This window comes from Nelumbo nucifera, chromosome 2, assembly GCF_055504915.1.
Source record: "Nelumbo nucifera cultivar China Antique chromosome 2, China Antique-T2T, whole genome shotgun sequence".
Lineage (NCBI taxonomy): Eukaryota > Viridiplantae > Streptophyta > Magnoliopsida > Proteales > Nelumbonaceae > Nelumbo > Nelumbo nucifera.
In genome coordinates this window covers 45,233,836-45,305,924 of record NC_142650.1, presented here as the reverse complement: position 1 = coordinate 45,305,924, position 72,089 = coordinate 45,233,836, and the positions used below count along the sequence as shown (strand labels likewise).

General features: G+C 37.8%; 3 protein-coding genes across 6 annotated transcripts in view; 1 reads left to right on the top strand and 2 right to left on the bottom strand.

The window, feature by feature from the left end:
- The window catches only part of LOC104602618 (homeobox-leucine zipper protein REVOLUTA-like), a 10,004-nt gene extending 7,335 nt beyond the window's left edge, over positions 1 to 2,669 (bottom strand). The window contains exons 1-3 of one of the 3 annotated variants that reach the window (XM_010266377.3): positions 2,537 to 2,669; positions 1,088 to 1,936; positions 412 to 571 (exon numbers count right to left, since the gene is read on the bottom strand). In XM_010266377.3, the coding sequence (XP_010264679.1) occupies positions 412 to 571; positions 1,088 to 1,317 (390 nt within the window). In that variant the 5' untranslated portion in view covers positions 1,318 to 1,936; positions 2,537 to 2,669. Of the gene's footprint in view, positions 1 to 411; positions 572 to 1,087 lie in introns of all 3 variants that reach the window. The other 2 variants (XM_010266376.3, XM_010266375.3) reach the window with 2 other exon arrangements.
- A 29,832-nt stretch (positions 2,670 to 32,501) lies between these two features.
- Positions 32,502 to 44,780, top strand: DCP2 (decapping 2). Of its 2 annotated transcripts, XM_010266379.3 has the most exons (9): positions 32,502 to 32,641; positions 32,730 to 32,960; positions 38,595 to 38,746; positions 39,726 to 39,853; positions 41,047 to 41,145; positions 43,062 to 43,214; positions 43,769 to 43,872; positions 43,979 to 44,046; positions 44,329 to 44,780. In XM_010266379.3, exons 2-9 carry the CDS (start codon positions 32,881 to 32,883, stop codon positions 44,514 to 44,516), a joined length of 972 nt encoding a protein of 323 aa, XP_010264681.1. In that variant the 5' UTR covers positions 32,502 to 32,641; positions 32,730 to 32,880; the 3' UTR covers positions 44,517 to 44,780. The 2 variants fall into 2 exon arrangements, with proteins under 2 accessions (XP_010264681.1, XP_010264680.1); XM_010266378.2 differs by lacking the exon at positions 32,502 to 32,641 and having other exon boundaries at positions 32,646 to 32,960.
- A 1,864-nt stretch (positions 44,781 to 46,644) lies between these two features.
- On the bottom strand, positions 46,645 to 52,996 carry LOC104602621 (double-stranded RNA-binding protein 2-like). Its single transcript, XM_010266380.3, has 3 exons — positions 52,338 to 52,996; positions 48,428 to 48,647; positions 46,645 to 47,841 (listed from the first exon to the last, which is right to left on the bottom strand). The coding sequence occupies exons 1-3, from the start codon at positions 52,581 to 52,583 to the stop codon at positions 47,141 to 47,143; spliced, it is 1,167 nt and encodes a 388-aa protein (XP_010264682.1). The 5' UTR covers positions 52,584 to 52,996; the 3' UTR covers positions 46,645 to 47,140.
- Between the last annotated feature and the right edge of the window lie 19,093 nt (positions 52,997 to 72,089).

Here is a 72,089-nt window from a genome sequence, read left to right as displayed (position 1 = left end):
AAAATTGCATGCGTTAAAATCCTTTGATTTCTTATTCTAGCGTCATGCAAAAATAGATTTAACAGAAAATTGGAGTGAATAGAGCCAGCTAAAAACAAAATTCTTCGTAGACGTAGAAGAACATTAAGGATTTAGATCCTATTATAGGATAAACTGGATAGTAACAGAGATCATAAGGTTCGGGTGTTCCAGAAGTAACATTGGCACATTGGCAGTTTTTCTGGAACTACCATACCACTGTGAATAAATAAGATATATGAGCAGGGAAAGGAAAAGAAGGATCCCCAAGAGAAACAAACAAGAACTTATGCGTGATGATAATGATGCACAGAGAGCGGCAAAACTAAAAGCCGTGGTAAATGAATAAGCCAAATTCAAAATCGGCAAAAGTTTATGATGGACAGAACTCACGTTTTGCAGTTGTTGCCTCATGTACCCATTTTCGTACACCAGCTGCGATACCTGCTTTTGAAGACGATCATTCTCTTCCATCAACAGCTTATTCATTGCTGTTAACTTCCTGTTCACGGTCTGAAGTCGAGAAGCCTCCTTCCTCTGCTTCTCACGGCACCTACAAGAAAATAACATTAACAAAAATCAGTAACACAGAATTCCCATCTCATTCTGCCTCCTAACTTAGGTTTAATGGATTAAAAACAAAGCGAATTACAGAACTCTACATCTATTCTGTTCTATGAAAAAGCAGTAGGAACTCGGACTCATGAGTTGGCGGGAGGCGTTCCGACTCGGGCGATTCCGAGAATCGGTCATATTCTAATAAATAAAATGGTTCTCAGCTCTCAGGAGAACAGGAGCTAATGAGTAATGAACTGTGTACTGTGTACTCTTAAAAAAATCGCCATGTTAAAATATAGCTAGAAACTAGATTTCTCTAATAAGGCAAAACTCGTTCGAATCGGTTTACGACACGGACAAATCGCAACGCCCACAGAATCCAGGTTTTGCATGGACAAGAAACAGCCAAGCTGCTGGTGGGAGAAGAAATGCTTGCAGACAAAACAAAAGGCATTGAGCAAATAAAAAAACGATGGAGTAAAAGAGAAACATCTCTGCTACAAGTTCTTGCCTGCGATTCTGGAACCAGACTTTGATCTGTTTGGGTTCGATATTGGAGAGGATCGGGCACTCGCGGATCAGCTGCTGCCGTCTCATCGAACTCGGCTTCGGACATTCGGCATAGACTCGCTCGAGAGCTTCGACCTGCTCGGCGGTGTAGCGGACATACTTTCCGGTATCCAGATGTTTGTTAATGCTGCCGCTGCTGTTCTCTCTATGCGGCGCCACGGCCATCGCCATTTTTTCCTTTTTCTTTTTTGGCTCTCTTTTTCTGCCACTAGAATTCAAAATCCTCTATGGAAGAGAAAGAGACAGAAATAGGCGCTTAACGAGCGGTCTTCTAAGCAGGCAGTCTTGCCTAAGATTCTCTCGTAAACTCCGTCTTTGTGTAAAACGTACGATAATTAAGAGCTTCAGCGGATTGAAAAAAGATTCTCACACCAAAAGAGCTTTTGGAGTTATTTATACATGAAAACGTTGCTTGCGAATTTACAGTTGAAAATCTCAAAGAATACAGCACCGTATTTCTTTTTTTCTTCTCTCTCTGAAATCTCCTGGGCTTACTCGGCGAAGTTGGAGATAACTGAATAAGCAAAGCACGACTAAGCTTGCCGATTTTCCTGAGAGATGCCGACACCTTGAACCAAGATCATCTCATTCTTGTCAAAGTTTTCTAGAACAATGAAGCAGACCGCTTTTGTTGTGGTGTCTAAAGCAGAAGAAGCTGAACTTTGTGATTCTTTTGACCAATATTCTGCTACTGCAACCTTGGAACTGCAGAAATAAAGACTCCGGCCAGACCTTTTACTCAACAAACTCTTTAAGCACGAGATATCCTTCATCAAACTCGACTGCAAACCTAGTTCTTAAGAAAAACCAAAATATATCCAGATAAATATCCTCAAACAAAAGCTCCTCTATCAACCTCGATTCCAACAAATACACTTAACGTTCGCAACAGTAAATATTCTCTCTAACGAGCTTTACAAAGCGCATGAACCTTTAACAAATATCAACTCAAACATCAATCAAGGAGTGAGGAAAAAAAAAAGAAGAAGAAAAATAAGAGAAAAACTCAAAGATGAAAAATCTCCTTTACAACCCGGTCCTCAACTTTCGTGTTTGCAGATCAGATTCACAGTGAAAAATAACTCGAGAACTAGAAGCATCCATCTTAGAATATCACCTCTAGAAATCTCAAGCTGCGTTAAGTTTTACCAAAAAATCAAGATCGTAGAAAAACAATCATTTGTTTTCCCGTTTACAGACGGCTCTCTGGACGACGAGAGACTCTTCTGAATTCTCTCTTATCAGAAAGCTAAGGAAACAATTAAAATGGAGAGAAATTCACGGAGAGAAACGAAAAGCTCAAGCGTACCCACAGAGAATCAGCGGTAAGAGAGAAAAATGTTAAAAGAAGATGGAGAAGATTCGAGAGGAAAGGGAGAGAGAGTGTCACCAATGTAACATCCGCCCTTTTTCAAAGGGTAAGGGAGTGGAGTGGATGAGAAGACGAACAGAGAAACAGCTTATTCTCAGCCGAACAGTACATATAGAAAAAGAAGTTCCTTGCCCGCATATCGAAAATCTCCTTCCCTTCTTTATAGCTTTTGAGTTTACGTCCTTGTCCTTCATGTTTTGTGAAAATGACAGTTAAAACCTCTCTCTACAGCCTCTACTTTGAAAGCTACCCCGCACCCACCCACCCTCTTTACCAAAATCTCCCTTCATTTTGGTATTTTATCTACCACTACACTACGAGAATGCAAAATGTCCAAAACCAAACGGGTCGTCGGAATTTTTCTGCGGATGTTAAGATTGTGTTTTGTGTAGGTTCTCTCTGATGCTCTCATAACTCTTTTTTAAGTCTTTAACGAATCACACTCTTACACTTTAAAACATGAATTTCTTTGCTGGCCAAAAGAAATAATTAAAGGAAAGGCTGCATTTATTATTTTAACAGATAAAAAAAAAATTAGGTTGAAATATTTAAGCTATATTGTCAGCCTCTTTATATTAAAAAACTGTTTAATTAGTCTGCTTCACTAATCAGAATATACGACTTTTCTTGGTTGCTGCAGCCTGCAGGAGGATTGCTCAAGTTGTCATTAGGTGTGGTGGAGGCTGAGCTTCTAGTTCTAGCTATCCAGGCTGCAGGCCTCCACCAGTTTAGCGAAAAAACAAAAGTTTGGCAACCGGTAGTGATAGAGTCGGATTCGCTCGCCGCGATAATGTATTATGTAACATCTGACTTCTTTTATATTTTGATTTTTGAACAACAAATCTTTTAAACCATTTTAGTATATACGTCTAGGCAATCTAATTTGCCTGCTCACTCGGTTTCTCAGTATGTAATATTTAATCTTCTGGAGGCCCTTCCCTCCTGCCTCGTCGATGCATGCTTTATTGTTTTGAACTTTGGCTATGAATTGATGATATAACATAACATGCATTTAATTGGCATTGCTCAAAAAACATTGAGATATTTGGCTTGTATTTTTTTTGCCCTTTTATATAATAAAAGAGTAACATCAGGGTGAAGTTGTTCACCTTAAAAGCCAAACCTCAGCCTCTCGATTCTTATAGTAGGGTGAATTGTAATTTTGGCTTCTATACCCGATGATCGGTTATAAGTTTAACCGTAAAAGGATGAAAACAGTAAATCAAATATATTTGTAATTTGTTATTAAATTAACCATATGATCTCCAGTGCCTTGGGGAATGAAAATTCGAAAGGATAAAAAAATTCTTTAAAATTTCTGGATATTAATTAATTAATGAAGCCAAACAAGGATTGCCCAAAGTCACATCACACATTACTTCAAGTCCAAATCAGCCACACCCCCCCCCCCCCCCGCATGTATTAATATATCCAGGAATTGAGTCTTTTTCTGGTAAAGGATGGTGTTTAAGTTCAAATGTTATATCCAGGAATAACAAGACAGCTTCACCTATCACCACATGGTGGAGGTACTTGGTGTTAAGGAATTAGCAAGTGAAAACGCGTGAGGTGGCACGACATGTGGGCCCTTGTTGGACGTTCCCACAATTCGTTGGCATGAGTCATGAGTCATGAAACCGCTTGGTTTGGAGAAACTAGAAATAAGAGCGTGGGAAGGGATTAAGGCCCCGTTGCCGTTGAATTCCCTCCTTTCCCTTGAAGGTTAAAAGTTGAAACTGAACGCTCAAATGCTCCATCGTCTTTATTTGTGCTACACAAACCCCATACGAAACCGTTTGTTACCGGTTGAAGTGGCTGAGCCCGAGCTTGCTTAAGTTTATATATGACGAGTATTAGTAATTTGTGGAGTAAAAGATAATAAAGTGATTTAATTCAAGCATTATCAAACGGACCGTAACTCTACGTCAGCCTGTAAACATGGATGGAGCGTATCATTGGTCGGAACATCATTTCTCCGGTGCTTCGTATGTCGCCCAGTTTAAACACCAAAACCGACAAGGCAATGCCGCAATGGTATCAGACCCACGATATAAGGCAGTGGTATCCGCTACGGTGAGCAGCTAATCATAGCCTTGGCATTCCCCGAGACTGCAGTGTTAAGTGTGAACGCCAGCCACGATATGCAATGTGAATTCATTGATAGGAGTATAGGGCATTGTCATCAAGCAACGCCAATGATGCATCGCCCTTTTCAAACGTGCTACGGACTTGAGGTGTGGGAGGGGTGGGAACCATCTACCATGCTAATATTCGGTATTTCCGTACTCCTTGGCTCCCACCATTGAGGTACCATGGGTTTTTAGTGCTGGTTGCTATCATGCCTTTTTTTTTTTTATCGTCCATTACAAGATTAGATGGAATAAGTAGACCCAAGCAAAAAATTTGTACTGTGATGATAATCACACCACGAAAGGGTTCCCTCTTTATTTCAAAAGTCCAACATTATATAATAAATATCAAGCAAAAAATGATAAAAACACACTGATATAAACAATTGCAATTTAAAATTACGGAAAATAAAAGGTATTTGTCATCCCTTCTTTTAAGAATGAATAGAGAGCATGCATTAACCGTATACATTACGAATTTTCAACCCACCACCCAAGAGTAATGACCAAGTAGTAAGTGAGCAACACATAGAGCCTCAGCTTGCTGTATATAAATAATAATTAATTGATCATTTAGAAATATTTTCTGAATGATTCAACCAACAATCAAACATTCACACATAGTCCATGGAAGTAGTTCAGTTACTCGCTTACTTATCAAATACCAGCTTCACCATCCTAGTTCTAACCTAAATTGGCTCAGGAAAAAAATGCATGTTAGAGATGGTAAATCTTTGTCTTAATAACCCTTTTTCTTTTTATAACTATCACTTCTTACATGATTAATTGTATTTGATTTGGTAGAAAATAAGAGAGAGAAAAAAAGAAAATTCTTTGAAAATTTAACAAATTTTGTTAAGCACTTTTCATCATCACCTCTCTCTGTCAGCATTTTCTATCAATTGATAAGTCGAGACATTTTTTTGGGGGGGTTTATTGGGTTTAATTCAATAGGATCAGTTCATGCTTTATGAGCCTTTCTCCTCTGGCCCCAATTTGGGTACAAAACTAACGAAGATAGAGTATTAAGGGTGTGCATCAAGGTTCAAAATATCAATATTCTTAATATGCAAATTTTGTAAATTGAGAGTTTATTTTGATGTAAATTTATATATACTATAGGGTTTGATTATTTGGAAAGACACCTATTACATTACATTAAAGTCTCAAACAATTAAAATCGGTTAATTCTATTGTTTAGGCTTATTATATAATGCATCAATAATCTTAAAAACTGATACATATCAATCAATATACACTGATACGTTTCAATATCTTGTAACTTGCTGCACATATAGGATCTACTTCCTACACGACATGGAGAACACATCTTTCTCACTAAGTGTAGACTGTAGGCTCACGCAGTCACACATCCTCGGCGGGACCGCGGGAGGTGCCAAAATTACCGCTTTGATTATATGGTAATTGGCTTAGTTTGTTATATTGACAACAAGCATGCTAATTCCAGCCTTTTCTTTTCTTTTTTAGTCGTGGCTTTACATTCAGATTCATCTTTTTATTTGCATATGCATTTGCACGTGTAAACTAACTGGTCTTATATAAAACTATTACAAATCAATTAAACCCAAAAAAAACACAAAAAACGTTGATTGTATCTTATCATCTTGTATATATATATACTTAAAAATTTGGCCAAATCTTAATCAGGTTAGAATAGATCAAAATAATCCTAAAGTCCCATTACAATCGTAGCTCAAAATACGGACATAGAGCCAATTTATCAATAATTGGGACTCAAAATGGTCACCTAGTTTGACAAGTCGACATAACTTTAAAAAAATACCCATGCATAAGTTTAACTTCTACCCACATAACCATGAAACGGATTTGTTAAACAAAAGACGTCGAATTAAGACAAAAAATCGAATCAAAATCGTAAACTGAAATTTTAAAGCATCCCAAACGAATTAAACCATTTTTATATCCAAATTACCAATTGCAGTTAGATTCCGTTCAATTTCACAGTTTAAACCATAAACACTCCTACTCAATATATTGGACCAAAGCATCAAGGAATGTATATGATTGAATATATATAATTTAATCAATCAAATATTCAAATTTGTGTAGGGTTAATTTTATAGTATTGTATACTACGGGCTGTGTTGCCCACGATCCGGCACGACCTGGCCCCAATTTGGATCGGCCGGGTGGCACGGCATAACAGCACGCGGGCTGTGCCAAGTTTGGCACGATGGTTTGGGTTGTGCTAGACTTGGGGTTCCAGGTCTACGGGCTGGCATGGCCAGCGGGCCACGCTTAATCTGTCCGATGTCCCAATGGCTAGTTCCAGCTTTTTTTGGGGGGTTTACAAAAATATCCCCAACAGATATAAATAGCTATATAGGGGTTATTTATGTATTTTGGTTTTGGGAGCAGAAATAATAACATAAATGCCCCCCAACAGCTATATAACTTTACAATAACGAAAATACCCCTCCCAACAATTAAAAAATAGCTAGTTTTTATGGCATTTTGGGCAATTTAATTATTTTCAATTTCTATAAATAGCCCTATCCTCCATTATTCTCATCACACTAATTCAACAATTCTCTTAATGTCTTATCTAGTTCTTATACTCTCTCAAGTCTTAATCTTTCAATCTTTTATACATTCTCTGATTCTCCAATTCTCAACTTTATTGAAGTTTCAATAAGAATAAAGCTTGCTCAACAGCTTAAGTATCTCAAGTTAGCAATTTGGGAGTCTTGGACTTTTGGGGTTGAAAGGCTTCAACCGTTGAAATCAAGTTGGGATTCCAAACTAGCAATCCAAGTGCAATTAAAATAATTTTTATTTTTTTAGAATTAAAAAAATGGTCGACTCCTAAAACCAATTCCCCAACATGTTCAATGTCAACAATATTCAGTCGCAGAATGGAAGTGTTAGTACCGATATGGATGCTAATGATATTGACAGAACTTCCACCCCTAGTATTGATACTAGGGAAAAGAAAAAGAAAGTTACTAAGTTGATTAGCCTGGTTTAGAAAATATTTAAAGTAGAGGAGGTTTAAGGGAAGGGAAAAAAAAAGTTGTCTGCCAAAAATGTAGGAAAGACTTGTACTAGCCATTTGGGAAGACATTTTCTCACCTATGAGAAAGAAAAAAAAGGGAGAGAAACAACACAAACACAACTTGGACAGGGGGTTTTTGTACTTTTAAATATTCCTAAGAAAAAAATGAAGCAATAATTAGCAAAATACATTGTACATGCTGAACAACCATTTTTGTTAGCTAAAAATACTAAACTTGAAAAATGGTTACGTAATTTTGTAAATCCACAATTTAAAAGAGTTTCTAACAATACTATTAGATCAGATGCTTTAAAAAAATTTTATTATATAAACAAAATTTAATTTATATGTTATCACATCTTAATTCTAAAGTTGCAATTACTTATGATATTTTGACTTCAAAATTTAACATAAGTTATATTTGTTTTACCGATCATTTTATTAATGGAAATTGACTTTAAATAAAAGAATTTTAAGTTTTACCGGGCTTGAATGGCCACATATTAACCTAACTATTGCTGTGAGTATTTTAAATACTTTACATGCTTACAAAATTGACAATAAATTATTTTCTATTAGTTTTGATAATGCTAGTAATAGTGATTCAACAATAAATATTTTAAAATCTCAATTGAAACCATCTTTAAATTGTAAATTATTTCATATTAGATGTGCATGCCACATCTTAAATTTATGTATTCAGGATGCTTTAAATATTATTTCTACTCATATTTCTAAAATTAGAAATTGTATTGTATATATTAAAATTTATGGAGCAAGAAAACAAAAATTTAAACATTTATGTCAAAATTATGGTTTAAAATATAAATATTTTATATTAGATGTTAAACATAGATGGAATATAGAATTTTGCCTATGCTATGTTATAAAGTTGTATTTCTCACAAACAAATTCTTAGTGATTTTTAGAATGCAAAAATGCCTATTGGTATTATATTTGACTAAGACTAGAAAATGACAATATGTATAAGAGATTTTTTTAAAATATTTTGATGATGCAACTAATGAATTATTGGGTATTTATTATCCAACTAGTTCTATTAATGATGATTAGTGTTTGTTTTGCAAAATATATAAAGAATCCATGATTTAAAAGTATTGTTGAAATAATGAAAAATAAATTTAAAAAATATTGAGAGAACAACTCTCGTATTTATTGTATAGCTACAATATTAGATCATAGGATTAGGAAAGATGGTTTAAATATTTTACTTGAAACATATTGTGAAAATATGAATATTGAAATTGGAAATAAAAAAGAAAAATTAATAGTTTATCATTTAAAATATATATTTTATATGAATTTAAAACAATAAAGAATAATAAAACTTTTACAACTTGTATAATTGCATCTCCAAAATTTGAACTTGAGTCCAATAGAGGAAGATAACAATTCTTTTATTTAACGAGTAAGAGGTAGGAATCCATTGCCTCCACAACAAGTTCATTTACTAAAACTAATTTTTATTTACAACCAAAATTTTCTACTTTAGATGATTGTTTCTTTACCTAAGATTGAACAAATAATTTTGATATTTTAGCTTGGTGAAATAAACATGCAAAAAATTATCTAATTCTCGTCGCCATGACACGTGATTTATTAACCCCTCCGGTGTTTATAATTCTATCAGAGTCTTGTTTTAGTGCAGATATTAGGGTATTGGGTGACAAGAGAAGCTTTATGAATGATAAAAGTTTAGAGATATGCATCTACTTTAAAAATTGGCTGGATGTTGAAGATAGATTACAAGAGAATGGAGGATATGACACTACACCTAATGTTTCACCTGGAGAAGATGATCAAAGTCAAGAACAATAGGAGAAAATGATGAAGTCAATATTTTTTTGTATACTCAATAGTTGTATAGCATTTTTCAAATTATTGTAAATTTTGTTTTAATTTTATTTGATATTTTTTTAATAATGTAATTTTTCATTTTGAATTTATAACTATATTGTATTTTTTATATTTTATTAATTTATTCAATTTTCCAATTTTCATATTTCATAAATCCAACAATTGTATGCTTTGTATCATTCAAACTTAAATGAAATAAAATTCCTATTTTTCTTCTAATTTCTTATTCACTTTGAATATTTGTCTCTTTAACTTCTTATTTGGTTAAGTATTTTTTTTTTCATTTCTTTGTTAGATTTCTTATTTTTCAAATAATTCACAAAGAAAAGTTAAATATTTTAATTTGACTTAATAAAAAAATAAAAAGTAAAAAAATAGTTTAACCCAATTTGACCCATACCCAAAACCCAGCATGTATTTAACCCAAAACGGCCTAAACCCACAACACGACCTGCAACCCGCTCAGTCCAAACCCATGATACAGATCCGCACGGGCTTGAGATATAGACCGTACCGGACCGACCCCCAAAATTATCCCCGGAGAAGGCGGTCTAGCCCGTTTTACGTCTCTACGTGAAAAGGGCTAATTTGGTAGATTAATAGCAGAGCGGCAAACAAAAAGCTAAGCGAGGGAAAAGTGAAACTACAAGTTAGCCTTTCTACGGCGGATACCGTCGGCGCACAATAATCATGGTCGGCGTCGTTTTGGGATTGACAAGAGTGTTATTTAATAAGGGAGTGTAAAGTACATAAATAACGGTTTACGGGTTCGGGGTACCATAACTCGCTACCTGTTTCATTTTTCACTTGTTAGTTGTTACCGAGATGAGGGGACCAACGATCAATACGTCCCAACAAAGTTTGTATAAAATGTACAAGGAATCAGTATGGTACTTTGGTCAAAAATGATTTTTTACCAATTCATGACTTCATGAGCAGTGTTTGTAGAACAGTAGAAGTAAGAACTCCATTAATTTTAACTATTTAAAAGAAACTTTTCGTTTTCTACACCGCCCACGGCCCATCTTTGAAGCAGCAAATAGGGCTACGAGGACGTCGAGGAGAGCTTATCTGAATCTGATACTTGATTCTGACGCTTCAAAATGGGATAGGTGGCAAAACATAGGATCGTAAACCAATTTACGAGTTCTGTGCGACAGAGACCCCGATCCATCTCTATTCTCTAGTCATTGTAATTATTTTAAAAACAATAAAGTCGTTTAAATATAAAATATCCTCTTTTACGTGGCATTTTCATGTGCTTTAGGCACGCGGGAAAAGCAGCCTCACGTGCTCCCCACCCTTAAGGTGGGAATGGAAAGAAGCCTACACGCTTCAAAGTTCAAACATCTATTGTAAATTTGTTATAAGGCTATTTATTTTTTCGTTGAAAATTATTAAATTAATAATCAAATCTTATTCATCTGTTTTATTAACAATCAAACAATAACTTTTATAAATATTAAACATGAAGCAGGAAGCCGAAAGGCAAGATTAAGCTCTAAGCGAGGAAAGACGGAAAAGGAGAGAATGTAGTACCGATGAATCATGGAGTTTGTTCTGATATGCTATAAAAGAATTTTTTTATAGAAAAAAGGAGCAAAGGAACATTGTTATGTAAAGCTAAAAGGTTTATTTGACGATTGTGGATTTACAATTTTACTGTACCAAACACTCTATTAACCACGTGGAAGAATGGCGTGGCTAATTCTACATCCATTTTCCATTAGGAAAAAAAAAATAAAAAAATCTACATCCTTCGTTTCGAAACGTTTCTGTAATCATTCATAAACATGGATTCCATTGGCCGTCGCACACCGGAGTCGCAATCAATGAGTATGAGCGGATGAGCCCAGCAGGCCTTTGTCGCACAAGTTGTACGGATGCCGGGCAAGCCCTTTCTAGGAAGGGTCATGGTCGTGATGAAAAATGGAAACAAGGACTATGATAACCGGGGCAACAAGAACAGGCCCCATGAGGAAGGTTCTAGTCCGGACTTTGAAATCCTTTTTCTTTTCTTTCTTTTTTGTTTTATTTTTAATTATTTTCTAGGCAAACTTAGGGAATGGAAACTGTCTGAGATTCCAAAATAGTGCTTTTCCCCATGGGTCTATGGTCCACCGCTTTAATCCTTGGGTCTACTTCATTACGACCAAGGAAAACAATTGATAAGGACCGCATCTGGTTAATTAAGTGGTGTTGATGTTGTTCAATCGTTTGAACCGAGGTTATAGTCAAATAATTCTTGCCAATTCGGTCTAGGTGGAAGGATGAAGTCGTATAACAACATCTGAAACCAAAAAAAGGTCAAAGGCTCGAGGAATTATTCTGAGTAAATACTTCGATGTTTAAGTTAGTAGAAAGTAGTTGGTGGTCAGGTTGAACAATTCAAGAATGATGCTAGTTCGAGTAAAGTAACAATATGAGAGCCCAAACTTTGATCATTTACCTTGAGTGAGAGATGCTTTTTTATAGTCAATGATCTGTATCCTAATTAGATAAGGTTTTTGGGATTGTCGGGATAAGGTTAACCGTTGAGGTCTTTAGGATAAGACCTAATCCCAAGCGGAGTCGTCCCCATCCGCACGGTGATCTCTTGTCTTGGTCGCGCTTATCCACATGGCGTGGTGCCGACATGGCTGAAGAGACAAGGTGGGGCCGTGGAGGTGACGCAATGTTGATTCGGCCAAAGAGATAAAGTGGTCACATAGGCGACATGTGGCGTCCAAAGCAAGCTCAACTATAACCCGAACTGGTGTCATAACGAATTATATTGTTAATCATTTGTGGTTAATTAATTGGTTATTTGGTTTAGTAATGCACTTGTGTGGTAAGAAGGATAATCTAAGGATATGCAACCATTTAGCAAAGGGTCTTTGTTTGGTTAATTGTGTTCCAAATTCCAAAACTAGCAAACCTATGGTTTTGAAAACTGGACCAGACCAGATGGTTGGACCAGTTGACCTGGGAACTGGTTAGGTAACTAGTTCCATTTCACCCTAAAACTATCTAGGCCAAAAATCATTGATTTGGTCAGCCATCCGCTGATTTGGACGGTTGAACCATTAAACCGTCAACTTAGGCAATGGTTTTGGATTTTTTTTTTCATTTTAACTATTTTTTAAATCAAAACAAGTTGTTCATTTGAACTTGATGATCTCCGATCATTTGACCCAAGAACCGATAGCCAAAATGGTTTCGTGCCCAGTCCAATTTTTAAAACCTTGAGCAAACCTGATCAATGGTCGAATTGAAATGCATTAAACCTATTATTAATAAATAGGCATGTCAACAGTATTCAAAAATTCGATTTTAAATTCGAGATTTAACGTAATTGAATTGAATTCGGATAATTCAAATATCTAATCAGTCGAGTTCAGATATCCTATTCATACCGATTAGTTAACGGATTCAAATTAGATATAACCTAACTTGATTCAATAAAAATCCGAATTCAACTAATTGTTTAATTCTTATATATAATAGATAAAATATTTAAATATTTTATTAATTACCTAAAATAATGAATTAATCGAATTCAAATCAAATCAAATATTTGAATATTTAATCCAATCAAATTCGAATATTAATTTTTAATATCCATTAAATTTTATTAATCGGATTCAAGTCGGAATATTCACTGATTCCATTCGAATTTGATACGTTTACACCCTTATTAATAATAACTGAACTGAAGTATAATGCCTTGGGATTTGATACGTTTAGACCCTTATTCAGTTATTAATAATAACTTAACTGTAATGCCATGAAATATTTTATTATATAATTATTTTATCCACTAAAGGACGAAGTAACAAGTTGTCAAGTTCAGAAACTCCAGCTGTTATTTAGCGGATCCTTGGGCATTCAAGTTAGTAGTGTCATACTCAGGTTCATAAAAACGAAGGGTCAAGTCAGTGGGGCAAGGGATGGAATCAAATCGGATATACATCCAATTTTTATTCGTTTATATTCAAATTTGAATCAAATAAAATTACTTTATATTTATTTGGGTTTGATTATGATACCTAAAACACATGATACTAAAAAAAATTTACATCTAATCAAGTTATATTTATCCTAGTTCATGGGTATTTTGATTGACCAAAACTCTTCCGATATCATATCTTGCCCGTATATCATGAATTTTCCTTATTTATTATTATAAATTTTCTAAGGACGGACGATCAATACCAGTTTAATTTCAATAAGTAAAACCTTTTTTTGTGTGTCGGTAAAACCTATGAGTCCTAACATGCTCGTCACTTAAATAGCTTAATATCTTAAATTTTGGAAGTATTGAATGATGAGTATATTAAGGCAGCAGAGGCAGAGACCTCACCTATTTCCATATGTGTAAAAACCAAAACCATGTGTCTTATATGAAACATCTTATTTATTTTTTTCTTTTATGATGAGCATGAACAAAAACTACCAACATGTTTATAACAAAAGTCGTTGTCATCATCATCATCTTCTGAACGTTGTCTTAATGAACGAGATGGAATTGGTTACATGAATTTTGTTTGGCTACACCAGTGTTATATTCCTAATTATGTACACCACTTAAATCATTTATTATCATAATGGAGCCTGAATTCAAAATATTTTAATTGTAGAGAAAAAGTTTGGCCTACCGAGGCATTATATGCACAGCCCTATCAATATGTGTCTAAACTTAACAGAAAGAAGGGATTCAGCTATAATACCAGAAATATATGATATAAAAAAAATTATAGCCAATCAATTAATATCATAAAAGACGTGATTAATGAAATGATATTCAGGGTTCTTTAGCTCTTCGAAATATGGCCATAGAACTGATGAGTGAAAACCTGTCATCAGATAAACCTCTATACTCAATAAGTAATATTCCTAAGATAGCATATTTTGCACCCAAAAACCTAGTCAAGTAAACAGCCTTGAGGCCTTCAGTTTCCGGTTTGAAAATATCATTTTCTATGAGAAGGGATCCCCAATATCTGAAAAAAAAAGCTCTATTGAAATATATAATACATCGGTCCAAAATATATTTTTAGCAGTTACACTTTCATTACAATTAATTTTAAACTAACCAACTGGGGAGGAACCCAACTTCTTTGAGGACATGCAACCCACTTATTTTGAACTTTCGCTGCTGTACAAAAAAAAAAAAATCAGACGAACCATTATGCACAGAAATGACAGTATTTCCAAATTCCAATACAATGAATGGCTCTTCATCATAATTTTTCAACTTTTGGTCTGGATGGAGATGTTAAAGTCATTATTGATTTTCTGTTGGACGACAATCTTAAGTCCATCCTGTCAATTGTAGGAGTCTCGCAAATTCTCTCTCTTGTACTTCCATCTCTTATATCCCAATAACTTGTACTACTTTCTCACTACCTGGCACACTACGCCAAGGTTCATACAGGGTCTTACTTTTGAGAATTGAGATCAAATCAGCTCCTCACAAGATTGTCCCCATGCCCTACAACAATATATCTTCATCATGTATTGGGAATATCTTCCAATAATAACATTAATATTAAGAAATATTTTTAACATACGTACGGAAAATATACTGCGGAACAATCTTGTAGGGGCTGATTTGAACTCAGCTAGAGACACCTAATTTATTAGTAAATGGATTCAGCCTTGGGACTTGAAGAAAAAAGGAGAATCGTTTTCTAATGTTTTGAAATATTAACGGAGATACGAAACACCCAAGAAAATACGGTGGATCAGCTTTGTCCATTCCTAGTTATTAGGCCTATACTTTGTGTTGGAATTTTTCTCAGTAATAATAGCCCTACGAATTCTGAATTTTATTAAGAAGCTAATCCAATAGAGAATGCTAGGCCCTATTTATTGGAAATAGCCAAAAGAAATCAAGTGGAATATTTCTGCATTGTCTAGATTCCATCACAAAAAATGGCCCAACTAGGGGAAAAGAAAAATAGCCTCTAACCAGGACCATCGGAATCGAGGAAGCACCCTAGACAAAGCCACCTATTCTATTGCAAGGAGCAACGGACAGCGTGAAGAGAAAGGTCTCCTGCTCATGATCAGTCATGACTATGGCAATTTGAATCAATCACAGTGTACAAAAAAAAATGTTCCTGCCTTAATCTGTCATATGTAGGACTCTCTGGATTGACCCCATATATTTGTTATTGACGTAGCCTAACTAGTTTTGCCTACATATTAATGTTAGTCCAAGTTTTCGGTGCTTTAATTAAAAAATGTCCTCTTGTTTTTTTTTTTTAAACTTTTGTTAAAGGAGATCGGATTCCATTTGGGTCCCAAATCAAGTGAACTAAAAGAAGATTCTCTTTTTTTTTTTCTTTCTTTCTTTAATTTTTTGATAAATAACCTAGAAGTTGAACCAAATAATGTCCTAATTTTTAAGACTGCATTTATATATAGTAATACATTTTAATTATTTGGCACATTTAAGGATTTGAATAAATTTGAAAATTTCATTCAGAGCGCCTTATATATGTATGTGCATACATGTATTGTGTGTATATATACTTAGTTGCATGTGTAAAGGAGAAGCCTCTCCATCGAAGGGCTTTTAATTATGTGCTGATGTAGATACCACACCCAATGTTCTCATTTATATAAAATGCTGCAATGATGTAGGTGCCATACTAAATCTCTTCAACAAACAATATTTTATCCTACACAAGTCTCTTTCTTTTCCAAACTCTTTTCATTCTAAATGAGTTTTTCTTTATTTTGATCAAATACTACAATAATTAAAAATTGAGAAATGTAAAATCATGGCTGTGTTGTACTGTTGTAGAAGATCAAATAATAATTAACTATTTTTTTTCGGATTCAATTATGATGCTGGGGAAAAACATGATACTGGAAATTAAAACTTATTACCAATCACTAGTATAATAAAAGTGGTAACAAATCATGTGGGTTTTCATCAAAATTCATTGGGGAGTGGGGTTGATTGGTCAAATCCTTTTCAGTATCATATCTTTTAGACATCATAGATTTTCCCATTCCACAAACAATAAAATCTGTTTGAAAACATTCAATAAAAATTTGATCAAAATTCTTTACCAAGCTCCCTTACAAAACTAATATTTTGTAAATAAATAACTCTTAAAAGTTAATAAAATTCTTATAAAACCGACACATTTTGCAACTAATATATATAATAGTTATTAGATCGAAGTAAATTACTAAAATGATAGGAGGATAAATAAGTAAATTCCTTAATTAGAAACATCAATGTTTATTTTTCTAAATTTTTATATTATATTATCTTAGAAATTGGTACTATATAATCAGATAAGTTAAATGGACCAACCTTCTTCCATTGTCCTCCTTTGAAAGAATAAAGAGAAACAAAAGTATCTTTTACTTAGTCTCTTATTAACTAAACCGCCGTCTCGTACGTACATAGCTCCCTTTGTGTTGGTTTGCAGCTGCTATTAACTCATATAATTTGTTATCATTATTTCTAATATTTTTCTGTTTCATTGCCTTTGAATAGGACAAAACCTAAGCTAAAACTTTCATCCCCCCTTTTTTAATTCAAAATTTTCCCATTGAAATCAATATCAATGTTTTTGGAAGAAAATATATATATATATATATATATATATATATATATTTTGGTTTAATTTAAAACAAGGATGCATGCCAAAAGCAAATCTAACTTTCTAAAAGTTCAACATAATAGAAGTCATAAATAATAACACGATGCATGCACAAAAAAATGCATCAAATGGATTTTTCATTGTGTTCACTTATAATTCTAAAGACTGTATTACTATGAGTGTAAGTTATCATACAAGAATTAGGCTTGCTAATAGGAACATTTAGTGACCTTCTGAATGAAGTGACCAAGGACTCTTACACCATAACACGTGAGAAATTAATTTGAAGCCAAAAAGCAAAAGGAGCTTCCAAGTTCCGCTCCCCACCTTCTCTCTATTCATGAAATAAATTAGCCCAAAAGAAACCACTTTAATTTGTAGGTAAAATTTATATTAAAAATTAAAAACTTTGGGGGGATGCTATGAGTTGTGAAAACCACTAATATATAAAGTGGGGTGCATGGCTGATATGGATTGTGGGGCTGAACATGTGGCCAATGCAATGGGTTCTCTATCAGCCAACTAGACAGTGCACGGTCGGTGGTGATCAGATCCCTCCACGTGGCAAAAATAGGTGATTTTGTTTGCAAAATTCCTCATTTGATCCAACCTAACTACTGAATCTTTTTCCATGTGTGTATAGGAAGTAGATATCCTAATTATAATCAGGTTGTTCTGTGAATTAGTCTAAACAACTCATGAATTAATCTTTGACATGTCAAGTTAGCTTAGATGTAAATCAGTCATTTAATATTAAGATTAAACTTAGTGATTAGCAGAATAGAACAAATCTGAATAACTGTATAAGAGAGGAAAATGGCAAAGAGAAGAGGTAAGAGAAGAAGAAGTCGAATTAATCACCCTTCTCCTCTAACCCAAACTCTTCTAAACCTGAACTGCCCACCAGACAAACCCAAACTCTTCCCAAACTGAACTGCCCTCCTTTAACAGTCACAAGACACCTTCCAAGCACAGAGCGCTACACCCAAGCTTCACCTTTCCTGGTAATCTCAAAAATCTCTATTTGGCTAGGGTCCATTTGGCCCAGTCTCTTTACAAGCTTGAATGAGAGTCCCTGTAAAACTGTATTGTTCTTCCCCCTCTGCATTCAGGGATCACAATGTGGCTCAAAAGATCTTGCTACATTCAAAATAAGCCTTCTCTTGGGAAAATCTTTTAAATTAAAAAGAAGAAGAAGAAGAAGAAGAAGAAGAAGAAGAAGAAGAAAAATTAGAAAATCATTACTAATCAGACAACATTGATACAAGCTAACGTGGGCTGTGGGAGTGCCCATATGACCAATCAAGAGTATCCATTATCTTGATGGATCCTCCACTGTGGGAGATTAATTTACAGATGTTTTCCCTACTTCACCCGACTAGGAAACCTTTTCCACAGAGGCACATACATAGACATACTATACATATGCATGTACATAATTCATGTGTTTGATCTATTTATTGCTTTAGTATACCTAGCTACATGGAGAAATTTCTCTTTAAGATATTAGACCAGTAACAAATCATACATATTAGCTAGTGAACACCGTATAAATATGATTGTAGGGTGTCCCAGCACCAAATGAGAAGCCACCACCACAAGTCCTCCAGCAAGACTGTGCATGTTATACTCTCGAATGGAGCAGAAGTTACAGAACTATAAAAAAGGAATGACGAAAAGTGAAAATATGAAAAGCGGAGGGCATCGCTAGACAGGTCGTCCAGCAAATTAAAAAACAATTAGTAGCAATATTCCAGATCACAGTGTAGGTATGCGTGGCAGAGCTTGAAGGGCTGACGTGACCGTGGTGGTAAAATGACTGACGTAGAGTGAAGAAGTAGTACTGATGACATGTCCCCCGTATTATACAGGGTTTGGAACTGGAGAAGCTGCCTGAAGAAGAAAGAAATTAATTATGTAAGGAACCCATTTAAAGAACTCTTGTGTATGACGTGTTTTTACATGCAAACTCGCAAACCATCACACTGGGATCCACCTATAACTCCAAGCTAAGACTGTGAGCTAACATGAATCTCCTTCAATTCAAAGCGGTGAGCTGACAACGCATTCATAAGTGAGCACATGTTTTCTGAATCGCCTTTTTTTCTTCCAAGCAACTTAGTACAGTTGCCAAGGGATCGAGAGAGGTGAGAGAGTGATCTGACTATCGGGACTCATGTCATGTGTTCCAAGATAGCGAGCTGAGTTTGCAATAGTGTTAGGTTGTTCTGGACATGCACCAGTAAATTTTTTAAAGCCCAGTACTACTGAAAACTGAAATAATAATACTGCCCCTGTATTAAAAACTCAAGAACAATACAATTAATTCACCATTATGATTCAACTGAATTTTCAAAGTAAACCCAACTGTGGAACTATATGCTTCCTGCCATTTTCGACCTACTCCAGTCCAAACATGACAATAAGAATAAAAAAAAAACATGTGATTTTCCTTTAATTGTTTGGGAGAGGGGAAAAAAAGAAGAAAGAAATAGACTTTCCTAAGATTGAAAAGGTTTTCATGCGCCATATATGTTGCTGTCGGTATAATTGAGTATAAGCACCCCCGACAATCTTTTCTTTTTTTTTTTTTTTTCACCGTTTCAATAACCCCTCTATTTTAACCAGTACAATCAATGGTCTATGATGAGCTCTAGCCAAGTCAATGGGAATATTTTTATTCCTCTCCTTTCTTTTCTTTTTTTTTTTTATTTTTCTCCGCTGTCCTTTTCTTTCCTTGAGTCGATGGGATTAACATCCTTCCACTTTGTCCCCCCCCTTCTTTTCTTTTTTCATTTGCTTTCTTTTTCTTGATGTTGTTTAGTCCTGTGGGTGGAGGGTTCCTATCTAATTTGCTTTTGAATATTGCTTTTCTTACGGGGAAGGAATCATGCCAGTGCTTCCTTAATCTTTTTTTTTATTATTTTTTTTGGGGGGGGGAGGGGGCTATTTGTGTCCAATCAAGACCCCATAAAGAGGTCCCTCATGTCTGGGGGTGTTTCCATACTCCCCAGATATGTTGCGTGAGTTTTTAGATTGTAGTTGTAGACGTTGCTTTCAGGGGTGGTGTCGTTACAGTGCAAACCCAGACCCCACCTTGTCAGTCACGTCTCGGTAAGAAAAAATCATTATCATTAGCCAGCCATATATACATTGACACTAGTGTAACTGTCCTCTCTCTCTCCACCTTTGCTTACTTAGCACACTTATTCTACTAACCTCTTTACATCATTGTCCTTTCATGCTCTGTTCTTCTCGCCATAAAAGCTTTAACCCATATATGGATAAAGATGTTTCTCTCCATTGGTGGTTAGGGGTGTTGCTGAAGCAAAATTTGTCATTAGTGGTCTCTTTGGTTCAAGGTTAGGACATCATTAGGCAACCCGACCTGGTTTTGGCTAATATCCCAACTGTGTGCAATTCGGGTACTATATATCTGGCCTATCTGGTTTGAACCACGAAATGATCAAGGTATCAAACAAACACAAGTACTCACTCTACTCAGTGGCCTATCTGGTTTATTGGATGTTATTAGAGCTTTGATTAGCAGCCATCCATGGATGCAATATTTCAAAGAAAAAAGATGAGTATAATTGGCGTATCTAATGAGTGCATTCATTCTTTCACCAAATGACACATAATGGAAGTATATATATGGCTATAGTACTTTTAAAAAATGAATAGACATCGATCAACCACCACCACCAGGTACATCCTTCTGAGCGAGCATCCAGCATGACTTGATTGCTGCTGAGATATTCTCTGCTTCCCTTCTCTCTTGTTTCTTACCCATTTATTTCTAGAAGACGATAAAATACGATACAAGTAGCCTTCCCAAGTCAACTTGGTTATGTTATATGTACAAAGAAATCAGACAAAGAAGATCAAGCCAACACTTGCACCAGTCCAGTGCAGAAGACTACTGCAGAGGCGGGTACATGCCATGCACTCCCACACCACACCCTATAAAATTAAGACTTAAGAGGTAGACAAAATGGATTACAGGGGAGTATTTATTATATGCATATTTTTATTTGGGTGGGTAAGTAAATGAAACAAAGGAGTTAAGAAACCTGTCCCCGATGTCGGGACGCTTTTGTGATCTCAACTCTTTAAAAGTCTAAAACTACCACCAACTCACCAAGGCACAAAGCATAGCATTAGCCTCGAGGCAAATTAATATGAAATGACCTCTGTCTGTCCATGCTCCCTTTTTTTCTCTGTTTGAGTTTAATGTGGACTGTGAAAAACAAAATTAAATTAAAAATATTTTTATTAGTAAAAATTATTTTCAAGGAAAATTCTTTTTTTTTGGATTTTGAGAAGGGGAAAGTTGGTCAAATGAGATTTTGGTTTCCATTGACTAAGAATTTTATGTTTTTTTTTTTTTTTTTTTTTTTTTTTTTTTTTAATTTTTGTGAAGAGCAGGAAAATTTTATTTTCCTTGATATTATTTATCCATGTAAGTGATACCTATCTCCTAAGTGGATAAATAACTTTTTCATATAGGGAGAAAGTTGCTAACACTTGATCGAGATAAGAATGCCCCTTTTAATAATAAATTTTTATGACTAAATTGGTCATTCTCTTATTTACCTGAGAAATAAAAGAAAATGGGTATACATTTACCTGGATAAGTGCTTTCCAAAAAAACTTATCCAGTTAATTACATTTATCCAAATAAATAACTTACCGAAAAATAAATATGGCCTTAAAAACCTAACAATCCAAAGCCTAAACAGTAACCACTGCCTCCTATATAAATTTGAGTTTTATAGTTTTGGACGTCAAAAGCACAAATCTAAGTTTATGAAAACACAACCTTAATTGTTCTTTGTCATTTTAAGATAACATTCTACTCCAAAACCTTAAGGCTCAGTTGGGAAGAGTAGACATACAAATATTAAATAATAAATATATACAGTGCGTTATATATATCGGTATATATTTGTATTTGTACTTGTACCGTTCCAAAACTGAGCTTAACCTTTGCCTTTGTATTTCTGGGTCCTTACTGTTGCATTTTTTTCTTGCTCTGCACTATCCTACACTTTCATTCACTCTATAACAAGTGTTTCATTTCACATGTATTTATAACAGATGGGCTCCCCACAGGGCGTGTCCCATAAGCACTCATGCAGGGAATGTGCTGTGGGGAGCCCATCCGAATTCTATACAGGCTGCCAGCCGGGGAGTAACTTGACTTTGTTTGAGTCAACAAGTTCTTAAGTCGTAAGAACCAGCCGAGGTGGTGAGTTCAGTCAGGTCAGTTGTCACTTGTCACTCTGCATTTAGCAAACCAGAGTTGAGAGTTCCACTTGAATGGATATGAGACCTTTTTGAGCCCAAAACCTATCGGCCTTAATGCCTTATAGCCCACAAACCCAAGATCCATTATTACAAATCACCATCAACTTGTAAAGCATGATAATTGTACAAGATATTTGCATTACGATTTTATCTGGGATATCAAGTGGCATAACCCATATATCCGGGCCATCAAATGGTGTGACAATCTCAAACCAATATCCGAGTCATCCATGAGGCTCGCAATATCAACTCGATGAAATGGGCCATTCAATAGGTTAAGACATGATTTTGTCATCAAATTGTTATGGCAAGTCCAACTATTTGGACCATCCCACAAACTTGAAGACTAGGCTAGTAGTGATGCGGTTCTATCATCTACACTGTCAAAAGGACCATTGGATTGAATTGGGCAACCCAATAACCGTCCAATAGATCAAATGCAACAACAAGAAAGAAGGTTTTGGTAGCTGACATATGATGCTTTCTACTTTTCTTTGTCATTGATACCATTATCCATACAATTGTAGAGGCATACGCCTTTTTTCAATTACCTTATTCTAATAATAATTACTTGTCCTGCCGATGTCACCTTAGTACTGCATTAAGTCCCACTAAGAGTTGTTCCCTATACGTAATAATCATGATCTTACCGTAGTACTAAAATGGATCCCACTGTATTTGATTGATTTGGATTCAATTGGATTTGATGGGCATCCGAGTGTTATAAAGAATTGGATTGGATTGGATTTTCCCATTGACAACTCTACTCCCTGCCTCTGGTGAGTGGTGACATATCAATGGAAAATATAGCTTTGAGACAAGACCAATTTAAGTGCCATATATCCCAGGCCCAATCTTAAGATCTAACACCCAAAAACTTGAGGATTGGTCCAATTTGAGGTAAAGCCCAATGTAGCTATCCCAGCTCAGATATAATTAAATCATAGAAACAATTTGAGCCAATCTTGACCTGATGTAGAGGTGTTTTCTGTTTGGTTTCGAAAGTCAATAAATTATGATTTGAGAAATTTTCAGATTAAATCAAACTATTTTAATATAGAAATCAAACCAGATGAAACCATTCTATTACAGTTTAATCTGGTTTTTAATACGTTTTGGGCCAATTTATTGGGCTTAAACCAATTAGAAATCTCAGATAACATATATACCTACATAAATAACAAACATAATTCAAATGTCAAATTGAAATGTTAACAAATGCCAACTATTACTATTATATAAATTGCATTCAGGCTTTCTCAAACATAAACAAGTTAAAAATGGGTTCGACTATGATGCTGAAAAGACTTGATACCAGAAAAAAAAAATTATATAACCAATCAATCAGCATCATAAAATGATAACCAATCAGGTGGGTTTCATCAAAATTCATGGGGGTTTGGATTGGTCAAAGTGGTGTCATGCCTTTCTAACATCATAGATTTTTTTTTTTTTGTTGAAACTTGAATCAAATAACAACAGTGTATGAAATACTTAAGAGTTATAAAATGTGTTTAAATGTTAAATGAGTGAATAAATACATACATTATATATGTAATTCGGTTTACAGTTTAGTCTGGTATTTGAAATTCAGAAATCCAAACCAAAGCATTTTAAGGCCAAGCCACCAATTTCAATTTGGTTGGTGCAGTTTGGCGATCTGGACCATATAATGAACACCCTTAGCCTGACAAGCTTAATGCGGGATGCCGGGATGGGCTGGTCAATTTTGAGTATTTTCTTGTTAATATTGTAGTATGTTAATATATATGATGTACATAATATTTTTGTATCTCTGTACATGTGTCATAAATGTGACAAATATTATACGTTTATATTTAAGAAAATTTCTATAATACTGTGTAGTATAGGAATGGTACTAGAAAACTTTAACCAATAAAAAACTCCCATGAATTTAAATGAATACCAGTTGGTTGATTACCAATTGAATGATACTAATTGATTGGTTCTCAATTTTTTGGGTAACCTGCCTTTTTTAGTGCCATAACTAAACTCTTTAATACCAATTGATGGTGGCCCCAGTTGGCGGGCGGGGTATCTGACTGAGTCATAGCGGAGACTTTGGACCAAATCTTATTGCCATTAGGGTTGAACAGTTTATGGGTATAGAGATGGGCTAGTCCCATTGCATAGCCCATAAAGCTATTATCATCATCTAGGTAATGTCATATTCGTCATTAAATTATAGGTGTATAAATCATTTTTATTATTTCTACTCAAGTCTTCATATTTAATTACCTATGTAAGGATCATTGATTTTGTATTAGTCATCATAGCAATTTTTTTTTTCTTTTACAAAATCTTTTTCTCAATTCCAATGTAAGATGTAGGTATATCGATGCTTTAGCCACCTACATTTAATGTTTAATTGATTCAGGCCAAGGGTTACAACTTAACTCTCGCATCCATCAGTACTTAAAGTTTTCTCAATTAAAAGCTGATTGGTTACCAAAAATAGAAAAAATAAAGATACAGGTAACAATATTTTTTGGTTGTACTTTATAATAGTATGCTGGTAATATAAAATCTCAATCTTCCAATTCCAATAGTAATAGCAAATATTACTGTGATTTCTTAGAAGGGTAAGGTTACTCCTACATGGCAGTCAATACATTTAATCAAGGATTGCTTAAAAATGGGAAAGGCTTGGCAGTTTGGAAAAATGAAACTTCAATTGTACGACCCATTAGCATGTGGGTGTGGGGTAAAAGAGTGATTGAAATCAATATTAATTTAATTAAAAAAAATAAAAAAACTAATTAGGATAACAAGTCATATATTCAAAAAGCTTCAAAATAGTCCAAACTGTTTTTGTCATTGCCAAACATCCAAGCTTTTCTCACCTAAAGATATCGTAGGAGAATTTAGAAATTAGGAGTGCAAGTTGGGTACCTGGTTAATTTGAAGACAAGCGATAAGAAATGACAAGTTGGGTACCTGGTTAATTTGTCTCAACAATTATTTTGATCAATATAGAATTTAACTTTCACCCACATAAAAGGTATTTGGCAGTCTTAAGCACATCTTTATTACAAGCGATAAGAAATTTTAATAAATAAAATGTAGTTATATATTTATTTTGTTTGCTTAAAATAAGTAGCTAAATTAGCTTCTTATTAATAATGATAAAACTTAAAAACAAAATAATATGGTAGCTGCAAACCATTAAAACATGATAACAATCGAGGAGAGTCTAAAACAAGTCTCATGTCCTTAAAATATATGTCAAATAAGTCCTTAAGGCTCAGTTTGGAAAGAGTACAAACACAAATATCTACAGTATAAATACATATAAAATATAAGGTTTTGCACTCTATAAATTTGTATTTTTACTCCTTCTAAACTGAACCTAAAGTATAATGTTAAAAATGTGTCAATTCTTTTAATATTGATGCATAATATTCATTTTAAAATGCTTATTGCCATTATGATGCTTTAGACATCACGATAGGATGTGTGGGCCAAGATAAATTGGTACATAAGGTATAACATTAGTTTTTTTTTTTTTTTTTGGTTAAACAATGGCTTAATTGAAATTAGCATAAAACATGTGCTATAGATATAAATTAATATTATAAGTACAAATTTAACTTTTATGACCGGCTTGCATCAAATTTAAGTCAAATATCTACTATATATAATTCATAAATAATATATATAATAGAAAGCTTGGCAGAAAGAAAGGAACATGTACAAGGTAAGAGAATAGGATCGAGGCACATATGAGCTGAATGAGATACCAAAATGAGCCTCCATGAAGTATCAAAATGCTTGTAAAAGCTTGTAAGGTCGTGGTGGAGGAGTCAAGTATAAAAATCAAACATTCTACACTAAAATGCAAACTAACTTGTGAATTACTTAACAAACTTTGGACATTATAAGTAATATATCCACCGAATACTCAACAAAGGACTTTGATTTCATGTCTCTCCATTTCTTTTTTGCATATTAGATTAGAAAGAAAAAATTTATGTTGTAGTTTGAATTTGGACAATGTGTAAGAGAGGTGAGAATGAGCTAAAAATTGAATGAGCCGAAGAGATTGGGCAAACCAATTTACTTCCAAAGGCATGTGCAAGAAAGATAGAGAATCTTGAGGTCTATTTTTGAGGAGAATTCTCTAATGTTTGAATTAGTGAACAGATGAAGAGACACCAAATCGACCCAAGGAGGTTGGGTCGACGAGGGAAGTAAAGGATGAGGTGGGAGCTAAGAGAGTGTCATATTGAACATGCCTTTTTTTTTAGAGATGCCTTGCCTATTTATAGAAGAGGTGTCATGCTCTTTAAGGAACTTTAATCCTATTAGGAGATAACTTTTAGACCAAGCTTGAGCTTCTAGGTGCTTGTCCTTATGAGGATCTTGGTGTGCTAGAGGTATCTAGGTGAACTGATTGGTTGGGTTGGTCTCTATCATCGATGAGGTCCTTAAGCATTCAAGGACATGTGGTGGCTTGGGATTGGACTGTGTAGATGGGCCTCATCAATTTATTATCATTTTTCTAGATAAGGAGTTACTTAGGCTTAGTTTGGGAAGAGTACAGATACAGATATGTATGGTGCAAAACCATATATTTTGTTTTTCTAAACCTTGTATTTGTACTATATGTGTTTGTATTTGTATTCTTTCTTTAGGTTGTGTTTGGTTGTAGTGCAATTTTATTTGTACTAGTACAAATGCATGGGAGTGAAAATGAAATAAATAATGCAAGTTTAGTTTAAATTTGTTTTGGGTTTTACTTTATTCTACTTTAGGTCATATTTTACTTTATTTGTACTGCAATCAAACAAAACAAAGTAAAATCTGAAAAAAAAAATCAGAATTTGCACTACCATAGTTTTGCATCAATTCAAATAGATTTGCATTGCAACCAAACACAACTTTAAGCTCAATTTAAAAGGAATACAAATACAAATATGTAAAGTGCAAAACCTTGATATTTTCATATTTTGTATGTATTTGTAATACGTATTTGCATTTATACTCTTTTGAAACTGAACATTAAGAAATGTGTAGGATGTACTTTTTCTTCTAGTTGTGGTGCATCTTTAACATTTACAAAGTTTTGCTTACTTGTTGGATAAAGAAGATGGATAGACCATGGTTTTTAAAACTGACCCGGTAACCGAACTGGTCAGGGGTCCGGTTACCGGGTTGAACGGTCCGACCGTTTGAAACGAACGCTCGGCCCGTTCTAACAGAAAAATAAAAAATTTCAAAAAAAAATAGTCAAAACCGTTCGAACGATTAATCACCCGGTTCAGCGGTTCGCTGACCAAAATCAATGGTTTTGGGGGGAAATCCGATTTTTGGGGAATTGACCAGTTCTTGATTTTTCTGGTCCAACCATCCGATCCGATCGGGTCCGGTTTTGAAAACCATGGGATAGACCATAAATTTTCTTTTTGTTTTTTTATTAGGACTTTCAAGTGGTAAAATATAAAAGAAAAGAGGGATTTCCTCTTTAGACTTCATATATATATATATATATATATATATATATGTGTGTGTGTGTGTGTGTAAAATCCAGCTTTAAAAATGAAAAAAAAAATGTGGTGAACAGTTATTTGGTCAAAAGTCGATTATGTTGAATATGACAGCCTTTGAAAAACCCATGATGCAAAATTTAGCATATCTTACATGTACATATACTATATATTATAAACATGATCCTATTTTATATTATATTGTGAATGAGAGTGTGAAACTTTTGTTTGACTCAAATATTCAAATTTTTTAATTTAGTTGCTCTCTAATTGAAAGGATAAAAATATAGTTTGAACAAACACTTTTCTCATCATTCAATTTCATCTCATTAAATCTTATATTTAAGATATTAATTTGTATTAACATTTATTGAATCATATTCTTGAGTAGAATGTGCCTAATTTTGAATTTAGTCCCTCTCTAATTGCAAGGTCACCAATTGTAATTTCAACTATCACATTTATCTTTGTTCAATTTACTCTCATTAAGGGTATTAATTCTCATTCTTTCATTGAATCGTATATGAATTAACCATATTAAAGAAAAATAAGTGTAAAAAAATTGATTTTATTGATGATAGAAATAAAATACAAATTTAAAACTAACATAAAAATGGAGTTTTTTTTCTCCATTTGGTGGTGAGCCAACAATTCAACTTTTTTTTTGGTCAATTGTGTAAACACTTGATGTAATAATTAAAAAATTAAAATACACAAAAGCATAGAAAATATAAAAAAATAGAAAATTTTGGAAACCTATTATTTACTATCAACATTATCTTAAAATATTACCACGTGCAAAGCACGTGTCTACTTACTAGTATAATAAATAAAGGGTAAATTACAAAGACCCCCCCTGTACTATGGGGTATGTGAAAAAGCCCCCCCTGTACTTTGTTTTGTGATAAAGACCCCTTGTACTATGACCGTAAGACAAAGACCCCCTTTTGTTAAATTTCCGTTCAAATCCGTCGTTACAATATTTTTTAATCCCCATACTACCCTTATTAAGTGTACAGCGTCGCCTGCTCCAGCTGCGATGCTATCTTCCTCTCCAAAGAAGCTCGATAATCGTCGTGTTTAATATGTTCGCCTCCTTAATAACCCAAACAGAAACCTCGTCACAGTAGATGAAGATGATCCAGAGAGTGACCTTGAGCTCCTTTCCTGGGCAGATTCATAATTATCTCTAGAAGCTCTCTCTGCTCCCCTCAGAAGCAATGGATGCCGAGGATGGTTTCCTGCTGGAATGCGAAAGATGCATCGTCTACAGAGATACTGCTTTGCGAGACCGATGATGGCGGCACTATTGCTGAAATTGCAGGTAGTGTTGGACAAGCCATTATTGAGGGCGTAATCGTTGAAGGCGTAGGAGGCCATAGACTAGATATCTTGGGGATTGTAACAAGGAATGCCTTGATGTAGAGCCCTGTAATCGGTGCCTCCCACTCCACAAGCCCAATCTAGCGCCATCTACAAAGTGGAATCTTTGGCGTTGTTCTTTGTTGCGCACCAGTACTTGGTAGCGTTAAAGCCACTGTTGTTGGCCTTCGATTCGAAATTGGGGTTTGAAGGCGATGTGAACGAGGGGCACTGAGATGGGGTGGTAATGAGAATGAAGGAGACGAGAAGAGAAGCATGAAATCGAAAGGTCATAGCCATTGGAAGGGATCTTATGGCCAACCAAAGAGTGTGAACTGTGAAGGAATAGAAGGGTTTGACAAGGTTTTCTTTGATTTTTATATATATATCGAGAGAGAGTGAGTGAATAGCTGGCCATCCAAAGAGCAACGGATCAGTTGAAGAAGCTCGCACCACGATTGAATCGATGCTTAGCTCTTCTTTCAACCAATGGCTAAGGTCAAAGCCTTCTCAGACGGAGCTAGCCGCCGGCAACCATGGTTGGAGTGGAGGGAACAACATTGGCTCTTAGAAGTTTTCACACACTGAGAAAAAGGAACCCCAAAGATAGTGATCTCAGATCTGTCGTTGATGGAGATGCGTTTTTCTTTCTCTTGGTGGAATTGAAAAGGGATGATATTATTGAAATTTTCTTTTTATCTAATGGGGAAGGGGAAGGTGGCGGTTGGAGCCGTGGTGATTTGTGTTGTGACTATATGCGTAGCGGCAACGCTTATCGTGCATCATCGGATGCGATGCTCAGGTCGTTGGGCCCAGGCGATGGCCATACTGAAGGAATTTGAAGAGAAGTGTGCGACGCCGATTGGGAAGCTCAGACAGGTGGCCGATGCCATGTTGACAATCTCCCTACAGGGTACAAAATCCTTCTTTTCTTTTGTTTCGTATTATTGATTTTGCTTCGTGGACTTAATTCAGGTTGTTGTTGTGGTTTTGCGTTTTCAAGTTATTGTTGTCGATCTTTTCTTTTTTGCAAATTTTAATTAGTTTTGGAGATGTATTGATTAAAAGCGGTGAGTGCTTCTAAAGCAAACGATCTTCAATCGAACTTCCATTGTTCTAGTATGCTCAATAGTTTTGTTTGTAAGTATATATAATGCCCAACTTGGTTTTCCTTTTTTTTGGGTAAATTACAAAGACCCCCTGGAGTGTTCATGTGTAGGCTTAATCACACTAAGCAAAGTGGCTATGTTGAGAGGGATGAGTAATTTCGTCTTCGTCATGTACTCTTATGCTCTCGCCACTCTCCTCCTCCACCTTTTCCTTCTTTCCCATTTTTTTTTTGGTTGGTAATTTTGTGGCAGGGCAGAAAATTTAAAACCTACATTGTTTTAAAGTTAGGACCAAAATCAGATCTCTTACAACAAGAAAATCAGAAGAGAAGAAGAGAAGAATGAGAGTTGGGTCTAATAGGTGACTGTGCAGGGTAGAGAATTTAAATGGGTTTTCTCTATCCTTTCATTTCGAAGAATTGGGAGAGAGAAAGAATGAGAGAAGACGGTGAGGGAGAGGAAAAGAAGAGAAGAAAGGGAAAGCAATAGGTTGTAAGAGAAAAAGGACAAAAAAAAAGAAAATAGAAAAAAATTTAGTGGGGTATTTTAGTAATTTAGCACATTTCGTTATCTGACTTAACGGTCAAGGAGGTCTTTGTCTCATGGTCATAGTACAGGGGGTCTTTGTCACAGACCCTATAGTACAGGTGGATCTTTGTAATTTACCCTAAAATAAAGCAATATCATACTTCTATATTTTTAAAATCTGTTTACAAATTATACAATTTAAGTATATGAAATAAAACCCACAACAAGAGGGCCAAATTGAATGACTTATTGCTTTTTTATCTTTTGGTGGAAAAAATAATTAAACATTAAAACATTTAAATGTATAAAAATAAACTCTACTTAAGTTTAAACTTTAACTGCAAAAAGGAAATACGTCCTTAAAATGGGGAATGCCCACTACAGCCTTAATGCTTGTTTGAGAGGCTTTTCAAATAGCGGCTACCCATGTTGCATGAGCCACGAAACCCAAAATCCTATAAGAGTCATTGGGTAAAAAAACCAGAAAGTTGAAAATAGGCTTCACGAGCCCAAAAATCGGTTTTCCGCTCAGAAGTGACTCACACGAGCCCTTGCAAACGTTTCTTTATTCTTCAAAGAGCTCAAACCCCCCTTAATAAATTAGTGCTTATTTGATAACAACTTAAATGGGTGAATTGCAACTTTTGCCGTTAAAGAAATCACAACAATTTTAATAACTTAATTAGGCTTCGTGGGATAATATTCTAATTTTGAACTTTGGCTCATGGAAAGCAACATTAAAGCCAATAGGCGTTTTGCTTATAAAAAAATTATGAGTTATTAGTGCCCATTTGTGAGAGGACTGAAGTGCAACAAGTCTTGACCTTCCAATGTGGGCAACATAATCAGCCTAAGGGCCTGTTTGTTTATTGAATTTTGAGAGGAAGAAATTAGTCAGTTGGATTTTGGTTCACATTAATCAAAATATCCATGTACTCGTTGGGTATGTTATAGTCAGCCTAAGGGCCTCTTCTTTTTTCAATTTTATATAAAGTCCATAAAAAATTTATAAGTGATTCCTATATCTAGGTGGAAAAGTAACTTTTCCAACTTGGGGGATAGGGTGGAGAGAAATTGCCAATAATTAGATATGACAAAATGTTAAAAAAAAATGATAGGACAAAATTGCCCCTTTTAATAATGCATTTTTATGGCTAAAAAGACCATTATCTTATTTACTTTGAAAATGAAAAAACATGAATAAATGCACTTATTGAGTAAATAACTTTCTGAAAAAACAAATGAAACCTAAAAATTATATTAGTTTGGTGAAAAATCAGGAGAGCCCAAATCTCCCTAATCAGCTGCAAGCCAATCATTTGAAGTGTTGTCCGCTTTAACCCTTTTGGGTAGGTTATCTAGAGTACTTCAAAACAATATTACAAGCTTAGCTGAATTGAAAATAGGCCTTCAAAATTAGGGCTTTGTGCTTTTACTTTTTGGGCTTTAAAAACACGAATTCAAACGCAACCTTATTTAGTAAAAGACAAAACTAAAAGTAATAGGTCACAATTCAGCCATTTCAGCTCGCTGCAGCGAGAGGATGCAAGAGGAAATAAAATAAATTGGAGGATTTTATGTGGAATGAGAAGTCTACGAGTCGACTCTTGCATTGCAGTGAACTCTCTCCCTTTTTACGCGCCAGTCTGTTGTGTGGTATGATCTCTTACAGACTTGCAGAGTTACAGTGAATATATATTGTGGGACTGGCGCTAATTGAGTTTTTTTCCACCTCGATTTGCAGTACTGGTGGGCAGTAATCGGCTGAGGTGGATAAAAGGTTAATTCAATCGCTAATATCGTTCTATCGGCGATATCTTGCTTTTGCCGTGAAATTGAACTGAGAAATCGAGGGACTAGGGATTCCAAGGGGTTTCACCTACAGCGGAGAAGCCATGGCAGGTCTTAATCGTTCCACAAGCGCTCCCATGAAAAACGGCCTTCCTCCCCAAGAGCTCCTCGACGACCTTTGCAGGTATTCTTCGTTTCAATGTGTTATCGTTATTTATAGTTTTATTTGGTTCCTTCATTTCTATTTTCCTTGTATTCTTTTTTTTTTTTTCTGGTTTATGTGGTTTTCTATTTGCTGATTTTCATTCTTAAGCGTCTCATTTTTTGTGCTGTTATTTTTCTGCCTATTCTCTTTCAAGTGTTTTCTAGGGTTTAAGGATAAATAGGGATTTATAAATGTAAAAATGCCTCAAATGATACTTTTCTGGTTTATATCTGGCGTCTTGTTTGGAGGAATTGGAGAATTACGAGGTCTATGAACTTTACAAGAAAAAGAAAAAGTATCAGCGGAACCATCTCAAGAAATGCCCGTCCATCTCTCTAGCAAGTAGAATTTAATCTACGGAGTTATGGTATGAATTTCTTCCAATCGTTGGTACTGCTAAATAGTTAAAATTAGTAGTTCAAGAATCCTTCGGGAGCGTTATGAGCAAAGGAATAGATGGTCTAGCAGAGCTGATTGGAGATGGGTATTATTCTGTTCAGTTGCTTCTGTGGGTTCTACAGCCTGTAACGACCTGTGGTTTTCTTCTACGCGGAGAGATGTTCTAGCAGAGCTGATTCAGACCATTTGTTTGATTCGGTAGCCTCTGGATCGGTCGTCTGTATATTTTTCTTTCCATGTCATCGCCATAGCATGCTGTATACAGCAGCATCGATCGCTTCCCCCGCCGTGGATAATGAATGGTCAACGGGAAAGAGGGTGATGTGGGAAAACAAATGACACTCTTTTCAGTTGCTACCCAATTGCTACATGCCAAAAATCATGTAGAGCTGGATAAAACACCTGCATTTTATAAATATCAAAGACAACCTCTTTAAGATATTTTTATGGAACAACTTGCTGCAACTTGGGCATATTAACCTTGATTGTATTTTTGCCTAGAGAAAAATTGAAGTCCTTGTCCAGTTGCCTTCTTAGTTATTTGGTAATGCAGTCCCGGATGGCTAAAGACTTAAAGAGGATAGCTAAGGAGGTGAATATTGCATCTCTTGTAGTGGAAGGTGATTCGGCAAACACTGTTAGGACTTAGGACCTATGGTATGAGCAGAATCCCATGGTGCCATGCTCACTGGGCCTAATTTTGTTTGTACGGTTATTCATTTTTTGTACATGAATCCCAAATGGATAAGGGTAGCTAAGGAGGTGAATATTGCATCTCTTTTTGTGGAAGGTGATTCAGCAAACATTATTATGACCTTTGGTGTGAGCAGAAGCCTATGGTGCCATTCTTACTGGACCTAATTTTTTTGTATAGTGACAGTTCTTTCTTTTGAGAAAAGGTAAAGTATTTTCTATTAAATAAAAAAATCAAATAAAAAAGTATATGGTCCTCTGTACAATGAGATGCTGTAGAAATAATTTCCATGTAAGGACCTCAGAAAAAGGTCACCCTAAAAAAAAGAAGAATCATAGGTGTAATGTTTAAATACATTATGTATAGACAGCCAGTTTCTAAGATCCCGAATGACCAAATTGATGATTTCAGCTTCAGTTCTCTACTTACCTTTTTTTGTGTTTTTTTTTTTTCCTGGTGGAGGAGGGTTGATTGGAAAATTTTCTTGACATGGATGTACATTCTCTTTTACTCCCATGTCAACATCTTTTTGCCGTAGATCAATTCAAATGCTGTTTACATTGAATTGTTGGGGCAGCTTCTCTTCTTTGGGTGGGTGAGAATTTTTCAAAGAGTTTTGGTGTTGCTGGGGGCTGTTGGATGTTTTTTCCTTACGTGGACTTAGGGATGGGCTTGTTTTAAGTATAGAGGGTGTCTGATCTTGGGATTGTTTTCCTTTTTTGCAGGTGGTATCTTATCACCTATTTTGCATTTTCTCTTCTCTCAAAGTTGTATTAGAGTAAAAAAAGTATTTTTCAGATTACTTTTCATAAGGAAAAGTATAATGTTCATGAGGTGCCTGTTGATCCATAGGCAATGGAAATGGAAAATATAGCTGATATCTAGATTCTAGAGGGCTCACGTTGCTTGGCAGATTGTTTGCATATTGGAATGTTTATTTGGTTTGCATTTATTTTGTCAAAGTTGTTTATGAAGTTCTTTATTCTATCTATGGAAATTATTTTGGGACTTACTAGGGCTCTAGGAGTCTTTAGGTATAGAGGAATATTACAGATAGAAATATGCATGGTTTTATAAGATATGGTGGATAAACAGATTGAAGAATTTGTAGTTCAAGATATTCTTGGTTTGGTTACATGAAATGTGGAAGAAAATTAGAGAAAGTTTTGAATATTTTATCTGAAAAAGTGGGTGGAATCAACAACAGAATTTTCATGATTAAAAAAAGCAATATATTCTTTCTATTCCTGCTAGAAAATGCAAGAAAATTAAGTGCAATAAATAGGAAGTTGTGGCTCATTAGTGGCTTATGTTTTGAAGATTTTCTTTTCTTGACAACAAAACAAATTTGAGAAAGTTAGATTGATAGAATGTTCTGTTTCTTTTTCCTTCTGTTTCTTTATTTTACTGTCTTTCACTTTCTTCTTGATAACCAAATAGAACCAAAGTGATTGCCTTTGAGAATATTCCAATGTGGAATTTCAGTGTGAATGAAGAAAACAAAAAGAATGCAAACTTGCAAAAGAAATTCTAGAATAGCATATTTCTCCAAAATAGTTGCATTTGAGGCCTATTGGTTGGTTGGGTGAAGCATCTGTGCTTGCTACAATATATGGGGCATTTCTCTCTAGAGATTTCTGATGTGTTGAACATATTTGACATGACCCAATATGTAAAGGTTTGTTGATCTACTTTTCTTGACTTTTAAAGACACAAGGATTATGCAGTTATGTTTTGTGTTCTTCTAAGTTATTCTTCTTTTATTACTCGATAGTACATAAATATGTATGCATAATGTGAACCAAGTTATCTCTTGATTTTATTTTCATTAGCAAAGAGTATTTTTAGGGTTCACATATCCTAAGAGCTCTTTCTCTCTCTCTCTCCGCCCCCCCCCCCAAGTGTTACACTAGCAATTGACACTTGCACCCTCAATTCCGAAAGTGTATAGGACCATGGGTGGCATTGTTTGGGGTCCGTATCTATATTTTTAGACTTTGGGGGTTGGCTATGGTATGGTAACTCTTGTAAATGGTGTTAAAATAACACTTTATGTCACTTCTAGGGGTGAGCATATTTCAGTTGAAACAAAAAATTTGGTTTTGATTTTTTTGGTTCAGTTATTTCAGTCATATTTTTTCCGGTTTGGTTACTTTGGTTATGATTTTGGTTCTCATATTTGAATATACATATAATGAAATTTGGTTTTAACTGAAATAACTGAATAAGAAATTTGGTTCAGTTATTTTGGTATTTCCTTAATTCAACTTTGGTTTGGTTTTCCCTCTTAAAACTTCACTTAATCCAGTTTTGGTTTATTCTATTAGGTTTTTAACCAATAACTGAATGCTCATCCCTACACTTCTCGCAAATGATGGTCTGTTAATTTTTTTTATGTGATCTGTCAAAGAAAATATTTTTTTATGTGTAGTTATCATGTTCTTACTAGGCAACATATATGTAATGGTTTGATACCTTGTTATATATGTAGCTTTGCACAAAGGTGGAGACAGGAATTTATTTTTGGGCGTTGAAAATGAAAAAAAAAAAATTCTACAAGGTTAAATTGAACAACTGAAAATTATTGTAGATTAGAATTAATGGTGCACATTTCTAAAACACAGAATTTATTATGATGCATTTGTCAGAAATCAGGTGGAGTGGTTTCCTTTGCAAGGAATTTGGGGCAATCCAATCCCACCAAAAGTGGAAACTTTTTCATGTTATCTGTCTTTGAATGGTATTTTGACAGTTAACCATTTGAAATTATTATGTACTTGGCTAATATTCCAATAACCTTAAGACTGTTGGAACGTGTCAAGCCAAGCCATTTAACTTTTTTGGACCGTAACATTCCACCATGCTTCCGCAGCCAACGTCTCAGCGGCTTCACTATAGGCAGTTCTCACTCTAGCATAGGGTAGTCCTTTCTGTGATTTGAACTTGAGATGTGGTGGTAAGCTCTGATACCATTTATTTCATACTTGACAGTACACCATAAGCCTTAAAACTGTTGGAACATGTCAAGCAAAAACTTTTAACTTTTTTGGACCATAACAGAAACCAAAGGTTATCATCTAGCAAGCCTGTACAGCTGTACTTTATTTGCAAAGAGATGCAAGGAAGATGTGGTTCATTTGTTTATTCATTGTTAGGGGGTAGTCTTCTTTGGTCCTTTTTTATTTTTGATTATTTAGACAATGTCAGTCTAATCTATCACAAGCTCATCTGCTTTTCTCCTATTGGCTTATCATTTCTTGTGGGAAGAAAGCAATTTTTTAGGGTGTATGGAGGGAGAGGAGCAGGATAATTCTTATTGAAGCAAAACAATGTAATTGTAGAAGAATTGTTGCTTTCTTTTGTTCATTGATGATGGGATGGATGTTTGTGCACCCTGAGGTTGAAGATTCTTTTAGTGCTGATTTCTGGTGAACTTTGGACCTTGTTATTATTAGGTCTTAGTTGGTCAAAATTTAGATTTTCAATTGTAAGTTTTGTTGCTGTTGTTTTCTTGATTCAAGATGAAACATCATCATATGTTGTAATCTTCAATTTTCGTGTAATAAATCATATCTTTTTTTTTTTTTATTACAATAAACATAAAGAAAAAAATAAAGACGAAGATACATGATATATTAGATAACAATGATCTTACCTCTTTTGTGTAGAATGCATTTGCCCAACGAAAAATGGTAAGAATAGTGGTCTGGGCAGTTGTATTGGAGGGAGGGGGGAGGATTGATAAGTATTTCAATGGATTAAGGGGTAGATGATGAGACTTATAGCTATTTTATTAGATTCTTAGTTCTTTTAAAAATTGGGTAGCAATTTTGGGTCCATCTCACTTTTGATAAATGGGACATACCACTAATTATAAAAATGGGATCTGCACAAACCAGCCCTTGAAAATTTAACATGCCTAAAAGGGAGAGGAGAGGAGTGTATATAGTATTGCTGTATTAGTAGATTTATCTTTTCTTGTAATTCTAACAAAAAGAAGATGATACATGTGTTGAGTGTGGAATTCATTAATAAAAGGCAAGTTGCTTTTTCTTTTCTTTCCGTTTGGTAACAAACTAAAGCTATTAGTTGGGAGTAGTGTAAGGGCATGTGTGCAAGTAAAGATACAAGTATTAAACTTATATTATATGATGTTCTTATTTAACTTTTTTGACCTGCACCAAAATTAAGACAAGTATCTGCATTATATGGTATAAATATAGATAATTGTGTTATAATTAATTATAATTGGTGGACCCCTATTCCCACAAACCAACTCTTTCTTTCTATATATACCTGGGAAGTGTTTTAATCTACTGTCATGAAACACTGCATTTTCTCCTTTATTTTTTTATGTGATCACCTATTTGATTTTACAATCTTTTTGCAGATTAGCTCTTCTCCTGTATGTTGTTATTACATGATTACCTATTTGATTTACTATCTTTCTTACTGAATTAGTTTTTTGCTTTGTATTAATTTTGTTCATTAACTTAAACACATTGTTATCTTTGATGCAGTCGATTTATCTTAAATGTTCCTAAAGAAGACCTAGAATCATTTGAGAGGATTTTATTTCTCATTGAGCAAGCCCATTGGTTCTATGAGGACAACTCGGTGGAACAAAATCCATTACTGAAATCGCTTTCTCTGAAGGAGTTTGCTTCTTTGAGTATCCTACGAAAATTAGTTTCTTTTTTTATTAATTTAGGATGTCTTTGCTTTCATTGATCTGTTATTGCAAAATAGTGATTAGTTGTTGACTGTGGAGCATATCAGTGTTGAAAGTAATGCCAATTGTTCGATGTCTTCATTTAGCTACAGATTTTGTTAGGCATCCTCTTTGTATGCAGCTGTTAACATTTTTTAATCATGGAACAAGAAAGGCAAAGGAAGGCTGATCTTATGGTGTTAACTTTGATGATGATAAATTTATGACTGGAAGGGGGAAGTTATGATTATTTGGGAAACCAAGCTGGAACTACTAGTGGGCTGTTTACCTTTTCAAGTATATTATTATTGAAGGACATATCTTATGGTTCTTAGTAGCCTTCAGTTATTTATTTATTTATTTCAGTGGCTGGTTGGCTTGCACTGTCTGCATTTTCTGTTCATCCAATTTACTTTTACGGTACTAAGGCAAATCTAAGACATAAGGTTCCACCATCAAAAGGATTCCCCCCCTTCCGCAGTTCTGCTCTCTAATCTTGCTTGTTGGATCTTAATTATCTAATTAACAAACTTCTTGTGTGATGTTTTCCAGCAATTTTCCGTCCATAACATGGCAATCATCTTATTATGACATATATTGTCCATGGACTATTACTTTAGATATGCCATTCACATTGAGTACTTTGTTTGGAAACATAACCATGCACCCAAGTTTCCCCCTACTGTTAAGCTTTCAAGTATTCAAAACAAGGCCTTTTGTCTTCTATATTCTTTCAGCTCCTGTTCATATAAAAAATGTGATATGGGTTTTGGAGCCATATTCCTTCATTTGTGCATATGGGATTTTATCCCTTCACTTGGAGCATTCTTTATCAGCAGCTTTTGGCTTTGCTTATATGCTGGATATTACCTATTTTCCGACAAAAGCCTCAGACCCTCAGGCCCTGCTAATTCCATGATTGTATTCCTTAATTATATAGTGTTTAATAGTTGTGCTGCTCTGCGGCCTTATATAGCACACATTGATGATATTTACAAGGACTTCACTTCCTACAAGGTTCGGGTTCCAGTAACTGGAGCAATCATTTTGGATGAATCTTATGAACGGGTAAGGCCACGTTTTTTGATCAATAAACGGTTCAGGCCACTTATCAATGTGTTTTTGCAGATTTTTTTTTTTTTAAATACAAAACAAATTCTTGATTAAAAAGGGCAGCCCAGTGCATGGCTCCTACCAATGTGGGGTCTGGGGAAGGACAGATGTATTCAGCCTTACCCCTGTGCATACAGAGAGGCTGTTTCCAAGATCTGCACCCTGGTAACCCAGGTTGCAATGGAGCAACCCAATTGTTGCGCCAAGGCCCACTCTCAAAAGGAATTCTTGATTTTGCTTTCAATATTAGGTAATCAACCTATTATCTTAAATTTAATTTTTCCAATAAAAAAAATCTCAAATCCAATTTTCACATGGCTACATTCATGTTTTGATATAGAGATGGTGTTGTAGTCGTCAAGGCGACAAGGCGCCCTTTGAGGCTCGCCTCGCCTAATTGCCAAGCAGTTTTGTACAATGTATTGTAAAATAAATTTTTATTCTTTATTTTTTGACATTATAATTATAAAATAGGCACTATTAAACTAAAATATTCATTTTGTGTGTTTATATACTAATTTGTTTTTATTATTATTTTTATTTGTTAGGATTTAATCAATACAAACATTGTTAAATGCTGTATTGAACCCTCAAAGACTTTAAAACGTGAACCAATAAGCAAGGAAGAACTTGAAATTTTGTCTAATCAACACATTTTCTATACTTTAACATGAACTCTATACTTTTCTTATGAAAATTATGAATAATTATTAAGGAAATATGGCTATGGTACCTAGGGAACTACCCTAGGATCTATTTTTTCTATATAAAAAAATCCATCGCCTAGGCGACAAGGCACCCCCCTAACGCCCAGCCTCGCCTTGGCGCTTTGAAAACTATTCGATCAGTAGGCTTGTGTTTCTTTTTGTTTTTTGATCGATAACAATGACCAAAGGAATTTATCAGGGGCAAGAGAAATAAGGTGCATTCACTCGCTTTGTGTCAAAAAAGTGTTTCAATTAAAGACTAAAGTACTTCAAAATTGAAATTTTAATTATTATTAAGCAAAGTAAAATTATATAAACTTGCTGAGATGAATGAGACATCTCTATCGATCAGGAAAAAATGATGCATCTGTAGTTCTGTACCATGTTTTTTCTTAAGTAATTTGATTATTTTATTGACATTAGATTTGTGCTGTTTTACAGTGTTTACTAGTGAAGGGATGGAAGGCTGGATCAAGCTGGAGTTTTCCCCGTGGAAAGAAGAACAAAGATGAGGAAGACCACACTTGTGCCATCCGAGAAGTAACAACTTTGTTTCCTCTGCCTGTTGGACTTTTTAAAACTCCATTTATCTTTGTTATGTATAAAATGCGTTTATGAAATTGAATATTATCTTTCAATGATTGGAATTGATGGAATTGCCTTAATGATGTAGTACAGGTTAGCATGGTTTTCAAAAACGGACCGGACCGGAAAAACCGGGAACCAGTCACCTGACCGGTTCCATTTTCCCCCAAAACCGTTGATTTTGGTCAGCAAACCACTGAATCGGCCGGTTAACCATTCGAACAGTTTTGACCGTTTTCCAATTTTTAAATTTTTTTTTTGTCAGAATGGGCTGGCCATTCGGGTTGAACGGTCGGACTGTTCAAACCGTTTACCGGACCCCTGACCAGTTCGTTTTTAAAAACCATGCAGGTTAGAGACTATAGGGTTATTAAAGTTGACAATATCAAACAAATTAGGGTTTTTGAATCGCAAGATCCAATGGTAAAATATTGGAAAGGAAGACTACAGTTGATTTATAGGAGGCATAACCCTTCATCATCATCATCATCATGTGTGGTTGGCTACATGAATCTTGTTTTGCCCGGAGGGGGAGGCGGTAACTATTTTAACTAAATGGTTTTATTCCTATCTCTTGCAAACTTACAGTTTTCCTAGCCATAAAGCGGAACAGCACCATATTATGGACTATGGAGTCACACTACATCTGAAAATTGAAATCATAGAGAAAGTTGAATAAAATTGAATCGTGAATTCTATTGTAAATCAAGATCATTTCTCTTTTTTTTTACAAACTTGTAAGAAAAATAAAACAAATATACTAAATTTAAATATATATATATATATATATATATCTATATATATATATAGATAGAAAAGTGATTCTATCCTATTTTTAATCTACATTATATCATATATGTACCTAAAACAATAGAGTTATTACTTGTACAGTAAAATTTTTAATTGAATGCCAACTAATCCACATAAATCACTCTTTAGCCTACATGTGATGAAAAATATACTAAATATGGTTTCTAGAAGGTCATAAACCTAAATTAATCATTTTTAGCTATGAAATATTAATTGAATTGATTGAACTTGCATGAATCATATAAATTGTAAGATTCATGGATTGAATCATATGGTTTAAAACATAATTGTAAGATTCATACAGAAAAGGATTCGAACAAAAGATTCAAATCAAAACCCTTGGTATTCATGATTCAAGTTGTGAATTGTTTTGTAAGTGTAAGATTTTGAACCATGTCTACATGAAATTGTGACTGCATTTTTTTCCTCCATTTTTTCTGATGCCTAAAGGGTGGAAAACAAAGTTTTGGCTGTGACAAGGGCAGAAGTACAACTGAAATTTTATGAATAATTTGGTCCCCTTTCTAACAAAAAAGGTTGCGTGACTAGATTGATTTCTTAATTTAACCATGTTTCAACTTGGACTTGAGATACTCATGCATAGGTGGACACTGATTTAGGAAGTCAAGTAACACTAAAACTAGAAATTCTACCATAAGTTGGGTTCAATGTTTTGAAACTCTGTTAGTCATGTAATTGTTGGAATGCTAAATTAAGACATTTGATCATGCTTTGACATTGAAAACTGAAGTTACAACAAACGTTCCATAATTATGGGGCTGTGTCATTAGGCCTCTATTCTTGTAGCTTAACCTGTTTCATTTCTAATATTTTGTGATGGTGATGCCATCTCTTGAGTAAAGTTCTTACAAAACAAAGAGCTTCTCTGAAAGTTTGTCTGTCATCCTCTTCCATATTGATAATCCTTTTATTATTCAAGGCTAGATTATGCAATCCGACCTTTGATTACTACTATTGTAGTTGATTGAGATACCTCCTTCCTTCCTTGCTGTTGTCTGCACCTGTTTGAATTTTCAGAACTTCTACTATGGTGTTTGCAGGTCTTGGAGGAAACAGGTTTTGACATTTCAAAACTTTTGAAAATGGAAGACTATCTTGAAGTTACTATTGGACAGCAGAGGGTGCGACTTTATATCATTCCTGGTGTGAAGGAAGATACTGTTTTTGCACCAATGACTAAGAAGGAGATCAGTGTATGTGATCTTCTTTGTCTTCATACGCATCTATTAAATTATTGGATGGGGGATCATCTTCTTCTTCAACTACCATGACCAAGTTATGTACTTGGTGGGAGATGATTTTTTTATTTTTTATTTTTTCTCATTTTTGTCCATTTGATTGTATCTATGAGATAATTAAGATTTACAATCCAAGGAAAATAAATATAAGCCTAAGTTGTTATTTATTTATTTGCAAGTTATCTGAGTCATTGGGTTATGTTGTTTTTGAACCATGAATTTGAAAATTGGTCAAAGTGAGTTCTTTGTTTAGTCTCTAATAATATCATTGTTTTGTATAGAAGTGGCTATTCTATTCCAACTCCTGTTACATGTATCTTCTTGTAGGAATGCTTCTCCACCTTTGATTTCGATCTTGAAAATACCATATTTGAACTTTTTTGCACTACACCTTCATTTGTCAGATTGGAGAATTGGTTTCCTGCAAGTAATACATAGAAAAACACAGTGGACTATAGAAGAAATTAAAGTGAACATGTAGGTGCTTGACATTATTGGTGATACTGCAGGAGATCTCATGGCACCGCATTGATGAATTTCAGCCAGCAGGCAATGAAGTAATATCCCGTGGGTCCAATGGTCTGAAGCTTTACATGGTTGCTCCCTTTTTAGCGTGAGTTTCCTGACACTCCAGTTCCTTAGGAACAGCTTTTTGCTTTTCCTTAGATCAGTGAAGCTTTTCTTTGCAAATATTTATGATATTCGACATCTTTATGCAGCTCTCTGAAAGCATGGATTGCTGCAAATCAGCCTCCCACTGCCCAAAAATCCGAGGCATCTTTCAAAGGTTTCTTTTATCCTTCCCTTAAATGAAATTTCTGGTGTATTGTGAAAATTTTGACCTCAAATCAATACATGTCACAACTTTTAATTGAAACTTAGATTTGGACCGGACTCCCCAACTGAGTCAAGTAAATTAAGAGATGTTTTTACTAGCTTTGCATGTGTGAGCAAGCATCTTCAAGTGTTATTGACAAATTACCATATTCAGTTGGAACTTGTTTAGATTTTTTGTTTCAATTGTTATCATGTTCTATATTTTAAAAGGATTCCATTTTATTTTGTCTAGGAACATGTGTATGGAAGGCAAAGAACAGTTCCACAGGGGGTACAACAGCAGCAACAACAGAGGGGCAGTCAACTAGATCTGGACTTGAAACTCAGCTGTCTGATGTGGGCCCTGGAAAAAGCTTCAGATGCTTCAGGTTCGATTCTGCTTTAATCCTACAGGCAATGGAAGCTACATTTTCGTCCTAACTAGAACATTGCTCTGATTCCTCTGTAAAGTATACTAGGTCGATGTTAGGTTTCATTGTATCAGCCATGCCCTTAGTGTGTATCTATCACAATGGTCTTTGAGGCCCAACCTTATACGACATTAACTGCTTCTGGTCTGGTTTGGGAGGTTGTAGATTCTGTATAGCAAATGTAAAAGATCTTTCTGTTCAAGTAGTTGCTATTGTTAAACCGAGAGTTGATCTATTTAGTTTTCATTCAAGTACTTCCTGAGTTTCTGTTAAATGTAATGATTGTAATCTTGTGAGAAATGATTGTGGTATTAGCTACGTACATGCTTGGAAAATGTACCGGTCAAAAAGGGCCGCTGGTGCAGTTTTACCATGCCATTTAAAGCTTTAACTGATAAAATAATTACTTGTTAGGAAAAATAGAAGAAAGAAAAGTTAGGAAGGTGAATTGGGTCGGCCAAAGGTTGGCTTGGAAAATTTTCTGGTCTTAAGTGTGGTACATTCAATTGATACTGATAGTAATATGCCGTGTAATACTTGGTTTGCTTCACCAATTGAGATATTAGTAATTAGCTTAATTGTGTTATGAAAAAAGATAATGGTGGTATTGGCATCATGGGAAGTGATGTACTTGTTTGAGCTGCTCTTGTCGTGCGTACGAGGCATGTGTAATGGGACACGGGACACCTATAACAGAACAGACTGAATGCAAGTGCAATAGTCCAGACGTGAATATGAAACTTTTTTCTGGTATGGTCCGTATGGAATGATACCGGATCTGCTGAGATCGGCTTCCATCAGGGCAAACCTATGCCCACACAGTTCTAATAGCATTTCCCAACCTTGAATGCATTGGGATAATATCTCCCCGTGAAAGAAAGCATTTAGGCTCAGTTTGGAAGCAGTACAAATGCAAATATGTACAGCATAAATACATAACAAAATAATTCAAAATATAAGGTTTTGCATTCTACAAATTTGCATTTGTACTCCGCGGTAAAGGCTGCTCCAACGGGCTTTGCCTTGACTGAAGCTGAACTCGGATCTGCTGCTCTCACTGTGTATCACTTTCTACGTAACCATTCACTCGTGATTGGTTATGCAGTACAGTTCGAACAGCACATTTCGTGTGGAATTTGTTTCTCTTCGTGAAATGGTCGTGGATTTAAATATCTATGAAATTATTTAGTTTATTTTTATTACATTTATGTATATTTTAGTCTAATAGTTTAAAATTATAAATGATATAAAAGATTTAAATATTATTGATACGATTTGATTTAAATCTGAATATCAGTAGGATAAAATCCAAATCCTGTTAAACCTGTTGCATACCGCTATTACTTGTTGGGGGGGGGGGTGTTCTGAGGAAGAGGATTCCCAGAAAAATTGGTGGGGTGCGTCCGGCAGCTTCCCCGATTGGACTGTTAAAGTCCCAATGATATCACCATTTGTTGGAAGCAATTTTGGATAAACACCCTCTACAGATATGGCCTCCCTGAACGTGGTGAGTCTTCAACCAGGGTTTTGGCTTGAAGCGGGGGTTGCCATTGTTTCCGGTAAAAAGATGAACCAATTCCTTGTAATCTCTTTCAATCACCTGATTCACCACCGTCCATCTGTTCAGAGGTGGACCAAGATATTCTCTTAACGACTAAATCTCCGCCTCTGTAACGCAGTAGAGCGGAAGTGCCCATCAACTTCGAGATGGCATATAAAAAGGCAAATTAAATTTTCGTCATCATAAATAAAACTTGCAATTCCTCCAGTGTCAGTGTTAGAACTGAGAAGAAACTATCCTTAAAATGACTTGGAACAGATCCTGAATTTTCGACTTAAACATGCCTTGACTTTTGCAATGTCCCCATTGGACTTACATACCCTCATTCTTATCTGGTTACATGAACTGATGAACCTGTTTTACTATTTTAATATTTCAAATGGGCCCCCCTTCCCCCAAGTTTACCTAATTAAAGAGGAAGCCGATCTTAAAACATACGTCTAAATGTGAGAGAGAGAGTATAAAAACCACGGTGGTGCCGTGGTGGTGGTCCTAATCCTACTCAAACGGAAGAATCAATAACAGATTCTTGGTGGGGAACAAAATTGATCAAACTTAACCTACTCAAACGGAAGAATCAAGAACAGATTCAAGCAAAGTAGATGGGGAGATCATCATCCTCTGCACTCTAGTTGATTAAAATTTCAGTCAGAAGCCGATCAACACAGGCTGCCAGTCCATTTGGCTACCGCAATTGAAATTCAGAAGAACAAACAAGTCAATAAATCAGGAACTCCTTGGGAATAAACCCAATTGCAATTCACGCACGTCGGCACATAGGAATACTGCGGCCTCGGTGCATTTCAGTTCAGGTACTCTCCCTCTACAAGCGGACTCGGAAAGACGTTGTGTTGTTTTAATACCCCTCCCGCAGAGACGCAGTCCCGCTCCATCTCTCGCTATGCCAGACGAAAACAGAGATCGCTTGTGTATGCAACACCGGGAAAATGGGGAAAGAAAGATGTAATGATGGGAAAATATGGAAATAGAATCAACAAAAAGATCAGCACAAAATTGAAAATAGTTTTTTTTTTTTTTTTTTTTAGGAGGATTCAAATCTTCTCCTAACAAAATCAGATTTTGAGCTGCTTCAGGCTTTCTATTGCCACAGATTCTTGCAGTTCATTCCCTGTCGCAGTGACACTCTCCTCTTTCTTAACTGATGGTTGGGCTGGAGGGGTTGGAACCATGAAAACTGGTCGTTCTTCCACCCGAACAGGAGCAGCAGCAAACACTGGGACAGCTTGTCTAATTCTAACCGGTGGTGCGGCATGCATAGACGGTGGTCCTATCACTGGCGGGATCCTGGGGGAAGTGGCAGTTGGTGGTGGAAGCGGTGGAGCGGAAAAAACAGGAACAGCAGTCCTCACTGTCACTGGTGGTGCAATGCCACGGTATGGTGACCTGAAATGCCGGACAGGGATGTAAGGTGCCGCTCCTGTTGCAGGGAACTTCTGGGGACGGACTACACGGCTTTCAGGTGACGCTGGGTTGCAGTCATTTACTGCTGTTGATGCAGGTCTGATTCGTGGGGCTGATTTTGGCCGGATCAATGGGAGGATTTTTGATGTCGTAACCGGGGGTGGCTGTGGACTCGATGGTCTTAGGTTTTGTATTGGGAATTTCTTCGGGAATGGGGATGGAGCATCAGGTGAATTTCCCATTGCCATCTTTTCCTTCAGACGGTAATTCAGTAGGGCCCGTGCTATGGTAATTTGTTCCTGTTCATCATTGTTCTCCGACTCTGATGACGAGTTCGCAGCCTCCTGAGCCACTGTTCGATGAAAACGTTAGCTACAAGAATGTAAAATTTTCTATAGTAAAGTCAGGGAAATCTAATAAAAGAATCTACCAAACAAAAAATAATGAAGAAATTGGAAGGAAATAAGCAAATTTGATGGGCTGGCGGCAGGACCCCATTTCCAAACTATATTATCTAATTTGTTTAGAATGAAGAACTAGGAAAAAAAAACCTAAATAATGCAGGATGCAGCCGCAGGTCATTTCTAGAACTCTGAAGCATGAAGCTGTGACATTTATATGGGAGGTTCAACAAGAAGGAAAGAAATAACATACACCATGGTTTTGACAATATGCTGATGAAATGCGTTCCTAAGCAAGAAATTCTTTTGATACAAGTCAACAGCAGTAGTTCACATTACTTTGGCATACAGCATTTTTACTGTGAATTTATGTTGGCTGTTATTCTTTTGGCCAAAGCATTTATTCTTTATGAAAGAACACGATAGTGGCTCCATTGCTTAAAGTAAATAATTCTTGCATGAAAGGGTGTATAGCAATCACTTCGGTAATCTTCTATCTAAATGGTTATGATCTATAGAATTTAGATGGAGCCTTACATTGTTTCAGTGACAGCCATGCTGCCATGGCTGCATTCTTTTCAGCTTGCTTCTTGTTTTTGGCTGGTTCCCCTGTGAATTTGATTCCAGCAAGCTCTACTGTACCAGTAAAGACAGGTTGATGTCCAAGACCTGACCGGAAAGTTGTATATGATGGCAATGCTGCTCCAACTCTTTGTGCAATCTCCTGTAAGAGGTTCTTGTAGACACCTGTTTCATCCTGTGCATTAAGGAGCTCAGTTAATAATCTAATATCAACTAGTCCAACAGTTTTATATGCTTGTATTGGTAAGTTAAGTGAGAACTGATATTTTCACGCTTAACTACACAGTTAACTTGAGAATTCAATGTTAAAATAGAGTATGAATGAAAATATGTTATGAGAAGCAGCAATTATTAATATAACAATTAAATAGAACTGCTCAATGTTTACATATTGCAATCAATATTTAATAAACATCTAACTTAAGTAATTTTATCTTTCTGCCGTGCATTTAAAAAAAAATTGTCATTTACATTTCCTTTTGATATTCATCCAAAAAAAGCATTTCTTTTTTTTGATAATTGAAAAAAAAACATTTCTTTTGATGATTGTGTGTGCATTGCATACTGTGAACTATGATGACGGAAGGGCTTTGACCAATCAACCCCCCCTGTGAATTTAAATAAAAAACCACTTGATTGGTTACCACTTTTATGGTGCTGGTTCATTGGCTATAGTCTTCTCTGGTATATGTCTTTATGCTATCATAGTAGAATTGATAACAATAGATTACTGATAATATTATATATATATATATATTTTTGATAGGTAAAAAACATAAAATGATACAATCATGTGCCCATACCAAGACTTGAAAACAAGTCTCCCATGTGATAATTTTTGATATCGACCACTGTGCTACAACATATTGTAAATTTACTTGAAGCAAAAAAAAAAAAAAAATTGTAAAGTTACTGGTGTTTTCATCATTATTTTATTAACAAGACTTCTCTTATCAAATCTAGATTAAGAGAAGCATAGAACTAAGCCATAAAAAGGACTGTTTTTTATTGCTTATGGAAACAAGGAACAATTTTTATATGGATGAATTACTCATCATATAAAGCAAGGGATAATAGTAGGAGCTTTCTTACAAGTCATAATACTATTGGAGTCTCCTAATGTAAATCAAAACCAATACAAACCCAGAAATCTTAGAAAGTGGCCATTAACTAGTTCTTATGATGAGAACTGTATGTCAAGTAATATGTGAAGCACATTTTCTTGACACAAAGTACTCTAAAGAGTTGCATTTGTGCATTATGCTTTTTAGGAGTAAGCCTCACAGTTAAAGCCTCAAGATGTTCACTTCAGCCACACCTCAAGGTTGAGGCAAGTGTCATCGTCAAGGTCTAAGCTTCAGAAACCTATTAAAACATTGACTCCAAAATGCACACCTTAGAAAGTGGTGCAAATGTGTTTATATTCCTAGGTTGGAAACCATTCTTGCCAATGTATTGGATAATGAGCTGCCCAAACTGTCAACAGCAAAGTTGCGGGCTGAAAAATAACAAAGGACCAAGATAACAATGGCTGAAACATCTTAATGGATGATTTTGTAACAGGTGGCACTACCCATATTTTTCAAGGTGCCAAGGTGTGGCTAGACAATGGGGTAAGTTCCTAGAAAATCAACAGATTCATGAAAAAGAATGGAAGAAAGAAGAAATTTCAGAAAACAGAGGGACAAAGTTTGAGTTCTTCCTTGTTTATCAGTTCAGACTGAGAAGTTTTTGAGGATTTAAAATAACATTCATTTTGATTGAACCCCGGCAAACAAGAAAATAATAAAAAAGAAAGTAGTATTTTAATTTTTAACTCACAAACTGACTGAATAATTTATTATAATAAATATCTTTTATTATTATAATTAAAAAAATTAAGAATATAAAAATATGTACAAAATAGCTTGACGAATAAGGAAGGTAACCCTCGATGAACACACCTTGTTGCGTAGGTGTCACCTTGACAACTATAGCACTGCCCAAGCGATATAAAGTTGAAACAAGTGGGGTTGCTCTACCAAAATAAAGGATGCATAACGGTTAAGCCATAGATACACCCATACGCATTTGATATTTTGTGCAGGGATCAGGGATGAATATAAAGTTAAAAGCTTTGGCACATAGTGACACGTTCGGTTGATTAATAGCTCCATTATATCCATGTCCGATGTAAAGACCACTTCTGGAGAATTCAGCATTTCGGGTTAACGAAGGGCAATAGTCAACAAACATGATAAAGAAGAATAAACTTGAACCAATTGAATTGCCTATCCAAATAAAGAAAAGAAAAAGAAACTGATCCAAGTAGACCTAACTCCTAAGGGTCATAATCAGATAAAAAAGGGTAGAAATCGTGGGTTTTGGTTTTGGCCAAGGCCAATCCAAGTGGTGGACTCACCGCTCACGGTTGCAAGATTAACAGGACTAAGATGATCCGTCATTTGGGCGGCTAAGACAATTCCTGGTGGGGCCCTGTGTTATTAGGAAAAAGACAGCTTCCCCCACTACAGTCTCTGGGACAAATTAAAATTAATAAAGATTTAATCTTAGAGCTAGAAAGCCTAGAAAAAGAACACCTACTAATAGTAATAGGGCCCACTTCCACCTAAAAGATATTAAAAGACTGTTATAGGCATTTGCATAATTGCATTTAGCTTCATTATAACATCTACTCTAACTCTAATGAGAGAAAATGATTTATTAAAAAAAAAAATAGGATTCGGATGATGTTGGTTTGAGAAATCAGACACTTGGTGCTATGCTACTATTAATAGAGAAAAGTCTAGCGTTATCTACTCAGCACTTTACACTCAAAGTGAAAGATCAGACAGACTAATCGCACCCAGAGACCAGATGCAAGGGCCTGGATTTTTCTAGATCAACAAGAAAAAATACCACCAAAAGACGAAAACGCCCATGCCATTTTCGAATTAAGTACGGTAATACATACCGCCTAGCAGTAGCAGGCCACAGCCTTCGGCACTTGGCAGCGTGAAAGACAGCGAACATTAAGTGAGCTTATATTGCAAACTCAGAAACCTCCCAAATTTTCACTATTTACTATATCTCTTTTGCTAAAGGCAAACTTCGCTATTTCCTTTTAGGTAAAGATGCATTTTCGTCAGTCACCAAATCCCACATTCCCACTGCTTTCTAACCATACCCAAAAACAAAATAGGGTCAAATTTGTCATTTCATACTGGGTCAGTCGATCGAATCCTGTTCCGGTCCCGCCAGCAAACGGCACGTCGGCACCGGAAAAATTCGGTGAAAGCTTTAGAAAAGTAGTCAACCTAACCGCACTGAGAGGTAGTGCGTCCAACAAGCATTCATACCTAGAAGGCGCACATTTGCCGATCGATGATCAACGCAGCCGGGGTGAAAACTCGGCGACTCTCTCGAGTCGAGAGAGAGAGAGAGAGAGTCGAGAGTGACTGCTGATCAACCCAACCACACAGAGAGTGGAAATCTCCCAATCGCCCATATGGGGCACATAAACTGTTAACAAGACGCCATAGAAGAGAAAGCTAGGTAAATTACTTGAGACAGAGCTAAGTTCCTGTTTGCCTGGGTGCTCATGTTAGCTGATCATCGCTCGAAAAGCCGGCGAAGAGGGCCTCTATAGTCGGGTGGGATGGAGGAAACCTCGATAGTGTCTCTCTTATGCTTCGACGGATATATATTTAAGAAAAAAATTCTTTCTTTCTCCCTTTTCCTATTCAATCTATATCCATGGCGGAAGATGAAAAAGAAGCAAATGGGGAAGCCAATCGAACATGAGATAGAACGATTGACAAATAAACAGACACCTAATAGAGCTGCAACGGAACCCTAACCAGTAACGGCAAACAACAAAACTTACCAGGATCCTTGCGGCTAGCGAATGCGACGGCCCCCTGCTCGAAAGCGAATTAAGCGCAACTTCTGCTGCTGAATGCTCCGCCTGCCTCAACGTCGTGCAATAGTTAGGGCTTTCAAACGTCTCCCCATTAAAGTTAACAGTAGCCTTGAATCTAGGCGCATGATCGGGACCTTCTCTAATACACGTATACGACGGAAGGTTAAAGCAACTTCTTTGCGCCAGCTCCTGCAGCTGGTTCTTATACATCTCTTACCTCTTCTTTCACCTATCTTATCTCTCTCTCTCTCTCTCGTACACCTTAAAATCACACTTGATCAGCGGAAACAGATCGGGAAACCGCTACAGAACTCCAACGCTCGATACCCTGTAGCACAGTCTGAAGTGCGCGACGCATTAGGACTCTTTCCGAGAGATTATAAGTGGAATATGTTTTCCGACAGGATCCAGAGGTTTTTAGGGTTTTTGGTGTGTAGAAGAGAAGATAGAGGAGACGACCTGAAGCAGAGAAGCAGAGGAGGTAAAAAAATGAGGCATTTTCTAATTTCTAGTGCCCGTTAAATTGTATTTTATTTGTTCATTTGCAGTGGGTCAACTGAACGTTTGGCTGCATGGTGATCTTCTCTTAGATTTTCTCTTTTTCGTCAGTTCATTTCGTCCGGAATTTCTCATGTTGGTAAAACTATTTTAATTAGAAGCTAATTAATGTGGATTATAATACTAAACCCTAGAGCCAGGGCCAAGGATGCTTGGAAAGTTGGAATCTCCGACATCGATGGGAAGCAGGCAGCAGAACGAAAGTGACATCAAATATTCGCTACGATGACCATTAAATTCTTCGTATCCTTGAGGGTATTATTGTAAAGTTAAATCTATGAGCTGCAGCTTCTCCTCCACCTCGTCGGTGGCCAGCACAAGTGGAGAACAGGAGAACGGTGCGTAGTGGTCGGATTTCAAATAAAATTACTAAGACACCCCCACTAGGAGGAGGGTATACTATTCACTCGCAGTCGCAGTGTGGACTCTGGAAGTGCAACTGCCAATAAAAATTGAGTATCGAGTTTTTTGAGTATTGACACACAAAATGTCAAATCTCTTTGGTTAATTGTCGCTTATAGCCTTTCCCTTTCAAAAAAAAAGCTCGACGTGATGATTTCGTACAGTTTTGACCGTCTGATGTAATTTCCATGGACCAACTGAAGGTTGGGTGCTAATCTAATCCTCTTCCAAGTGTATAGATCTAAGGTCTAAGAATTCAATACTCAAAATTTTCTTGGAAAAAATATCCCCTCCCTATATAGGATTGTTCGAATAAAATTCCAATGGAAAATAAAATATTTTTCATTGGATGCTGAAAATTTGTCACCTACCATCTAGAAGACTTTTTATGGTACAAAATAATAAATTCCTATGGTGCATGACCTATATGTTGTTTGATATCATATAATATTATGATTAGACATGATAATAGAGCTATGTTGTTTATAAGATAGGCTCTTAGTCTCGTTACGGTTGCATCAGCTTTCGATAATTTTCTTTTATAAATTTTAATTGAATTAAGATTTCGTTTGATTTGTAGAAACAGAGTATGAAATAGGAATCAGAATGGGTCATTTTGATTTCAATTGTTTGATTGGATGGAATCAAAATTTTATTGGCATTTTCATTTGAGTGAATGGTCATTCCCTCACTCTCTCTCCCTCTCTCTTGAGAATGAAATTTCATTCAAGTTGATTTTAATTCCTATTCCGATTCCAGTCTGAACCCCCCACCATACTAGGGACATTTATTTATTTATTTTGTATATATTTGACTATTACAAAATGAAAAAATGTGAAGCAAATCACTGTTTGTTAAACTTGATGACAAACTTGGAAGTGTTGGCATTTATTGGGATCGATTTTCAAGAAAAAACGTCTGCTTCCAAGACCCGTTTTTTACAAAAAAAATGCTTTAATTTTGTTGGGAGTGTTTTTGCCACGTAGGCAGTGAGCAACACTATGCTGTTTGGTAAGGTGATTTTCATCACCGTTTTTCATGTATATACTGACAGATAAGCACCACATAGGATACATGTAATCGCCAATCAGTCAACTGTTGGGAGAAATGGTTCACCGATGCATGAAACACCAAATTTGATATTTCATACATCGGTGGGGTCCGAATTTATGAGGCATACCCGATTTTTGAATAAACGCCTGAACCAAACAATGAAATATATGGGCATTTTGTTGAAACGCCTATGCGGATCCAATGTGGCACCGTTTTTTTGAGAAACAGCCATGGTTCCAAACATCCCCTAGGTTAGAAATAATCATAGAGGGACCCATAAACGTTAGTTTTAAGTTTCAACATTTATTTTTAACCTTGTATCCATTTCATTCAACTAAATAGCAAGGTGCAGTGAGCACTAGGATATCTGCACTCCGATCATAAACCCAAATACAATTATATCATTTTGAGTCGACTCAAAAGCCAAAACTTGATAAAAAGGAACATTAGTATATCATTAGATTTATGCCAGGTCTGCGTAGAGGTGTAAAGTGTGTCATGCCTAGCCCATGGGCCGTGTCTTGGGCCAGGTCGGACTGTGCATCAGGTCAAAGCTATTTGTTTAAAAAAAATTGACAAAAAATTTAAAATTTTAATTTTATATGAAATTTGTGTATGCAATTACTTGTATATATATAATAATTAAATAAATTAGTATAATAAAATTAAAAAAATATTTATTTTATTAATATATTATATACTATATATATAATATGGGTCATGCCGGCCCGTGGAGCTAAAACCCTAGGTCCAATACGGCCCCGTATGATCATATTGGGCCTGACATGGCCCACAAACCATCGTGCCATGCTGGGCCAGTCCAAGTTCATGCCAGGCCACGGGCGGCACGACCCGATTTACACCTCAAAATATGAGAATTGAGAATACCATCCATCTCATGCTACATGCTTATTTCGTATAAAATTGGAAACCTGACGGAGAGTTAAAACTCGGAATCTCTTAAGTCCTGACCGTGGTATTAACTTATCGAGTGGTCTAGAAACTATGAAAGGGGGAGGGATCCGAACCCGATCTGATTTCTCTGAAGATTCGACCAGGGGGATTTGAACTCCACCAAATAGGATCGGATCATGATGATCATGATCCATTTGCACCCCTAGACATTTGGCACCTTTGAGGTCTACCCATTTGTGTGTGATTGACAGCCTTATGGCTTTTACTGATGTGGCATTTTTTTATGTTTGTTTTGAAAAATAAAGTCATAGATCATACACATTGATGAATACCTCCATGGTTTTTAAATATTTTAGGCCGTTTCTCTCAAATATTTATTTTGGCATTGCATAGTCTTCGAAAGTATCATGCGTATGGTGGCTTTTGGCTTTGTAATTAAGGCTCAGTTTGGAAAGAGTATAAATGCAAATATATACAAAATATTATAAAAATTTAAGGTTTACATTCTATATATTTGATTTGCATTTATACTCCTTCCATAAGGCTCAGTTTAAGAGTACAAATACAAGTATATAAAACACAAATGCATACAAAATGTAAGATTTTATATTCTATATATTTGTATTTGTATTCTTCTAAGGCTCAGTTTGAAAGTAATGTAAATACAAATATGTACAATATAAATATTTAGAAAATATTACAAAATATAAGATTTTGTACTCTACAAATTTATATCTGTACTCCTTCCAAACTGAGTTTACATGAGAACTATGCAGAAAGCGTACACATAATGTTAAGCTAAGAAATGAAATTCCAAAATCCAAATTTTCTATCTAGAGTAGATCTCCCCAGAATAGGCTTTGATTGAGCTGATAAATCGATTTTCCGGCGAAGCATATTTCAGTTGAGTCAATCTTGACGGGCCTTAACGGTGATCCAATAATCATTTTTGATTGGCTGAGTCAATCTTGATGTCTTTATCTGTTGAGTAGTGAGATTTCCTATTTTTGCAATGTCTTTATCTATTTCTGAGTCTCTTTGTGCGGCAACAGGCCTGGTTTTATTTACCCATGAGAATAAGAAGAGTTCGTGCAGCTGGAAGTTGGCAAGCAGAATGGTGGGCTGTCCTCGATGGGATGAAGAAAGCAAAGGAGCTAAATATATCATCTATCACAATATTATCTGACACGAAAGGTGTAGTAGATAGCATGGTTTTTAAAATCGGCCTGGTGATTAAACCGGTCAGGGGTTTGGTTATCGGTTTGAATGGTTGGTCCGTTATGACAAAAATAAAAAATTGAAAAATGATTAAAATCGTAGAAACAATTAATCAGTCAATTTAATGATTTACTGACTAAAATTAACAGTTTTGAGAAAAAACGGAATCAATCAAGTGACCGATTCCTGATTTTTCCGGTCCGACCGTTCAGCCCAGTTCAATTTTAAAAACCATGGTAGATAATATATCTAAAGGCCAAGAGGTGGAATGGTCCGCCAAACATCTACAGGAGGAGATAAATGTGCTGAAGTTGTTTTTTAAAGCAATTTCCTTCGTTTATATTCCTAGGGAGCAGAACTCTTATGCTCATAAATTAGCTTATGATGCATGTAAATATAATATAATATAGTAGAAGACCAATACGTAGATGCGAATTCTTTCTGTATTCCTCCTGATGCTTAACGAAGTTTTTCTGGTTTGGCGAAAAAAAAAAAAAAGTTATCATCATATCATGTGCTTATTTTTTCTTTTTAATGCCATGACATGACAGAAATTGAAAGGGTAGAAATGGAATTGGATACCTGGATTTCATTTCTACCATTTCCATTTAGATTAACAATATGTATGACTTAATAATTAAAATGAGATTTTATGGATTTTCAAGTAAAAGACTCCACACTTAAGCCCATATTTTGCCATTGAATGAATGAAAGGGAAAATTGAAGTTACGAAAACCTTCATGGTAATTCCACTGTAATCACTAATATCAGTGCACACGTCATTAGCTGACTTTTGAGATTTGACTTGTGCAAAATGTTCACAAACTATTGCCTATTGGGGGACTTCCTCGAATGTTTTATTCTTGCTCAGAAATCAGAATGCCTGATGATTTATCAATGCCTTAGAAAAATTTCTTAGGATAACAAATAAGAATTCAAGAGATTCAGTTTCAGCTTGATATATCTAATGGGTATATGTATATGTAGATGCAAGAGAGGTTTATTGGGCCAATCTGATGAAAACCTCTCCTCTATAGAAAAAGAAGCCCATAATCCAAAGCTTAAAGTTACAGGCTTCTCTCAAACATATGGTTATCACAACTCACAACTACCTTAGTTTAGTTAAAATAATGTAATTCCACATACGACAGACCGCACCGTGCATATTATCTTTTTTGAACAATTCAGGCGTCAGCTAAATCCACATTTGGAGGTGGCGAAAAACATGCATCAATCAAGAATTAAAAAAATATTAGAGATTAGTGTGGCACAAGCAAATTGCAACTGAGATTATCTAACCGGTCGATTGTCATCACTCTTCACGATGACCTCCACCCCGGCTCCCACATTGAGTTCTCCTGTACTCAACCACCAAGAGTTGACCACAAAAATTTTGCTATTAATCAACGTGCTGCAGACGCGGTTAGATTAGAATTTAGAAATCAGAAGCATGATTAGTGGTTGGTGGGAGAAGAAATGAAGAGAAAGTTTAATGCCATCTTCAACCGTTCAACTTCGAGAGGTCTGTCTCACTGTCTGTATGCCGGCCTAGCTACTTCTCTCTCATTCACGTGTAACCATTAATATTTTTAAACTATTCGATCGCAGCCCAGCTAAACATTATTAAACTAGTAAAAAATTGGACGAATAGAATAGTTGACCTGTTCACGAAGTCGGGTTTTGCCAATCTTGTTCTGTCTCATCATCTAGATCATGAGCATAGCTTTGGCTTAGTCTGATCCAACTTTTACCAAGCTTTGGTTTGTATTTGGTTCACATCACCAAGTTCAACTGTTTCATTTTAACACTTTACCCCTTCACTACTTCCCAAATTAAATGGATTCAAGAATCATTCACATAAATGGGCAATATAGTTTAGAGCTTAAAATGGGCTCCTAATGTTTCTTATCCCCAATCCTGTAGTTTGGGAACAAATTTTGTCCCGATATTCCTTGCTAATATTGCTGAGAATACTACCTTAGGCTCAGTTTGGAAAGAATACAAATTACAAATACAAATATGTACAGTGCACATACAAATAAAAGATTTTGTATCTACATTTTTGCATTTATTCTCCTTCCAAACTAAGCCTAAGGGATTGCTGCTGAAACTAGCAACACCCAAGCAATCAAAGGCATAGAGAAGAACAAAATAAAAGTGGCCAGGCTCTATTGTTATTTTTCGCAGATGCGTTTGACAAAAAGGCCCAAAGTGTGGCGCTACCAATACTTTTCCTAGCATTCTCCAGCTACCAATATACAAGCTAATTAAGGTGGGGTATAAGACTAATGCTAGCTGAAGAATTATACATGATCAATCAAAGAGGGTACGTGCATGCTAGCGGTTTCACCCTCATGTTTTCAGCCCCAGCCCATTAAAGTTCAGGAAATGTCAATCAGTCCAGCCCAAGCCAAACCTCTACTGATAATGGGCTGGGTTCAAAGTCAAGAGACAAGTCTTGTTCGTGCAGTCCAGTCCTGACTGGCTGACTCTAGAAACCCCTGATTCCTACACTTTTCCATTTTAAACATGTATTCTATTACATGTGTAAAAATGCATAAGTGAGAGTAACATGTCTTGGATTTCTGTCATACTGTCTACGTACGTGTAGCATTTTGTAAATTTAGGGGGAAAATTAGGAGCTAGACACGGCAAATTTTAGCCTACAGCAGCTACATGTCAAAGCCAAAAAAAAAAAAAAAAAAAATGAAACTGCAATACTTATATGACACTGGAAAGGCATGAAACCTCAAAACTTTTAACCAATGAGAAACCCACGTGAGTTTGAATGCATACCGGTTGATTTATTTTGGGGAAGATCGATATATGGTGTAGGAAATACATGGAACCGAAAGAGTTTTCACCAATTAAAATCTGATGTAAGGGTATTGGCCGATCTACAGGTCTTGACACATGGCAATGGCTGCATTCATCCTGGCCATCCCGTGGATCCTGACATGTTGCGTCGGTCGTATGCACCTTGACCATCCATCACTAACCACTGCCAACCACCACCGCTTGTTCCCAACTATTACTCCTGTTACGCAATTCTGATTATAAAAATGGGTTTCTACACTGAGGTAAACACACACTAGGATTTAAGCTCTAAGTCTCCTCTATAGCTTGGTCTGACCCCTCAGACCCCTCTACTAATTTGATTGTTAGAGCATTCGCGTTTGAGATAACTCTTGTGGCCTCTGACATCTTATTTCTCTCAGCAGGTTAGACCCATCGACCTTGGACGCTAGAAATTATGTTATTGCCCTTAGCTCTATATTTGGTAGCAACAATGGGTGTCGTTTGTAGGAAACGTCTTAAAACTTTCCCTTAAAAAAACAAACCTAATTTAATCAACTAGAGTCTCTGGAATGACTAACAAGCAAGACCCTGTCCCTAACTTCTGGAACTTAGTCACGACTGACTAGTTTGAGCTGGTTCTAAATAGGCTGGACAACTTCGCTCAACGAGTGGACAACATAGGGTGGCCGTCCCATCGGAAGCCATGGACAACACATTGGGTGATCCGCCCGTACCCCGCTAAACCAACTTGAGCAACTTGGAGAGAGTTGACGGGTTGTCAAACCCTATTCTAAGACCCCTTGGGTCCCAACAGAGGGGCCAACCCCGTGGGGTCCCACATCGAGCACAAGAACCTTGGCTGTCAACACCATTGTGCGGTGACCAGTCGGGATGACAGCGGGCTCTTAGGCCACTAAACTCCTCCAAGGGCAGGACGCTGACGCCATGCCTCTCCCCCACCAATGTTTAACCTTTGTGACCTCCTCAGCGATCACTGTGCTTGCAAGGCTTAGGACATTTTGACGTCCGAGCACTCTAGGAAAGGGGCCGACCTGTCTCGTGTGAGAGAGAACTAGGACCAGGACAAAGCAATGATGCCATACGCTGACCGGCGCCTTAGAGATATTCAAGCATAGATTGATGCCTTTCAAGATCAGCTTCGGCAAATGAAGGAGGGACGAGGTGATGCCTCACCAGTTGCTCGACCACTTCCAACTGAATGAAGGTTTTCATAGATTCCATCCTCTCTTAACCCCTCCTACCCAATTTCAAGGCCCTAGAATTTTAGACCTACGATGGGAGTACAAACCCCAAGGATGACTTGGAAAGCTTTCAGGCCCTCATGCTCCTACATGGATACTTTGGCACCCTCATGTGTTGGGCCTTCCAAGCCATATTTAGGGGAGCAGCGCGCCGATGGTTCTCCACACTACCTCCACACTCCATCGCCTCTTGGGAACAGTTCACGGACCTCTTCCTAGGTCACTTTATGAGCAACTGACAGTGTCAAAAAACCGTTATCACCACCAAGGATGTTGAAGCCAACAAACACCTCCAAAAACCAAAAGCTGAGGCTAGTCGAGGGCCTAGTGACAAGAAGAGGAAGGATAGGGATGGCCGCAGTGACGGTTCCATCAACAAAGGAGGAGAGAAAAAGTCGTCGACCCCTTCCTTCAATAAATACACACCACTAAACTCCTCCTGAATGCACATACTGATGCAAGTAGGGAAGGAGGAATTCATGAAGTGGTCGGCCAAGTTGAAGAGGAACCCGAGAAGTATTGCAAGTACCACCATGGCACTGGCGACGACAATAAGGATTGCTATGAGCTCAAGAACGAGATCAAGTCCCTCATCCGTTGTGGGGACTTGAAGGATTTTGTCGAGGGCGATGCCCGAACGTCATCCTCGCAGCAGCCTCAGGATGAGTCACGCAATTGTTACCCCCTGGTTGTAGTCATTGAAGCCATAGCCAGAGGCTCAGCCTCGAGGGGAGCATCTGCCTCGTCTCGAAAAGCATACACTTGGAAGTATAACATCCACAGCCAAGCACCAAAGAGGCCGAAGTGGGAAAACCTCATTTCCATCTCGAACGATGACCTACAAGGGGTATCTATGCCCCACAACGATGTGTTGGTGGTGTCAATGGCCATCACCAACTACTTGGTGAAAAGGATTCTCATAGACAACGGCTCTTCAGCCGGCATCCTATTCTATGAAATGTTTGAGAAGATATAGCTGATGCCAGACCAATTGCAGCCCAATGACGTGCCACACGTCGGATTCTCTAGGGCAACTGTTAGACCCAAAGGAAAAATAACGCTATCAGTCACTGTAGGGGTTGAACCTCTGCACGCACTCATAGGGAACCCGAAAATATAGCTGAGTTCTTGGTCGTGAAGATAGGCTCACCATACAATGCCATCATAGGGAAGCTGACCCTTCACACACTCAAGGTGGTCGTCTCGTTTTACCACCTTGCCATGAAGTTCCCCATGGAGCATGGCGTATGAGAGGTTAGAGAAAACTGACAAGCTGCCACACAGTGGTACTAGACCTGTTCATGGGTCGGGCCAGGCCGTGCTCAGGCCGGGCTTTTACTCTTTATTAACAGAAAAATGTTAGGCCCGAGCCCGAGCCCAGCCCAACCAACGGGCCTACAACTTGGGCCCGAGCCTGGCCCTGATAAAAAGCCCGAAGCCCGAGCCCGAACCCCGACTTAATAAAAGAAATTCGAATTTTTCCCTATTCAAATGAACATTATCTATTTTAATTCAGATGTTTTTCCCCTATTTACATGAACAATGGGCCTGCAAGTGAATCAACAACCTTCTTAAATCAAAAAATTTATTCAAATGGACATCACATAGGGTGTTTACTTAGGTTTAACTATAGGTCGGGTCGGGTCGGGCTCAGGCCAGGCTATTTTGCCAAAGCCCGAGCCCGGTTCGAATTTTATGCGGGCTGGGATTTTTGGTCCGAGGTTAAGTCCGCGGTCTAAAAAGCCTATTCAAGCCCGTCCGGGGGCCCGGCCCGTCGGCCCACCCGGACCATGAACAGGTCTAAGTGTTACGTTGTCTCGCTAAAAGTTAAGAACAAGGAAGCCCTACCACTGGAGGGGCTCGACCTCAGGGGTGAACCATCAGGCCGAGGCCAGCTGGTCGAGGACTTCATCCCGGTTCCCCTAGACGAGTTTGAGCCTGAGAAAATGGTATGAGTCGGACTTTCCGAACTGGTAAGCTTTGTCAAAGCCAATTCGGATGTGTTTGCTTGGTCCACCACTGATATGCGAGGAATTGTCCCCTTTGTCATTACTCATATGCTGAGAGTGTACCTAAGCTATAGGCTAGTTCAACAAAAAAAAGAGGAACTTTTGCACCATAGTGTTGGAAAGCCATCGGAGAGGCGGTGGGCAAGCTGCTCAGCACTGGCTTCATATGAGAGGTACATACTCTAAATGGCAATCTAACATGGTCATGGCTAAGAAATCTAATGGGAAATTGTGCATCTGCATTGACTTCACAAATCTCAACAAGGCTTGCCCTAAAAACATCTTTCCTTTATCGATGATTGATCACCTCGTCGATGCTCCCAAATGGTACGAGCTACTAAGCTTCATAGACGCCTTTTCCAACTACAACCAGATAAAGATGCATCTGGTCGACGAGGAAAAGACCTCGTTCATCATCGAGGATGGAACTTAGTGCAATAAGGTGATGCCTTTTGGATTGAAGAACGTCGGGTCCACTTACCAAAGGATCTTCATAGAGCAAATGGGGAGAAATGTTGGACTTGTTGACAACATGGTTATGAAGAGTCTTAGGGCTAGCCCGCATGCCTTGGACCTCGTCGAGACATTCAGGGTACTAAGAAAATACAACATGAAGTTGAACCCAACAAAATGCGCCATTGGAGTCACTCGGGAAATTTATTGGGTTTCATAGTCACCCAACAAGGCATAGATGCCAACCCCAAGAAGATACAATCCATACTAGACATGGAGCCCCCTCGGTTAATCAAAGAAACCTAGAGGCTCAATGGCCGAGTCATGATCCTCAACCGATTCATGTCCAAGTCGATTGACTGGTGCATACCTTTCTTCCAAGCTATCAAGAAGTTGAAGAATTTCCAAGTAATCTCGCGTCACCACCATTGCTTACGAGGCCCCTCTCGAGAGAAACTTTGTTCTTGTACCTCTTGGCGGGGGACCACATAATCAACTTGGTGTTGGATCGGTAAGACAAGGGAGTTTAGAGGCCAGTATATTACATCGATAAGGTGCTTCACAAGGCTAAGACCAGATACTTAGAAGTAGAGAAAGTAGCCTTTGCACTACTGATATTGACTAGGAAGGTGGGGCCTTACTTTCAAGCCCACAACATCTCAGTATTAACTAACCAGCCCCACAAGTCGGTGCTCTCAAAGCCGGAGACCTCGGGTCGACTAACCAAATGGGCTATCGAGTTGTTGGATTTCAACTTACACTATCAGTCACGACCTACAATAAAGGTGCACACATTGGCAAAATTCTTGGTTGAATGCACCTTCAACCACGACCACAACCAAGCCCCCGAGAATGAGGAAGAGCAACTACCGACTTTGACCTTGTTTGTAGATGAATCTTCCAATGCCAAGGGAAGCGGATGCGGCCTCATACTTCTCACCCCAGATGATAATGAGTTGGAATATGCATTGTTGTTTGGTTTCTCTACTTCCAAAAATGAAGTCGAGTACGAGGCCCTGTTAGTTGGCTTCCAACTTGCAAAAGACCTTGAAGGCAAGAGCATTGAGGTCTTCAACGATTCATAATTGGTTGTGAACTAGGTGAATAGAGAGTAGGAGGACAAAGAACTAAATATGGAAAAATGCTTGAACAAAGTCCGAGAGCTAGTCGGCCACTTCTGACAGTTCACTTTGCACCAGGTCCCATGGGCCAAGAACACATGAGCTGACGCCCTGTCAAAACTTGTAAGATATTCAGGGTCGGCCCTTGGCTGCACTGTGCACATTGAGAGGTGGACACATCCCAGCATCGAAGAGAGGCAAATATGCCCCGTCCAAGATGAGCCTCACTGGATGGATCCCATTCTCGCCTACTTGCAACATGAGCAGCTACCATCCAACAAGAATGAGGGAAGGAGAGTTTGACGACAGTCAGCATGATACACAATACTCAAGGGTAGGATGTATAGAAAATTCTTCACCCTGCCCTTTCTCTGATGCCTCGATCGAGAGGAGGGCGAGTATGTGCTAAGAGAAATCCATGAAGGCATCTGCAACAATCATTTGGGGGGAAGGGCCCTGGCACAAAAAGCACTCAGGTAGGGGTACTTTTGGCCGACCATGCAAAAGGACGCTATTGAGTTGGTATAGATGTGCGACAAATGCCAAAGGCACTCCAACATCCTCCATCGGCCTGCAACGACCCTCTCGGCCTTCGGCATCCCCTGGCCCTTTGCAAAATGGGGTATGAACCTCCTTGGACCTTTCCCCTGGCCACGGGGAATAGGAGATACCTTATCGTGGCAGTGGACTATTTCACCAAGTGGGTTGAAGTCAAGCCTTTGGCAATCATTACGACAAAGACGGTTTAGAGCTTCTTTTGGAAGAAAATCATATGTCTGTTCGACATCCCCTACATGCTCGACACTAACAACAACCTACAATTCGATGACACCAAATTCAAAGAATGGTGTGAAAACCTGGTGATAAGGCAACAATTCGCCTCGATCGGCTACCCTTAAACTAACGGGCTAGATGAGGGTACCAATAGGACAATCCTAGATGGACTGAAGGCAAGATTAGATAGAGTCAAAGGGCTTTGGGCAAATGAACTGCCATGGTTGAAACCCCCTTCAACTTGGCATATGTGACAGAAGCTATCATCCCAACAGAGATTGGTCAACCGACGCCTCAGATCTAGGCATATCAAGAAGCCAAGAACAATGAAGAGTTAAGGAACAACTTCGACCTATTGGAAGGTATCTGAAAACAAGCCCAAATATGGGTCGCGGCAAGCCAACAATGGGTTGGAAGATACTACAACTCCCGAGTCACAAAGCATCACTTCAAGGAAGGCGATCTTGTCCTCAGAAAAGTCATGGTTCCTAAGCCCGTTGTCGAAAAACTTGGCCCAAACTGGGAAGGGCCATATAGAATCAAGCAAGTAGTATAACCCGACACCTTTCAACTAGAGTATATAGGTGGAAGACCGGTGCCTTGCACCTAGAACTCTGAGAATTTTTGAATGTACTATCAAAAGAGTTCTAAATACCTTAGTGAAAAATTCTAAATTAAAAGTGCAAAGACCCCTCATTTGATTGACTGCAACATACAACCTTTCTTAAGGTTATATGCTTGGACTATACGTCAGCCCCAAGGCATATGACATTTTACGAGTTATATGCCTAGCTGCCTTTCGACCTTTTGTGACTATGGCAAGAAGTTTCGGGACCTCGGTAATTATTGATAAGCTAGGCCACGACTTTGGCATCGGCCTTGGCCTCAAAGATCCTTAAAGAAGCGAGTCTTTGGAGGCCAAAGAGTCGACGTCGGTCAATTACTTAGTAAAAAACACGACGAATGACACACTAAATTAAGGACACTTTCATACTAAGGCAACCACTCGTGACCTTGGCCACAAAGCCTCTACAGAATGGCACACTGAGCATGATGTCCGTCTCGTCCATAATCGACTTTCCTATTTTCCGCTAGGGCAAATAGTTCCAAAACTTTGATAGCTGCTATCGAATAGCTCGTGGTGTTGGCTTGACCTAAAGGACTCTAATATGGGATGTCCTCACGAAAGACTAAGTGAAGAACACTTTTAAAATAAAGAATTACTTTATTAAAGGATAACAAGTTTCTTTATAAAGATGCCTTTTTAGGGAAGGCCACGTATGGGCGAGGCGTTGGACCCTTACAAAAAAGAAGAAGAAAAAAATGTACAAGTTTTTGGGGCACGCAAGCCCAAACAAATGAAAACAAGAAAAAATTTATTGGCCCCCTCCAATTTGAGTGGTGGCCTGGGTAGTGGCATTGACGGTTGGGGCAAAGGTTGTTGGTTTCGTCTCGTGCTCCTCTGAGGCCTTATATTTTTCAACGGCCTTTGTGGCTGACTCCTCCAATTGCTACTCCATTGACGCCAAGGAGGACTTTAGCTCCTTCACGAGCTCTCGGTTATTCGCCACCTCGGCCTCGACTTTCTAGCGATGCTCAAGCTCGTCGCATGCCCAACCCTTCTGTTGCACCCATCAAAACTGTTGGATCAGCACCTCGATCTTATCACAAAGGCCAACCGAGCAAGAGACCATATGCACATGAAACAACAAAACCGTTAGTCCATACCGACTAGAAGTCCTCGATGATACAACGGACTTGATGAAATGTACGCGTACCTTAGTAGCCTTGTCCAAAAGTTTGTCCCAAACCAATGCCACTACCAGACACTCCACCCCAGGAAGGACCAATGCCAGGAACCGACAAGGAGTTCCCCTCTCAGACACTCCACATCAGCCGAAAGATCCAGTGAGCATTGAGTGGCTCGTTTTCCTGGGGATTGGACGACCAAGGCTTTGCCTGATGTGACCCGCCCAAGGTCCCCTTGGGCCGGTGCTACCTGCGCAATTGAAGTCTTTTGGCCTTAGGGTCTTGGGCTATTTTTGTAGGGCGCTTCTATGCTCGTGTCTTCTTACGGGACGCCTCTGCCTCGGTCCATTGTCTTGCGGCCCCCTGCTCTGGCGAACATTGAGGTGTGTTCCCAGTAGCTCCCTTCCTAGTGGCTCTCTTAGACACCGCCTCTAGAAGCTTCGCCTTCCTATTGCCCTCCATTTCTACGAACAAGAGAAGCAAACGTGTCAAAAGAGCATCAATAAAACTTAATGAATTTCATAACTGCAAACAATGGGAGTGTCCATACCAAGGGAGGCAGGACTAAGGCCGACCATCACCATGGCCTCCTCCTTCACCAAGGGTTCGGCATGAATCGTCCCGCCCAACTGAAGCCGATTCATCACGACCTTCTCCTCATCGTTGTTGCGTGGCGTAATCCTCTTGGCTAGTGTGTCTGGGTTCCCCCAATCGAATCGAAAGGACCAGCCATGAGAGAAACTAATGAAAAAGAATTTCTTCTTCCAATTGTGGACAAAACGATAGGTTGTCCACCACCCTTCCCCGTCAGCCTTGGAAGTAAGGGTGGATTCGAGCCGAGCCAAGCCAAATACTTAACTATTCGAGCTCGGTACATAGGAATAGTATCAGGCTCGAGCTCGACTATAAGCCAAGTTTTTTATTTTGAAAAATAAAAATTATTTGTATAAAATTAGTTTTTTTTTTATTTTTAAACAAAAAATTAAGAATTATAAAAATTATTTAATATTATACATGAAAAATAAAAATATTATGTATATATATATAATAAAATTATTTATTATATATATTTAGATGTGTGTATGTATGTATATATACAATAAAATTATTTATTTAATATTGGGCTTGCGAGCCTCACAAGTTGAGCTTCACTGGGCTCGAGCTCGGCTCGATTAGCAAACGAGCATATAAATCAGGCTCGAAGCTCGATTTAAACAGAGCCGAGTTGAGATTTTCACAGGCCTACTTGGAAGAACCACAAGGCGTCCCGTCAGGATGCTTCTTCAGTGTGAATAGAAATTGAAATATGTTCAGTGTCACTGACACCTCTTGGAGATGGGCCATCACCAATACGACCACGATTGTCCTAATGACATTGGGAGCAAGCTGGCTAAGAGTGAGGTTATAATGGTTCAGGATCTCAGGAATGATGGGGTGCAAGGGAAATCACAACCCAAAGTGAAGGTAATGCTCATGGATGCACACCTCCCCTTCAGGAGCAAGCTACGGCCAACGCGCTAACTTCCCCTTGTTGAGAGTGTTGTTGAGAGTGTAACCCTGTAGGGGACTGTAACCCTGTAGTCCCTTGGAATATAGTACTTCTCGGCCAACGCGCTAACTTCCCCTTGTTGAGAGTGTTGTCTAAGTCAGAACAAGGATAACACCCTAGCGTCACACCTCGGCTCACTCCTCGGTTAGGGGTTCCTCGGACTCTTCCTCATTCACCACATCACGGTGCCCAAGAACATTCCTTGGGGCATTAGCCCTGTGTTGCATTGAACCGGTACTTTCATTGGAAAAGCCCGCACTCTACTGATTGTGCTCGGCCCCGTGAGACACGACCCTTTTCCTTAACACTTGGACGCTAGACGTTTGAGAGGAGCTCTCAGAGTCACTACTATCACTTCCATCACTACTAGGAGTGCTGCTAGGAGTACTCTAGTTAGGAAAGTTATAAGCCTTATAACTAGAATCCGAGGCCGACATGTAGGAGGTAGGAATTCCTTACATAAAGATGTTTACCAAAGAAGGTCTAAGGGATTGGTTGTTGATAGCCGAGGTGTCCTCAGTAGATACAAGGCAGCAAATGGTGGAGAGTCGCTCAACCAACCTTCGTATTTAAAGAAAAATGTATGACAAACCCAATTGATCCAACGGCCGGGGACCTACTGACTTAACAGCTTGAAGTGACGGGCTCCACGTGGCGCTGACCTCGGGAGACAAAATGATGCCACATGGTTCAAGGATACGCCGAACCGGACCCTCTGCACAGTCTCGTACACAACTTCATTCAGTCGACCTCGACGCCCGTCCCGCGTACAGAAATATGACGCAAAGGGTGAACAAAGGAGTAGTTACTATACAACCGCTGAAAGAGCTCTAGAGTCGAGGCCGACGCCTCCATGCGAATGTACTATACTCTCTGCGGTCGTGCCAAGGCCTTGACACAATCCACCAACCTACCTCAACCGCTATAGCCTTGAGAGTGGGGGGGGGGGAAGTGATGTAAGGGTATCTGGATGACCTATAGATCTTGACCATCCATCACCAACCACTGCCAACTGGTGTCACCTGCTCCCAACTACTACTCTCAGGGAACTCTGATTATAAAAAGGGGTTCCCACATTGAGGTAAACACACACTAGGGCCCAAGTTCTAAGTCTCCTCTCGTGTTTGGTCCAACTCCATAGAGCCTTCTACTAATTTGATTGTCAGAGCCTTTGCCCCTGGATAATTCCTAGGGCCTTTGATATCTTCTTTCTCTCAACAGGTTAGACCCATTGACCTCAAATGGTAAAATTTATGTTGCTGCCCTCGACTCCATATTTGGTAACAAAAAAAATCCACCTATGAATTTTATAAATACCATCTTATTGGCCAATAGGGTTATGATATCGATGGATTGGTCACAAGTTATATATATATATATATAATGTCTTTTCCAGTATCATAGTGGAACCTGTAAAGGAGATGTGTCCCATTAAAAGCATTTTACATGGTTAACTTAAGATTTGAGGTTAGGGTTTAGAGGCTTTTGATTTAAAGATTTAGAATTTATATTTTAGGTGATGTAGCACGGTCCGGTCACTCCTAGCTGGCGCTCACGTGGCTCCTGAAAGGTACCTGAGATGAGAGGAAAAACGAAGAACTCCCGAGGGGTTTCCCGACGGGAACACTCCGATGCTTAAGTTAGAACTATGTGCAGGAAGCGAAAGGAGAACAAAGGCTAAGAGTGAGGATAGTGCGTTATCACTATGTTCAGGAGGTCGAAGATTTTTTTGAAGAAGTTTCCCTTCTGTCCTGAGGGCTTTTATAGAGACGCTCACATTAGGTCGGGCATAACTGCCACTGGGCTCCTGCCACAGTCGTTACCTGCCAGGGCTGCGCAGGTGGCCGTTGTGGTGTACGCTTCGCCCGGGTGAGTGACACGTTTCCAAAGTGGCAGGCATGCCTTTGCCTGTTGAGAGACGTGGATGCAGATTGTCGGAAGGACTGGGACTGCGCCGTCAGTTGAGGATATGGCGCAGTCTGACCGGTACGGTCTGTCAGTCGGAAGCTTCCTGGAGGGCGCTAGCACGGCTCGTTCGCGAGCTATCTCGTAGCGAGCTTGGGGTACTCCAAGGTTACCTTAGTGAAATTGGTCCTCGGAATGACTTTTGTTAGGGGGCTCAGACGAGCTAATAACTTTAGCTCGCGAGCTACTGCCTTGGGGTATCTCTTCCAAGATAGCACGGGGAATCCAGAGTTCGCCTTGCGGCGGGATCTTCCCCTCGAGCTATAACGTAGCGGATTGCTACGTAGGCCCGTCACTTGGTCGCTCCGGGCTTCAGTGCTTGGCTGTCGCTCATGCTAAGTCGGCGCCTATGTGTCACCGTTTCATAGGTTGGGTCAAATCATCCCTCATCAATTGCCCCCCACTCCTCGAGCTAAGAGTACCGCCTTAGCACGGCGAGTTTATGAAGTGCGACAGACTGATTTGACCGAAATTCAAACTTGATTGACTGTCCTTATTAAATGCATTCGCGGGAATCAAGAGATTTTCTGACCCTCCTGACTTTTCGGATTCCGAAAACGTGCTGAGGTGGCCTTTAACTCCGGACGTCGTGTGGTTGCGACTACCTTAACTACGGAAGACATGCTGTGCCGCCAATCGCCTTCGGTTTTCAGAAGGCGTGCGGTCAGGGCGCCTACGGACCGTTGGATCTGCTTTGATCTGAGTCGTCAATTTGAAAGGGTGAAGATTATAAATAGGGGGTCCCCTCGGGCTCTACTTTCTCCCACGCCATTTTGCTGTCTTTGGATTCTGATGTTGCGCATTTCACCTAGTCTACCCGAGTTCCTCAGTTTGCTTCGTTCCGTCTACTCTGGTGAGTCCCAATTGCTGTCAGCCATGTCTGGGTATCCATATCACACCTATCACAGGGGCAAGAGCCAGGATGATGATGCTCCCTCGAGCTCGGAGGGTGCTTGAGAGCAGATCCCGGAGGCTCGGGAGGCCTCTTGTGACATGGCGTCTACTTCTAGGGGGAGGGAGCCTGATACTTTTGGCCTTTCCTTAATGACAGCAGAGAGACTCAGGTCTCTGATCCGCTACTTTCGCCTCCCTGGGGACCTGGTTTATAGCCTTCCAACTGGTAACTTCCCTTGGGAGCATGACCTCGATGACATAGTAATCTTTTAGGAACAACTCGAGGCCGGCTTGCGTCTCCCCCTACACCCCTTGATAGTGGAGGTGTTAAATCACTTCAACGTCACTATTAACCAGCTTCATCCCAACGCCATTCGAAACATGGTTGGGACTATATCCCTGTGTCACGAGTACTGCTTTCCTTTGGACCTTGATATTTTTGTCTCTATCCTTTGTATAAAGAACGCTGCTCCTGGGGTTCCTCCGGAGAGGCGCTTTTATTACCTCTCTCCCCGTCGCGGCTACAAGCTCTTGTACGAGCTGCCGAATAAGATTCCCGCCTGGAAGCGGGACTACTTTGTGGTCCGTAACCCCGAGGGGTGGCCCTTTCCCACGGCTTGGAGGGGCACCATCCAAGACCCCGGGGCCGAGCTGGACCCTGAGATTTGGAAAATGATGCTGTCCTGGGCGTCGGTAGGCTTCCTTTGCTCGGACTACTTGACCGAGGAGAAGTTCGTGCAAGCAGGCTTGAGCCCGGGTAGGTCGGCCTTTTAGGTCGCGTAGTGCCTTGTGACTATTGTGCACGTGTATTTTGTTTCTTGTCGGACTAATACCTTGTGGTCTTTTGGCAGCCATCATGTCCAGTGCCGACTCACGCCGCCTTCTCTCGAGCAGTCAAAGGTGCCATGCGAAGAGGACGCGCCCCGACCGGACCCATCCTGGGGGAAACGAGCTCCCTCAGCCAAGGGAGGCCCCCTGTAACCCTCTTCAGCCCT

What these genes read in the sequence shown, in the direction of transcription:
- DCP2 (XM_010266379.3), top strand. Translation starts at nt 32,881, where the DNA reads ATGGCAGGTCTTAATCGTTCCACAAGCGCTCCCATGAAAAACGGCCTT. An exon ending in TGACTAAGAAGGAGATCAGT is followed by an intron (nt 43,215 to 43,768) that starts GTATGTGATCTT and finishes GTGATACTGCAG; the next exon opens with GAGATCTCATGGCACCGCAT. An exon ending in ATCCGAGGCATCTTTCAAAG is followed by an intron (nt 44,047 to 44,328) that starts GTTTCTTTTATC and finishes TATTTTGTCTAG; the next exon opens with GAACATGTGTATGGAAGGCA.
- LOC104602621 (XM_010266380.3), bottom strand. Translation starts at nt 52,583, where the DNA reads ATGTATAAGAACCAGCTGCAGGAGCTGGCGCAAAGAAGTTGCTTTAAC. An exon ending in CGCTAGCCGCAAGGATCCTG is followed by an intron (nt 48,648 to 52,337) that starts GTAAGTTTTGTT and finishes CTTAATGCACAG; the next exon opens with GATGAAACAGGTGTCTACAA. An exon ending in ATGGCTGTCACTGAAACAAT is followed by an intron (nt 47,842 to 48,427) that starts GTAAGGCTCCAT and finishes TTCATCGAACAG; the next exon opens with TGGCTCAGGAGGCTGCGAAC.